Source organism: Rhipicephalus sanguineus, chromosome 2 (assembly GCF_013339695.2).
Source record: "Rhipicephalus sanguineus isolate Rsan-2018 chromosome 2, BIME_Rsan_1.4, whole genome shotgun sequence".
Taxonomy (NCBI): domain Eukaryota; kingdom Metazoa; phylum Arthropoda; class Arachnida; order Ixodida; family Ixodidae; genus Rhipicephalus; species Rhipicephalus sanguineus.
The window spans coordinates 94,069,872-94,141,960 of NC_051177.1; the positions used below are offsets into that span (position 1 = coordinate 94,069,872).

Below are 72,089 nucleotides of genomic sequence, written 5' to 3' on the forward strand. Positions count from 1 at the left end.
ACGGGCCTCAAACATTTTCGCCTCCAACGAAAATGCAGCCGCCGAGGCCGGGACTCGATCCCGCGACCTACAGGTCTTCGTTAAAATACTGCTAGTCTAGTGGTTATGGTGCTCTACTGCTGACCCGCAGGTCGCGGGATCGAATCCTGGCCGCCGCGGCCGCATTTTCGATGGAGGCGAAAATGGTTTAGACCCGTGTGCTTAGATTTAGGTGCACGTTAAAGAACTCCAGGTGGTCGAAACTTCCGAAGCCCTCCACTACGGCGTCTCTCATAATCTTATCGTGGTTTTGGGACGTCAAACCCCAACAATTATTATTATTATTAAAATACTGCTGCCATGCTATACAGGGTGATTTTTTTTCAGACAGTACATATCTTTTATAAAAAAACTCTACGACAGTCACGCTCCAGTAGTACTCTAGTTCGAGGCGGAAATATTCTGCCGCAACAAAAAATGCGTTGACGGGACTAATTAACAAAAACCCGTTAACTAATTTTTATTTATTGACTTGAGGGCAGTTGTTTATATTAGAAATTTGTAGTGCGTGCCGCTTTATGGTATACCCATTTTTCAGAAATCATGAAAGTTTTACGTAACTCGAGATATTTATTGTGAAATTTTAAGGGCTAAATCAAAACTGATCGTGTCCGGCACACAGAAAACGCGGTTTTTCTGTTACGTCAGACCGGAGCTGCCCGCGACAAGGGAGTGACGAAATTTGAATGAAGGCGCGTCGTGGTCGTACCTTTTCGTGAAAACTGGCAAGTCATCTAACTTGCGTCAGCGGATCGCCTTACCTTTGCATGTGGCGTTTGGTGCTCATTTGTTTCTTTCGAGATGCGCGCATCCGAAACGGCAGTAATATCAACCTTTTCTTTCTATGTTTACAGATAAGTACCACACATCGCACCCAAATAATAAGCTGTTTACTTGTGTATTTCTGAATGCTTGCAGATTTTCCTGATCACATTCTGCTTCGGCCCACCTTCATTAAACTATCATCACCTTATTTTCACGTGTAGCTCCGAGCTTACGTAACAGAGAAGCGACGTTTCCTGCACGTCAGGCGCTATCAGTTTCGATTTCGTCCTTGAAATTCAAGGATGAATATCACGAATTACGTGTAACTTTCGCGATTAAAAAAAATGTGTATGCCATAAATTGGCACGCGATACAACTTTCTAATATAAACAACTACCTCCAGGTCAGGAATTAAAAGTTAATTATAGAGTTTTTGTTAATTAATCTCTTCATTGCCATTTTAGTTGCAGCAAACTATTTCCTTCTTGACATAGAGTGTGTGCGCGAAAACATCTTGAGCATGACTATTATACAATTTTGATAAGAAATATGCGTTCTCTAAAAAAACATCCTTCTAATTGTACGGAGGTCATGCAGCGGAAACAGTTGCAGCTGGCTAAGGGAGTAACAGACCCTCAAAGTACAGCAAAGCTAATGAGTATCCCTGGTTTTGTTCATTGCCATGACACTTCATGGAATCTGGTGTGTGAGCGCTGCCCTTGTCAGATTAAAAAGTGATCGATCTGTCTGTCATTATGTGTTTATTTTTGTGCACTTGACTATTTCAGGTTGCTTCAAGACTGCACATTGAAGCTCTACAGCTGCATTTGACCAGGAAGCCTCCTTGGAAACTTCGTGTCTCGAGGTAGTCAAGACGTGTCCAAGAATTCGGAATAGCCACGCTTAAGGTCTGGCCGTGAGTGGTCTCGAATCAGTGCAACCTGCTGTCCTTTTCGCCAGAATGCTACCTGACCCTGACATGGTCTGGGAACACGACACTGCCAAGCTCATGCACGCAAGCTGTGTCACCTATTGGGGTCCTGTATCTCAGATGACTACATGAGAATCCTGTACTACATGAGAACTACACATGTTGCATGTTTTGCGCTGTATGCCACATAAATTATGTAATGGATGTCGCAAAGAAGTGCTTGATGGCTGGCCATTGATTCCTATTCATAAAAACTGACTGCTGGCTATGCTAATGTTTATGCCAGGTCTAGTATATTGCCGCATTTGACAGTAATGAACGATGTTAGGGAAACTAATGCTTTTCATATCTCACTCATTCTGACAGTAATGTGTCTCGCTGTATTTCTGGACGGTGTTTCTGTATTTCAGTTCTGTACAGAACTCTCCATACCACCGCTAAATATATATATTTATATATATCATACCTTATATATATAAGGTACTTTACACACGACGTACGTTTTAGCATTAGCATAGTGCTAAAACGTACGTCGTGTGTCAAATGCCTTCCTACAGTATCAGGACCTTCGTGATCTTTCTGTAGCTCTTATATTTAAGGGTCATTCCATGCCAAGTGTCCCAGACGTGGCGCTCGCACATCACAGCTTTTGCTGATAAAATTTGTGCCTTTTTCCTGTGCCACATGGAGTATTGTGGCAAAACATTCTTGCTCGAAAAAATTTTTGACGGTCCTGGCACACCCTCGAATTTCGCTTCTATTTATTAAACTGTACCTAATAGAAAAATGTGTATAAAATCTACTTTTGTCTGTTGAGCTTCTAAACTGCGCTTGCGCTATCGCAGAGGTTCTGTTTAGTTGTCCCATTCATTATTTCCGAATTTTTGTGTTTCACTACCAGCTACGTAGCTTCAAAAACTACAAAAATCTTCAAAGTTCGTGAATTTTTCTTGAGCTATCTGGAACTCACCCTAACCAATATTAATAATAGCCTGATTTCCAGGAAAGTGTATTTTAGTACAGAAATGTTTAGGGGTAAAATAGACTTCAGATCTTTCCGAAAAAAAATTGTGAAATTAGAGAAAATGTACGATTTACGGGTGAGAAACAGCGCTAAAAAGACGGGACAAGAAAGGACACGAGACCACGGCGCTGACTAACAACCAAATGTGCTTTATTCCTTCAGTCAGCATAAATATACTTCACCACTAACGTGTGTAAGCTTCCCCTCGGTTTCCCTCCTTCCGAAGGAGATAGAATTCATGTCTCGTTGATCGCCTTACTGCCTCTGCGCAGGCTGAGTTTTCTGTATTTTCATTACGTTAGTGGTGAAGTATATTTATGCTGACTGAAGGAATAAAGCACATTTGGTTGTTAGTCAGCGCCGTGGTCTCGTGTCCTTTCTTGTCCTGTCTTTTTAGCGCTGTTTCTCACCCGTAATCATGAACCAACCAGCCCAAATGCGTACCCATGTACGATTTGTTGCATGTTTGACCATATTTTTCATACTGATGCGGTCAAAGTAAAAATCCTCGTCATGCGGCGTTTGATAAAAGACTTCATCGTTAAGTAATGAAAAAAGTCTTATCAAATAATTTTTTTCTTTTAAGGAAGAAAATAATTTTTGAATTTGGCCCTCCGAAAGCGCAGTGCATTTCATTTTGTTGCCACTTCGCCGCAAAGCACGTGGTAGCCCTTGCAGCTGATACTCGTCACAGGCAACGGCCAGATGCGAGATGTATGTCAGTGGCTCGTGAGTGGTCGAAAGTCTTGTCACGTTGATGTCAGGGCGACGAGTAATGAATTCGCGTTACAATGTGAGCTTGCTTGGCGGGCCCAATGGGAAGTATGGACGCCCGAGAGCAGCCTATGGCGTCGTTGGCACATTGTGCTAGAGGCCGTCTGTACAACATGTATACCCTGAGAAAGAAGTGTGTACAGTGTGCATTATTTCTTTCAGTATGTGTATGCTAGTTGTGCAGACGTCCCTCTAGGACATTGTGCCAACGACTCCACATGCTGCTCTCGGGCGTCCATATTTCCCATTGGGCCCGCCTAGCAAATGCTCATTGTAACGCAAATTCATTACTCGTCGCCCTGACAGCGCGACAAGACTTTCGACCACTCACGAGCCGCTGACATACATCTCGCATCTGGCCGCTGCCTGTGACGAGTGTCAGCTGTAAGGGCGACCACGTGCTTTGCGGCGAAGTGGCAGCAAAATGAAATGCACTGCGCGATCGGAGGGCCAAATTCAAAAATTATTTTCTTCCTTAAAACAAAAAAAATGATTTGATGAGACTTTCTTCGTTACTTAACGATGAAGTCTTCTATCAAACGCCACATGACGAGGATTTTTACTTTGACCGCATCAGTATGAAAAATACGGTCAAACATGTGACAAATCGTACATTTTCTCAAATATCACAATTTTTTCGGAAAGATTTGAAGTCTATTTTACCCCTAAACATTTCTGTACTAAAATACACTTTCCTGGAAATCGGGCTATGATTAATATTGGTTAGGGTGAGTTGCAAATAGCTCAAGAAAAATTCACGAACATTGAAGATTTTTGTAGTTTTTGAAGCTACGTAGCTGGTAGTGAAACACAAAAAAAATCAGAAATAATGAATGGGACAACTAAACAGAACCTCTGTGATAGCGCAAGCGCGGTTTCGTAGCTCAACACACAAAAATAGATTTTATACACATTTTTCTATTAGGTACAGTTTAATAAATAGAAGCGAATTTCGAGGGGGTGCTATGATTGTCAAAATTTTTTTCGACCAAAAGTGTTTTGCCACAATACTCCATGTGGCACAGGAAAAAGGCACAAATTTTATCAGCAAAATCTGTGATGTGCGAGCGCCACGTCTGGGACACTTGGCATGGAATGACACACACACACACACACACACACACACACACACACACACACACACACACACACACACACACACACACACACACACACACACACACACACACATATATATATTGAAAGAGCGTAGGCGTCGGCAAGTTGGTAATTCATGTTTGACTTTTTGAGCGCGCAAAAGAACAGGGACGAAAAACGACGCAGACACAGCGCTGACTTCCAACATATGCTTTATTTTCTGCAGTGGTACATATATATATAGACGACAAAAAGCAACGCACGCAGGCGCATTGTACAGGAAGGCTTCATGTAAAACCACAAATAAGTATGCATGATAAGCAATCAAACAACCTGATATCGGATTTTTTTCTTCTTTAAGAGATCAAGCGGTCATTCCTGACTACCACTATCGTCTAGTCACCCCGTGGGCCTTGCTTAGAAAGTCTAGTTCTTTTTGGATAGGTCAATTGAAGGTGCACTAATGCACATGTCTCCCAAACTTGCAATCTTCGCCGCTTCAATTATCTCGCGTGTTGTTTGTGCCTGGCTCCTTCCTGTCGCAGTGCACTGCGAATACATGTGATCGCACCCACACTTCCTGCAGTGGAAAGCCAAATGTCCCACACCTCCAGTTCGCACGTTATTTGCGTGCTCACGCAGCCTGTCATTGGCACACCGTCCCGTCTGCCCTATGTATTTCTTGCCACAGGACAGCAGTAACTCATAAATGATGTTGTTCTCACATTTAACAAAGCTTTCTTTGTGCTTTTTTTGGCACCTGGGTTTTTCAGAACCACTGTAGGAGGCCTTGCACAGATTATAAAGCTTGTTTGGTGCTGAAAGGACGACTCTTACGTTGGCGTTGTTTCCTATCTTTTTCAGCCTATGTGAGACATCGTGAAGGTACGGTATGACGGCGCATTTCCGCTTGACAGGCTCCGTTTCTGGTGAAGCCTGCTCCTCACCCTCGCGAGCATGTTTGACAGTCTTGAGAAGACCCTCCGCCACAGATGTGACGACATACTGAGGAAACCCCGCCTTTTTCAGGCAGTCAGCTTGCGCCTGGAAACTACATGAACACTTGTGAGGACATGAGCGGCGAAGCGCATTCATTAGGGTTAATTTTGCAATACCCCTTTTAACTAGCTTGGAGTGGCCCGAAGAAAACGGCAGAAGCGGCTTATTGGCCCTAGGCTCGTACGACCAGCAGACCTGGTCTCGCTCGAAGAACATTCGTAAGTCAAGAAAACGCAAGGCGTTGTTTTGCGGCATTTCATGCGTGACTGCGAGCGGTTGCAGGAAACGCGTGAACAGATCAAGTACGTTTGAAGAATCATTGCCAAATTCGCCTGGACTTGATTCTAGAAACACAACGTAGTCGTCTACATATCTAAACACCTTCTTTACATTTGTGCCTGTTAGCTCTGTTTCTAGTTTCTAGTTGCCTGTTAGCTCTGTTTCTAGTTTTTTGCTAGTTAAAAGGGGTATTGCAAAATTAACCCTAATGAATGCGCTTCGCCGCTCATGTCCTCACAAGTGTTCATGTAGTTTCCAGGCGCAAGCTGACTGCCTGAAAAAGGTGGGGTTTCCTCAGTATGTCGTCACATCTGTGGCGGAGGGTCTTCTCAAGACTGTCAAACATGCTCGCGAGGGTGAGGAGCAGGCTTCACCAGAAACGGAGCCTGTCAAGCGGAAATGCGCCGTCATACCGTACCTTCACGATGTCTCACATAGGCTGAAAAAGATAGGAAACAACGCCAACGTAAGAGTCGTCCTTTCAGCACCAAACAAGCTTTATAATCTGTGCAAGGCCTCCTACAGTGGTTCTGAAAAACCCAGGTGCCAAAAAAGCACAAAGAAAGCTTTGTTAAATGTGAGAACAACATCATTTATGAGTTACTGCTGTCCTGTGGCAAGAAATACATAGGGCAGACGGGACGGTGTGCCAATGACAGGCTGCGTGAGCACGCAAATAACGTGCGAACTGGAGGTGTGGGACATGTGGCTTTCCACTGCAGGAAGTGTGGGTGCGATCACATGTATTCGCAGTGCACTGCGACAGGAAGGAGCCAGGCACAAACAACACGCGAGATAATTGAAGCGGCGAAGATTGCAAGTTTTGGAGACATGTGCATTAGTGCACCTTCAATTGACCTATCCAAAAAGAACTAGACTTTCTAAGCAAGGCCCACAGGGTGACTAGACGATAGTGGTAGTCAGGAATGACCGCTTGATCTCTTAAAGAAGAAAAAAATCCGGTATCAGGTTGTTTGATTGCTTATCATGCATACTTATTTGTGGTTTTACATGAAGCCTTCCTGTACAATGCACCTGCGTGCGTTGCTTTTTGTTGTCTATATATATATATATGTACCACTGTAGAAAATAAAGCATATGTTGGAAGTCAGCGCTGTGTCCGCGTCGTTTTTCGTCCCTGTTCTTTTGCGCGCTCAAAAATGCCAAACACACACACACACACAGATATATATATATATATATATATATATAAAATGCTTAACAATTGTGGTGACGTGGCTAAGGACTACGCATTATTCGCAGGATGTTGTGCCTATAGTTTAGGTGCTTACTGACAAAACAGTAGGTTGTCATTACAATGTGAACATGTATGAAATGGCATGAAGTGTTTAAAACCGATTCAAAGAATAATTTTACGAATCGCAGAAATTTCAGTTTGTTTATAGGATGAAGGCATGCAGACGTGAAAGAGAAGACACAGACAAACCAAACGCTAGCGTTTGAGCTGTCCGCATCTCTTCTGTTTCCGTGTTGCATGGCTTACTTTCTTCTAGAATCAACATTTTTTGTTGTTTTACGCGAGCGGAAATTGTTCTGAGACTCATCTATATCAACTTCGAGTAGTATTTTATTTCCCCCAGAGGAATCGAATGCAGCACTGTAAAGTTGCTACAAAAACTTGTTGCGGCTGTCATGCATCCACCACAGTGTTCCTGTTTGAGTAAACCCGGTGGAAGTGCCTTGTTGAGTAACAAGAGGTAGCGGCACCAACTTTCGTCGATTGTCAGATAAAAACCCTAATGGTGTTCGCTCTGATTTGAAGTTCTTTTGAAATTCTTGATCAATCTCTATAAAACTTGTTTAGTTTATGTGTATTTGTACCCTGATTTTGAAAATGCAAATATTTTTCTACTATTATATGTCGTGTTAAGTATATCAAACATTTCATGTGCCATGTTAGGCCTGCACGAGTTACAAAGTAAGCACATCACAATAATATGAAATGGGAACTGTATGCAACATAACCAGAATGCATGTCCTAAACCCACTTAACAATAGTCATAGTATGCTGAACATTGACCAGTAAGTGTATGTCTAGCTGGTGATTCGCTCACGAGAGTTCAATATTACGTAACTTTTAACTCAAATGGGTTTAAAACGCGAGTTCGTATGTGGGCTAGTGGGTTCATGAACATTATGCCAGAACAGCGCAGTAAACTCCTTTGCCAGAACAGCGCAGTAAACTCCTTTAAAACTATTGCATACAGTTTTTGTCCCCTAACTATAGCGATATGTCGATTTACTTTGTAACTCCAAGTTTGGAAAGGCTTGCTCATCAGGACACATGAAATTTTTGTGTAAAAACTGCGTTTTCTTCCAGATAATTGCATATTTGAAATCGCCACATAAGTAAACCTAAACTCAGCAAGTTTCATCAGTATCGACCAAGAAGAAAAATAAACGCATTATTTGTTGCAGAGTGTCTCATTGAGTACCACGAAGTGGTCACACTGACTCTTGCCAGGGGAGTCATGTACACCACTGTCCTTAAGGACAACGGAGTCAAAGGAACGCTCCAGTGGGAGTCAGCGTTACCATGGCAAAGGGGTCACCCTGACTACCTAGAGGTACTAGCGGGAAATAAAAGGTAGTCATGTAGACTCCTGCGTTGGGAGTAACGTAGACTCTCTGCTTGTGAAGAAGGGAGTCGTTGGTCTGAAGAACGAAGGGAGTCGTTTGACACCCCAAATTGTGAAGAAGGGAGTCGTTGGTCTGAAGAACGAAGGGAGTCGTTTGACACCCCAAAAGGTCATCATATGTGTAGCGAGGCGATTACCACCCAAAGGTAGTCAGTACAGACACCCTTTTTTTTAAGAGTGAACAATCCACAAGAATGGAAGAAGATGTTCTGGGACAGTGCGCGCTCTCGCTCTGAGTTGTTGTTGTGTTGGCAGCCATCTTCCCCGTCTTGTGTGCGTCTCTCTGGCGGTGCAGTATTTCCTAGTTCAAGTCCTTGTGTAGCACGTGACAATATATGTACTCCTACGATAGAGGCGTCATGTCAGGTTAACGTCTGTGGTTCCAGTGTTGGCTCCGCTTTTATGGCAGTCTAATAAACGTTGCATTTGTATTCCTGTGATTCAGCAAGCTATATTCAAGCGTTACTCAACCCTGGAGGTATACGCTAACGAATGTTGCGTATGATATTCACATCATTACACCGTAAATTGTACTTCGTTTACTGACGTATGTGCTCTAACGTCAGTGCTGACGTTACGTCAGGCCGCAAGGTATCCTTTAAACGCCAATGTTGTTGACGTGTCTTGTAAGCCTACGATGTGTACACAACTACTACACTTACAGAAACACGTCGATCCCGCTAGTGACGCTCGGCTCAAAGCCCAAAAATGCAACATAGAACTACTGGCTGACTTCGCATGAAACAGATTCGCACAAGGCGTGGGATCTGCAGAATTTCTTTCTCTCTATTTCTTTTTCTTTCTTGCTCTTTCTGTCTTTCTTCCTCTTTTTTTCTCCCACTTTCTCTATTACTCGCTTGCCTCCTCTTTCTTTCTATCTTTTTCTCTATCACTTTTTTTATTCTCTCTTTATCTCTGTCTTTTTCTTTCTGCATGTCTTTCTCTCTCTATGTCTCAGTCTTTCTATGCTATGCTTTTCATGACGACTGTCATGGTGTGCTGCTACACGCAAATAGCGTCGCCTACAGGACTCGTGAAATTAGGACGGAATCCCAGGACGCCAAATTCGCCCTACTGGAACGTACGAGCTGTGAAGCCTCTGGTATGCTGGGCATATGCAACCTGTCTTCGCACAAGCTCTACCCCTCAGAAGTACGTCTGCTCAGCCGTGGCCTGAACTTCAACGTGGGTTACCGACCCAACATCGCGCGTCTGCAGAATCTCGTTCCCCGACGCCATCACACGATTGCTGAGAGAGTGTAAGGGGGAGAGGCCACAGCTTTTCACCCAGCCCCTTACACAGGCCCGAACGCGCTAGCGCGTGGCAGCACACATGGTTTTGTCTGCGTTACGCCAATCTAGGACAGCATACGGGAGCCCGGGCCCCTAAAGTGCCCTGCACGTATCACCTTCAAAGCGGTCGAAGAACAAAGGAAGAAGCATTCTCCTTGGCGCGACCGCGCGCTGATATGGCTACACTTCAGTCACAGCGGCGCGGCTGCATCACGTGGGAGGAGAGGCTGCGCCGCGGCTGCAGCGCGGGGGAGGGGAGGAGAGAAGGCGACCAAACACCTGCGTAAAGGAAGAGAGTGGGAGAGAGAGTAGGCGCATAAGCAGTGGATCGCGGACGCCACCGCCGGACACAGCCCCGAGCAAAAGCTGCTTCGCATCTAATAATGGACAGATTGCCTTCTTTGACATCCTCGTAAGACAGTCAGCCAAAGGGCTTATCACCAGTGTGTATCAGAAGCCGACCCACACGGGTAGATACCTAAGGTTTGACTCTGCGCATCCTATAGGGCAAAAACGCTCCGTTATCGCTACTCTCTTCTCTCTCAAAATGCGCATTTGCTCTGAGCCTGGCCTGCGCGAGCAAGAGCTAGCTGTGATAAGGAAGGACCTCTGCAGCAACGGCTACCCTTCACAGCTCCTGAGGACTAAACAATTGTGGTCTCCAGTTGCTTACCCTGAATAGGTTCGTGAAGACCACAGGCCAAAACGTGCTGCTGTCCCCTACGCGCAAGGCGTCAATGAGGCACTTGCAAGAGTGTTTGCCACATACGGCGTTAAAATCGTACATGTGCCGACCAACAAACTAAAGCAGAAGCTCGTACGCGTGAAAGACCGTTTGGAGTGAGGGAGTGAGTGAGTGAGAACTTTATTGTGGTCCAAAAGTTGCAGAAGCTGAACGCGACTGGGGGTAATACTAGCTCAGCCAGGTGGCTCTACCCGGGAAGGTGCCGGAAGCTGGAGCCTCTCGGCGATGTCCCGGGCCCTCTGAACTGCCAGGAGTTCGTTATTGAGTTCCATGCTGCGCATGGGAGCCTCCCAGGAGGGTTTTGTCTGGTACTCCTGACCACGAATTGAAGGGGCATAGCCAGAGCAGTTCGAAATTGCAGTGCTCGTGATTACAGTGCTGACAGTGAGGTGAAAAGTCTGGATCGATTCTGTTTAGCATGGCTGGAGTGATGTACATTTTTGTCTGGAGTTGTCGTAGTGTGACCGCTTGCGCTTTATTCAATTTAAGGTGTGTAGAGGGGGAAGAGCCTGCGCCCTAGTTTGTGAGATGAGGTGATCTCGTGGAATGATAATTATGGATCCTTGAAGTCCATGAATCCCCGTTCCCGTCCCGTCTGAGATGGCTGGTCACCGCCGCGGGTAGCTAGTTCACGCGCTGCTGGTGAGCCCTCTAGTTAGGGTTGCCGGTTGGGGAGGATGAGATGTTACCCATGTGGGCCGGGAACCATATGATGTGCGTTAGTGGATCTTCCCCTTCGTAAGCCCCAGCAGTCGTCTTATTAACAATGCTCGCGGCTACGGCGGAGACGAAGCCGGATGAAAATGACCTGATGGCAGTTCGTGAGTCTGAAAAGATGGTGACGTCCCTTCTTCGTTCTTGTAGAGCTACCGCGATAGCCAGTTCGTCGGCTTCGTGAGTGAAGCCGGTGACCACCGTGGCCGCGTTAACTAGTGATCCCTTGGCATTGACGACTGTGACGATATGCGCGTCCTTCTTCGAGTATTTGGCTGCATCAACAAAGAGGGCGGTTGAGGTGGAATCGATCTTCCCCAGGATGGCCTCGGCTCTTGCTTTTGTTCGCCCTTCATTGTGTACGGGATGGATGTTCCTGGGGACCTGGTCGACGCATATGGTCCCTCTTATCGCAGAGGAGATCTTGTAATTTTCGGGGGGCATGAACAGGGGTTGCAGCCCTGCCTCCAGGAGGTTCCTGGTGCCTGCTTTTGTGAGGGACAATCGGCAAATTTGATCTGTTCGTTGAGCTTCAAAGAGCTCCGTTGCTGTGTTGTGCAGTCCGAGCAGCAATAGCCGATCCGTGTTGGTGCTTTTTGGAAGATTAATAAGCCGTTTAACCCCTGTCCTGATAAGGGCATCAATTTTATTGAGCTCCATCTTCTTCAATTTCAAGAAAGGGGCAGCCTACATAATGTGGCTGATGAGGAACGCATGGAAGGCTTTCATGAAATTGTCCTCTTTAAGCGCTTTCCTCTTGTTGGCAACTCTGGAGATGACCCTGGTGAAGCTGTGAGTACTTTCCTCGATACGTCTGAGTGCCTCAGTGTTGTTATTGCTGTGCTTTCCAATTGCCATGCCAAGAACTTTGATTGAGTCATAGATGGGGATTGTTTTTCCGCTTTTGAACCGCAGGCAAATAGACGGCCCGTCGATCTCCAGCCCCCGTCTCGGGAAACGCTTGTGGAGGAGGAGTTCGCACTTGCTAGGTGACAGCTGTAGCCCCGTGCTAGCCAGAGAGTCTTCCGTGACGTCGAGTGCCCGCTGTAGGTTTCCCTCCAGCTTGCCAAGAGGGCCCTCCGCCGACCATACGGTGATGTCATCCGCGTATATTACGTGGCCGATTCACGGAACGGCGGCGAACCGCTTGGATAGGTTGTGCATTGCAAATTTAAATAAAATCGGGGACAACACCAGCCCTTGCGGTGTGCCAATCTTACCCAGTGTGTATTCTTTGCTTTTGATTTGGCCAATATGAACTGTAGCCTTTCTATCTGCCAGAAAAGACTTAACAAAAGTGTGAAACTTTTCGCCAATGCTCAAGTTGGAAATTTCATTCAGAATATGCTCATGCCTGACCGTTTCAAAGGCCTTTGTCAGGTCCAGCGCCAGTATCCCTTTGATGCCCAGAGATGTGCTGTCAATTATGGCACAATTATTGAGGAGCATAGCGTCTTGTGTGGACAAAGATTTCCGGTAGCCCACCATGTTTTGGCGAAAGAGGCCTTCGTCCTCAATGTGCTCGCTAATTCGGTTATGAATGGCATGTTCAGCTACTTTCCTGAGGTATGACGTGAGCGATATAGGTCGCAAATTCTCTGCTTGAAGGGGCTTTCCCGGTTTGAGTATGAATACGACCTTGGCTGCTCTCCACTCCTCGGGGACTTTGCTATCGGACCACACTTGGTTGATTTTTTCTGTAATGACTTCTACCGCTGCGTTGTCCAGCTTTCTAGGGAGCTTGTTGGTAATTCCGTCTGGGCCGGGCGGCGACCGTCCGTTTACGTCCCACAAGGCATGAACAATCTCCGCAACCTCGAAAGATCTATGCAAGGCTGACTGCAGGGATCCTTGGTATTCGGGTCTTAAGTTCTTCCACGGAATGGACTTGCCCTCAAGCGGGATGTAAATATCCGCTAAATTGTCAGTGAAGGTCTGCGTATCGCCGCCGTCTTTGGTGTTCATGTGCACAAGCCTTTCCATTTCCAACAGGGCGCTGCTTTTGGGTGGTTTGTTGCTGTCAGTAAGCAGATGCTTGAGTAGGCTCCTGTTGCTGCCTTTGCGCATTTTCCCATCTGCCTCGTTCCATACCTCATCCTATTGCTGCGCGGCGAGCTTCTTGGCATGCGTTTCGATCTCCTTGTTGAGTTCGGATATCTTGGTTCTGAGCCTCCTGTTCATCTTTTGTTTCTTCCACCTGTCACTGAGGGCGTTTTTGTGGCCTCCAGGAGGTGGGCTAGTCTAGAGTTCATTGCAGGCACCGCTAGTTCTAGTTCCGTGGAGATCTCTGGTGGCCTTGTGCACCGCCTCCTTGAGATTACTAATGAGGTCTTCGAATGTTTCCCGGGGCCTCTCTTCTTTGGTCTGGATGTCGCGGAACACATCCCAGTCAATGTACGTGTAAATTCTAGGGGGGGGGGGTGTAACGCTTACGTGATTTCCGTAATGAAGTGGTCACTACCCAGGTCCTCCTGTAGGTTGTCCCATGACCCTTCTACGTTGCGCAGGAAGGCCAAATCTGGGGTGATATCTCTCTGTGCCGAATTGCCCTTGCGTGTCGGAAATCTCGGGTCCGTGATGAGTTTCAGGCCAAAAATTTCCGCACACTCAGCAAGCTTGTTACCATTGCCATCATTTTTGGAACAACCCCACGCTTTATTGTGCTCGTTGAAGTCCCCAGCGATGATGAGCGCTTTATCTTTGGCTTGCTTTGTAGCTGCCAGAAACAGGTTGTTAAAATTTCGAAGCCTGTCCCTCGGGGGACTGTAAACGTTCAGAAGAAAGATGTTGGATTTGGTAGCACGACCGGGGATGATTTCGACCAGCTGTGATTCCAGGCCTTGCTTGTATGTGGGGGTGGTCCTCTCCACAAAGCTGACGTCTTTGCGGACAAGAGTGGCTATACTCCTAGCTTGTTATAAAGTCGGGGCACACGGTCGGCCTGTACGGTTACCCTGTACCCCGGAAAAGTTAGACTCCGTAGGGTTCATTGTCCCCGCATACTTGTAAATGTGGCTTTTGTTTGCATGATCTGAGAAGTTGTGCTAGAGTATTCTTCTTAGTGAATGAGTTATGAAGCGGTCTGCAATAAGCGCACGGAAGAAGATGAAGTGTAATATGGGGGGAGGTGAAGGAAGAAGAAGTTTGGAATAAAATGGCGGATGACACCCGTCTGATTGAATCCATGTGTTTTATGTATTAGTTCCTAGAAGGAACGCTACATTTTGGCGCAGCCGACAGCTTGCGAAGACCGCAAATGTGGGTTACCTTTTTCATCGACGAGGCGTCATCGGAGCCTCTTGTTTTCACACGGTACCAAGTCGACGGTGAGCCAGCTATGGACATTCCTCGCGAAGTTAGCTCGACCGGACTGATGGACACGGTACTGCGAGAAGCTTCGATGAGCCGTCAAGCCCTCGTGCAAACAGGATCGGTGAAAGTGAATCTGCAGCTCCAGACCCTGAGCGAACTCATTCTGGAACCCAGTCGCCGTGGCACCTTCAAGCAGGAAACGGCTTCCGGGGAGGTGAGCAGCGTTTTATCTGCTATTGAGCGACAACAATGGTGCATGATGCAACAAGCTGAAATAATGCGATCATTGGTCAAGTCGCTTAGCCAGGAAAAACCACAACGAGAAGTTGTAGAACCTGACATTTTTGAAGGAGACTCGGAAAATGCGGGTCATTGGATGTGGTTTTTTGAGTATGCATGCGAAAGGAATATGTGGAAAAGTGACGACACCAAGATTCTGAACATGCGCCGTTATTTGGGTGCCATCGCAAGAAAGTGGTACGATTTGCACCTTATCGATGGAGCACCAATGTGTTGGGAAAGGTGGAAGAGCAACTTTTTGGCGTGTTTCCAAGGCAATGCTGTAGAAAGATGGGATGCAGCACTAGACTTCACATACACGTCTGGTTCTTTGCTGGAGTACTGTCTTGAAAAGCGCCGCCTACTGCATTCTGCAGAACCAAGGCTCCCGTCGTCTGCAGTTGTGGCTTTGGTAACGCAAGGTTTTTCGGTCAACATCCGCAGTCAAGTACAAATAAGTGATCCACGATCATTTGATGAACTTCTGCGATGCATACAGACATCAGTGACCACATTTTCTTCGCGAGAACAGCAAGGTGGTACACAAGCCCTTGATCTTTCGAACCAATGTAACAATGAAGCGTTCACTCTGCCATCTGAGCCTCATAACGAGTATCGCGGAAGTGTTCACCAGCGGAACAATGAAGAGGGACGATTTTCGGCGTTAAGCGAGGCAGAGCTTCCACGTGAGCTAATTACGTTCGATGACAAGCCCCAAGCAAAAACCTACACCGAGACAATTTACTTGATATCATCCACGTTACTTTACGCCCCCATTAGCGTAGACGGCACTGAAATGAAGGCCCTTGTTGATAGTGGGGCTTCTGTCTCTATCATCAATAAGAGTCGAGTGGATGGCGGTCGGCTGCATACTGGTAGAGCATTGCGAGTGCAAGCCTACGATGGCTCCGTGAGCACGCATAACGAGTGGATTACCCTAACCATTAAATTTCAAGGACAATCAATTACCACTGACGTATTGGCCATTCCTGACGTCAGCTACGATTTCCTTTTGTCCCGTCCAGACATGAAGAAGCTTAAGATAAATATCTATTGGGATGACAGACTAATGGTTGAGGACAACGTCGGACCAGAGGATCTCCATGGGGCGCCTAACAAAACAAGGATGATTTTCGACCAGGAGGACATTAAACGAAAGTACCCAGAACTTACGTGCATGGGCAGCTACCCTCCGGCGATGAAATCTCACGTCGTCCCTTTCGAACTTAGTGACAAAAGAGTTGTGCGCAGAGTTCCTTACAGCATGTCTAGAGATAAAAAGGTCTGGCTGAAAAAGGAGTTGCAAGAAATGTTGGAGGCTGGTATTATCCGCCCTTCTGTTTCTCCATTTGCTTCTCCCATAACTATTGCCCCCAAAGAAGGTGGAACATTCAGACTCTGCACAGATTACCGGGCTCTTAACCACCAAACAGAGTTGATACCTTATCCAATGCCGAGGATCGACGATATCATTGACGAGACTGGTGGTTGCCATTGTTTTTCAAGAATAGACCTTTGCAAGGGGTTTTGGCAAATCCCACTCACGGAAGAAACGAAAAAGTACACCGCATTTATAACCCCTTTTGACTTATTTGAGTACAACCGCCTACCATTTGGTTGGAAAAATTCTCCGGCATGGTTCCAGAAAATTATGACTGATATTCTGAAACCTTATTTGGGAGTATTCTGCAACGTCTACATTGATGACATCATCGTGTATTCAAAGACAAAAGAGGAGCACCGGGGTCATCTTTCAAAAGTTCTTCAAGCTTTGAGTCTATCTCAACTCAAAGTCAATTTCAAGAAAAGTGCTTTCTTTGAAGACAAAGTTGTATTTCTCGGAAGGGTGTTTGACGGATGTACTAAAAGCACGAAACGGGAATCAGTAGAAAGAATTTCTCAGCTGGCAAAACCTTATGATGTGCACTCTCTGCGTGTTTTCCTTGGCCTCGCAGGACACTTCAGGGCATTTATCAAGGACTACGCACTGAAGACACGGTGCCTCACACGTTTAACCCAAAAAGACACACCCTTCCAATGGAATGAGGAGTGCGAAGCTGTCTATTGCGAGCTTGTAAAGCTAATATCGTCGGATCCCATCCTGCGCATACCGGACTTTTCTCTGCCTTTTGTACTGAATACGGATGCATCACACTACGCGACCGGTGCAGTTTTGTACCAGAAACCCTCAAAACAGGCCGATCCAACGAAGCATTACGTGGTGGGATACTACAGCTACACGTTGAAACCAGCTGAACTTAATTATTCTACTACAGAAAAGGAAGCGCTGGCAGTCTTAAAAGCAGTTCAGTATTTCCGAACTTACCTTGAAGGGGCTAAGTTCATGCTATTCACGGACCATCAGGCGTTGACACAACTTTTGAATATGGCACAGCCAAGAGGACGCATTGCGAGATGGGTCAACTATCTCCAACAGTTTGATTTCACCGTTTCGCACCGTCCTGGCCCGCTTCTAACCGACGCTGATGCACTGTCTAGATTGCTTGTTCATGGGTCCAGTGAAAATGCAGAAATGATCGATCATATTAAGCTATGGGAAGGTACAGAAGATCTGCAGTTTATTAATGGAAAGTACTATGTACCACCCACCCTAGTTCAAAAGATTCTTCATCTCTACCATGACACCCCTGGATCAGGTGGACACGATGGCTTCTGGCGCACATACAAGAAATTGCTTATGAGGTTCACATGGCCAGGTATGAAAAAGGTCGGCCTGTAAATGGGGCACACGGTCGGCCTGTAAATGGGGCACACGGTCGGCCTGTACGGTTACCCTGTACCCCGGAAAAGTTAGACTCCGTAGGGTTCATTGTCCCCGCATACTTGTAAATGTGGCTTTTGTTTGCATGATCTGAGAAGTTGTGCTAGAGTATTCTTCTTAGTGAATGAGTTACAGTTCCACTGCCAGATTTTGAAAACTTGCGGCGAACTATCCATGATGTGGCTGTGCTAGTGGGACGAGCCTACTGGCACAATCATTATCGGCTCTGTGCTGGTCAGCGGGTTCATGCGGCAGGATTACTGCTCTCGGACAAGGTATAAGGGCTCCTGCTGCTGAAGCTGGTGCTTGTTTTGCGGATTTCGGGTGTGCAACTGGTCGTTCTAGGTGATCGAGTCTGGAGCTAATCTGTGCGATTGAATCTTGTAGTTTTGTTAACGCGGTGCTGATGGTGTTGAACGTGGTATTCCGTCTCTTGTCGCGTCGACTCGTAGAGGTGCCTTCTACAGCTGATACGTTGGAGGGGGCCTCGCTGATGTCTGACATACCATCACTAAGGCCATCCTCTCCTTCGTCCGACACGGCGGCAACTGCCCTGCGCTTGTGTGCGTTTCTATGTGTGCTTACGATCACGAGTGGTTGTGGATACGGCGGGGGGGGGGGGGTATTTACAGTGCTGTTTTGTGGTTCACTAACTTTGATGGCCATAAGGGCCATCAGTTCTTCTAGTTTATCCTTTAATTCTCTGTTTTCCCGCTCTAGGGCAAGGATGCGTTTTTCGTATTCATTTTGCTCTGACTGTGCCTTACCTCTAACCTGGGTTGAGGGCCTAGGACTGGGTCCTGCTTAGCCAATGTTGCCACCGCTGCTACAGCTACCACCTCGCACCTTGTCCGCCCAGGTCAGCTTGGCCTTGGACCGAGAGCGGCTCCTGGATTGGCTCCTGGCAGGTCCTCCGGTACCGCCTCGTTTACGAGAACGCCCTCTAGAGCGAGAGCGCTTGCTAGAGCGGGAATGCTCCCTGGAGCTGGAACAATCCCTGGAGCTGGAGCTGGATCTGGATGCGGCAACAGCAGGTGCCCCTCGCATCATGGCCGCCCCGGTGTCCTCCTCTGGGTCGGCCCGTGATCTGGAGCGCCTGTCCCTTCGATGTTTTCGCACCATGTACGGAACGTGGTATCTCTTTTTGCACGAACGGTCTGCCGTGATGTGAGCTCTCCCGCAATGTTTGCACTTTGGTGTGCAACTGCGTGTCTCCCGGGTATCACTTGGAATGCTCAACCCGCAGTTGTGACACTTCTCCTTTTCTTCTGTGCTCTTGCGGCATACGTCAGCTCGGTGCCCACCTTGGCCGCAAGTGTAGCAGATATCTACCAGTCTTCTGCATAGCGAGCACTGCATGTACGCCGATCCGCACGCAACATGAGACCGTTTGGAAAGCTCGAGATTTCCAGGGGTTATCTACAACATACCGTGCAAAGATTGTGACGCATCCTACGTAGGTGGAACTGGAAATATTAAAAGAAGAATCCAGCAGCACCAGAATGATGACAAGAAAGGCAATGCAAGCTTGAACGCCTTGGCGGATCATCACGTGAACAGTAACCACATCATCGACTGGGATCTTGCGCGCATAATTGCGACAGAGAAGAGCCTATCGACACGCCTTCTTTTGGAATCTCTGCACATTCAAACGACCAAAAACGCGATTAACCGGACGTGGGATAATCTTCCCGAGATATACATGCGCACTTTGCGTCACCCAACACATAAATAGTCGCGCCCTCTTGCATGCTCTTCATTGGGAACATGAGACCCGTAGCGGCCACGAAACGTCAATACATTTCTTCTAAAAAGAGACAGGGCGTGCAAACACGGACACAAGAAAGAGGTCAGGACACCACAAACGCCGAGTTGGTACGTACTCATTCTAAAACATTGGCCGCGTATCTGCGTGCTTCGCTGCAAATGTCGTGTAAAGACGATAGAAGAGGCGCTGTGTGAGATATGGACGCCATCTGGCAATACGTCGGGAAACATGAGTGCTGTGTTGCGTGCTGGTAGTCCCGGCGCAGCAGCAGGCGAAGACCTTTGCAGAGAAACGTGCGCACTCTCCACACGAATACTCTCTGTACACTCTTTTATTTACACGTCGCCTGGGTAAAACAGGAACGCCAGAGCGGCGCCCACAACCGGCAGCCTGAAGGCCGCCCACAACGCTGCTTTTTCATTTTTTAAATATTTTTTTCGCCTTCTTGGCCTTCTCAAAACTAAAGTTTTTCGACACCAACCCATGGCATTCGTACAGTGCAATACAGAATCGAAACCGAAACACAATAATGAGCTCGTGCGAAGGGCACGGAGGAAGGCAAATTTCAGCGCAGTCGCATTTTCAGCTTTGTTGGAACAGCGCTCACTAGACGCCGACGAAGAAAAAGAAGGCACAGGACAGGCAGCGCCTGTCCTGTGCCTTCTTTTACTTCGTCGTCGTCTAGTGAGCGCTGTTTCAACAAAGATGAACGCATACCAACTCGCTCAAGCTTCCATTCTTATGCATTTTCAGCGCAGCTTAAGAAACTAGGGTCCTTAAAATTACGTATGTATGCATTTTCTATTAAAGGAACACGCCACCTAATACTTACCTAGTGATGTTGCACCTCAGATATGCATGATATTTACTTTTTGATCGACAAGGTTCACAAGTATGAACAGCCGTACCAGTTCAAGACGGCTGGCCCTTGGGCAAGTGGTTCAACTTTGGCCGAGTGGCTGAATCGAGGGACGTGCCGACAAACAGAAAGACAGACCAAATTGTGGTAGCGTCTCTCGGTTTTAGATCGTGACCCTCCGCTTTTGTGGACAAACGCGGCCAGCGTCCCATAGGCGTTTCATCGGCGTCTCTTCCAAGTCAGCGAGCCTGCCGGCTGGCAGGGCCTGAGGTCTGTCCCATCGTCGTCGGCCCTTCCGGGGACTTGCGGGGATGGCGTCGAGGCCTCTGCCACCGACTCCACCGAAGGAGCACTGCTTCACGTTCAACGTGCCCGAAGACACTGTGTCAATCGACGAGATCATCGACAGTATTGAGGATACCGTTGGCGATGAAGGGGTGCTGTTCTTGCAGCACCTCGGAACGTCAAAGTTCCTGGTAGCGACCAGAACAGCAGACCAAGCTACAAGTCTCCTAGTCAACGAAGGTTTCTGCATCAAGAAAGAGAAAGTGCCCGTCGACGCTGTTGGACCCCCGATCGTTCATGTCAACGTCTACAGGCTGCCGCCGTACGTCTCCAACGACTCACTTGTCGCGGCTCTTCCGCCTTACGGCAAGGTGCGTGACCTGCAATACACAACAGTGCAGAAGCGCCAAACGACCTACTCAGGAACGCGAGTCGTCAAAATGGAGATGACAAGGCCAGCCCCCAACTTTGTTACTGTACTCGGGCATCGCGCCATGCTCGAATACCGAGGCATGCGTCGAGTGTGCGCTCGATGCAGTGGCGAGGGTCACATGGCCGCTACGTGTACCAAGCCTTTTTGCCAGAGGTGCAGCGCATTTGGCCACGTCACGGAGACGTGCACCGTTGCGTGCAGAAAGTGCGGCGGGGATCACTCTGCGAAAGAATGCTTCCGAAGAAAATCTTATGCTGCAGTTACGCAGAGCACAGTGGCCTCTCAGGAAGATTTTCCGTCACTAAGCGAAGCTTTGGCCGTGCGCACGCGTACTCCCGATGCGACACCCAGGCTTCAAGTACTAAAGTCTACGAAGAGAGTTGTGCGACGCACACCTCCAGACAGCATGGACAGTGACTCCGCATGCGAGCAACGCTCCCACGACGCGAAGCCCGAAACTTCGAGCTCCGAGTCTGAAGTAATCGCATGCGAAAGCTCGAGCAATGCGGAGAGCGTCGCGACAACCAGCAACACAGTGGAAGCGTCCAGCGACTACCCGTCGTCGCAGTTGGACTCGGATTCCACGTCAGCGTCTACAAATGACAAACCAGCGTCTCCAGTGACTACCGCGGAGGACGGAGCGTCGGCGCTTTGATCAGGGACAGAAGCCGCTCGAGCTTCGCACGCCGCGACAAAGGCAACGACAGGAAAGAGAAGCGGCAGCAGAGTTACACGCGAAGAAGGCCAAGCACAGCGTTCTTCTACAAGAAACAGATCCAGGAGCAGATCAGCGCAACGCAAACTAGACTGCAGCCTTATTTCGGACAGTGAGGAGGACCCATACACTCGAGGTTTCCTTTCGCTGCCTGACGAGGCGTCCAAGGAACTCCCCAGCAGCCAGCGGCGGCCAAAGCCAAGTAGTTCCAGTGGCAACAGTGATGAAAACTGCAATGTGACTTTCAAAAAACCACGCGTCGCCTCGCAAACGGATGGGGCCCCGCCGAAAGTGAGTGATGACGAAATGTATTAGGTCCTTTTTTTTGTTTTCTTTTTTCCCACCCCACTCTCTCCTTTTACATTTTAGTCTCACTTTTCGCCTTTGCTAACAATGGACACATTTGTTTTCATGACATTTAATGTCCGAGGATTTCGCAGTCCTACCAAGCAGCAGGCCGTTATTCAAATGGCTCGCGACATGCATGTTGATGTTTTGTTTGTGCAAGAGACAAATTTTCGTACGCGCTGGGATGTCGTCGCTTTCCGATATATGTGGCAGGTAGAGGCCTTTTTCTCTCTGACGCACGCCACCTCACGCGGAGTCGGTGTCATTTTTATGAACAACAGGCTTCGAAGAGGGGCGCATTGTAGATTTGATACGGATGGCAGGGTGATCGCGCTTGACCTGTCACTGGATGGCAAGAGAACTAGAATTCTAAACATCTACGCGCCTGTAACGAGAACTCTCGCTAATGCGTTTTACAGAGGAGTGCGCTCGTTCATGCTCGAACCACTCCAGTACATCTTGCTGGGAGATTTCAACTGTGTCCTCGACACTTCGCGCGATATCAGAGGCCCGGGACAAGGTGGCTGTAACTATCAGGCACGAGAACTTGGCAAAATTGTTGCAGATTGGCAGTTGATAGACGCATGGGTCACTCTGCATGGTGACGCATTTGCTGCCACCAGAGCGAGTGGACTTCACGGGAGCCGCTTGGATAGGGTATACGTACCGGAAGTGTTTCGCGCAGCGCTCGTGACATGTCATGTCGTGCAAGTGCCTTCATACTGCTTGAATGTCAGTGATCACAAACCGCTGCTGTTCACCATGCAAGTGTGCAATGGTGGGCGATCTCCCCGCTCCTGGCGCATGGATCCCACCATATTGCACGATGAGGAATGTATCAAGTACATGGGAACAGAAGTAGCGGCTTCCATTGCCGAGGTGGACGTGTTAGATCCAGCCACGTGGGACAGGCTCAAAAAGCGATGGAGGTTGATCTCCGAAGAGGCGGGAAAGGAGAGGCATGCGCGCATTACGAGTCGCATGAACGAGACTCTCCGACGCATCCAGATAGTGGAGAGAGGAGGCACGTCTACACAGGCGATGCGTGATTACGTGGACGCCCAAAGAAAGGTGTATTCTAACCTGTTGCATAAGAGAGCGCAAGCGTCTAGAATAGCAGACGAGTTGCAGCTGCCAAATGATGAACTAGGGAATCTCGCATTTGCAGTGAGGGTCGGAACCCGGCGAAATCAACCACAGCGGATTTTGGCGGCAAAAAGAGAGGACGGCAGCATAACGACCGAGCCAGTCGAAGTACGGAATACATTCAGAACTCATTTTGAGCGTCTTTTTGCACAAGAACAGCAGTTAGACGACCATGATTTCGAGCCCAGATTTCTTTCGTTCGGCGATGGACTACCCAAGTTGAAGGCCGAGGATACCGAGGGATTGCACTCCCCAGCAACGAAAGATGAAGTCTCACAAGCCCTTAAGGCTATGAATTCCAGATCGGCACCTGGCCCTGACGGCATCCTCACGGCCTTTTACGTGCGTTTTTTCGAAATTCTTGGGGATCTCCTGACTGATGTGGTGAATATCTTCATCACCGAAGGAAAAAAGCCGCTATCGTTCAGAGATGGTAGAGTGGTTCTGTTGTTGAAGGAGGGCATGGATCGGTCTAACCCCAAGTCGTGGAGACCGATCACTCTCCTCAGCACGGACTATAAACTCGTGGCAACACTGTTAGTACTGCGGCCGAGACCCCTGCTGAACGAGTTAGCGTCACCCCTTCAGTCATGTGCGGTCCCTGGCCGCTCGGCTTTCGCAACGCTAACGCTGATTAGGGACCTCTTTTATTATGCCAAAGCAAAAGGAATTTCAGGAACTTTTGTAGCCCTAGATCAAGCGAAGGCGTTCGACAGGGTCGAGCGGCGTTACTTGCTCGCAGTACTGAGGAATTATGGCTTGCCAGACGAGTTCGTTAAGTGCTTTGAGCTGCTCTACGAAGGCACAAATAGTCACCTCTATTTAAATGGTGACATGCCTGAGAACTTCGCTGTAGAAAGGGGAGTTAGACAGGGATGTCCAGCCGCTCCAGTTTTGTTTGTGTTGTCGCTAGATCCCCTGACCAGAAAAGTCGCGATGTATCCTAGAATTAGAGGATTCGCGGACAGCCTACGCGGACCATATTTCGATATTTGTAAGAAACAGCTTTGGTTTTGCCATATTTTTGGAGCTCTTTGAGGAGTACTCCGCTCTCTCTAGCGCGTACTTGAATACCGACAAAAGCAAGGCGATGCGCTTTGGAGACTTCGCCGATGATCTCCCAGGTGGAGTTCAATTCGTGGACGCGGTCAGAGTTCTCGGAGTTATTTTTGAAGAAGGGAGCATCGCAAATAGAACATGGGAAGACGCAATAGCCAAAACGAGGGACGTGATAAACAGGACTTCGGAATACAAGCTGTCACTCGCAGCGAGGGCAGGTGTGGTGAAGACGCAGGCGTGCGCGTATGCTCACTACATCGCACACGTTGCGCTGTTGCCGCGCAGTTTCGCACAGCGCCTCAGGACACTTACCGGAGCATTTATATGGGAACATAAACCTGCCAAGGTTAAGACTAGTTGCCTCAGTCTGCCCGCAGAGCGCGGTGGTCTGGGTCTACCGGATATTAAGATCTTCTCTAGAGCATTGGCAGCAAAAACAATCTCTAGGTTGTTTGCTGATCCGGACTATCCAGGAAAGAGCCTTCTAATGTACTGGACAAGTACTCTAAAGGCTACGTTTACAACGGAGAGATACAGTGGACCGCAAGCTGAGAAACCACTTGAGTTTTACAAGAGTGTGTGCGACTTTAGGCGCACAGTAGATCAAAAAACGGAGGGGAAAGGGTTTGAAGAACTAGCGCCAATAGAATTAAGTTACTTTCTGACGGAAGAGACACTAGTAGACGAAGATAAAAGAAATACGAACCCAAGCCGATGGAAGACATGGAAGAAAAGCAAAGTCCCTGAAGTGGTTCGCGAATTTGACTGGCTGAGAAGATGGAGCGTGTTGCCGACGCGTCAACGCCTCGCCAGATTCCACGTGACACCAAACGATAGATGCGTGAACTGTGGGCAATCCGAGACTACTAAGCATGCGTTATTCGAATGCGTTGCTACAAAGGGTGTATGGCACCTTGTTTGGCGCACCTTTGGAGTTAGGGCTACATCACTGTCCCGAAAGAATAACGGCAAGTTTGCCCAGTTGATACTATTGGTGACAATGTACGTGATCTGGAGACGTCGGTGCCAGGCAGAAGCTCGTCGGCAACCACAGCGTGCAGCGTTCCCAGCCATGCACCGTATTTATCGAATTGTTTTCGGATACCTAGTTGACGAGCTGGAAGCGAGTGGTGTTGATGCCTTCTTAGGCGCTGGCACACTCGGTTTTTCGAATTACGTGGGGAGAAACTGGAATTTCCAGCAGCGCCATACTGAGTTCGGGAAAAAGAAACAAATTACCCGACTCCCCGTGCTACACTCCCCCCCCCCCTTTCCTTTTTCTCCCCTCCTCATTATTTTTTTTTCCTCATCTCCTTGAGAAGTAAGATGCTTTAGTTAATTTGGTTGTTGTTTTATAGTTCCTCGGTAGCGTACAGTGTATTACCCCAGCCAGTAATTGCGTCTAGCGTTTGTATAAGTTACACTGACGCAATTTATAAGTATTTAGTTTATAAGTGTCTCTCGTGCTTGCGTGTACAGGTTCAATAAACTTTCCTTTGTGACAGACAGACAGACAGAAAGACAGACCAAAATTTCTGCGTTTAAGTTCCCCAAGAAAGACTATCGTCTTTAAAAGAGACAGGGCGTGCAAACACGGACACAAGAAAGAGGCGTTTGTGGTGTCCTGACCTCTTTCTTGTGTCCGTGTTTGCACGCCCTGTCTCTTTTAGGGGCGAAGCTCCTTAAAGCGGCACCCGTTCGTCCCCGTCGTAGTACGTAACCAGTCTTAACGCTAGTACCAGATCTTGACCTCCAAGGTGGTGCCGGTGGGAGATTTCTCCTGTGCGTTGTTGAACAATAAAAAATTCGCAGCGTGCGCGTTAACTAAAAGCCGAATTCTTCTGTCTCTCATTCCCCATTAGCAGCCATTGGCATGTTCCAGTAGGAAACGTTAGTAGAAGTAGAAGTGTAAGTGTTAGCTAAAAGCCGACTTCTTCTGTCTCTCATTCCCATTAGCAGCCATTGTTTACCTCCAAGGTAGTGCCTGGTGAGATTTCTCCTGTGCGTGATTAAACAATAAAAAATTTGTTCAAAACGCCGTTGATTGATGAAATAAACCAACGAAAGACGCCAGATGTTTTCCAAAACCAAACGAAAAGACGCCAGATGTTTCTAAAGCAAAACGAAAAGACGCCAGCTGCTTAACGAAAGACGTCAGGTGTTTTCTAAAGCAATGGTTTTCTAAACAATGAAAATTCACAGCGTACATGTAAAATTAAAGTGAACTGCAAGTCGTCATAACTCTCATCGAACCTTTAGTATAAACGCGCCCGATCTCACGTCGGTGATGATGTACTGGGCAGAATTCACGGAAGATTCACGGTTTACCGATGAACCTCCGCAGCTTCGCCCACTCATCATCATTCACTCCGTGGGTATGCTGTGATTTTTTAGAATGAATACGTACCAACTAGCTCAGCTCTCTGTTATTCTAAACGTCAATATATGTTTGTTTTTCTTCGGACAAGGCGAGTACCTGTTTTATTTCTTCAATGAACGACCCCTCGCCTGACAAGTTTTACAGCGAAAGCTGTTATGAGATCATTTCACCGGCTGTTTTTGGCGCCGTAGTTGTCCGCCGCCGCCGCCGCCGCCGGTGTCCGTAACCACTATCGCTCGAAATAAGAAAAAAAAAAAAACGAAACAAGAAAAAAAGTCCAGGATGGAACGAGGTTCGAACCTGGGCCCTCTGCGTGGGAGCCCAGAATTCAACCTCTGAGCCAAGCCGGTGCTTGAAACTGCTTTGCAAAAACGTCCTACACAGGCTTCATGTCGGGAAGGAACCACATTAGCATATGCAGTATAGCGTGATAGAAGAGTAAAATAAGCACCAAGCGTCGCACACGCGAATTCTGTAACAAGGCATCACACAATGCGAATTGCGCAACGAGTAGGTTGTTGAATGCTTCCAACCCATTACAAAGGGCTCTGACATAATTCTTCATTGTCATCAGGCACAGCATCAACAAAGTGCGCATAATGTCTTACATGCGTTTAGCAGGTACGACGGCTCTCGGCAGAATGACGAAAAATGGCGCAGTGCCTGCTGCCCTACTTCTCAAAAATTACAGTAATTTATAGCGTAGTGGGTTCCTCGCAAGTGCACTTATATTGGTTGCCAATGAAGCCCATAAGCGCATGATCCATTTCCTCGGGGCCTCAGTAAAGTTCTTCGCCTCCCCCCCCCCCCCCCCCCGTCTCTCTCCCACGTCAACGTATGTTATACAGCATGACGGGAGAGGGAAATAGCGATCGGGCGTCACCCAATGCAAATTGCATAACTGGTGGGCCGTTTAAAGCTTCCAACCCATTACAAAGGGTTGAGCCATACTTCTTCATCGTCATCAGTCGTCGCGTCAACAAAGTGCACATAATGCCTTGCAGACATGTAGCTGGTGCCTCGCTTCCCCGCAGAATGACGAATAATGGCTTAGTAGGTGCTTCCCAAGTTCACAAAAATTGTGATTTATGGCGTAGTGGGTACCTTTCTAGTGAACTTATGTTAGTAGCCCCAAGGGAGCTTAGAACGGGCTCTAGAAACGCCGCTCTTCCAGCTTTCGCTGTGGCTGTGCCGCGGTTTCAGCGCAGGCCTGGCGTTTTTTCGTCGAACCTTGGATTGTCTATGCTATGCATTACTCGCTCCCCTCCTTCTCTCCCTCCCTCCTCAGCCCCACTCCCCTTTCCCACCCCCTCGTTATACTATAGTATACAAGGCTGTGCTGTGCTCTCCTAGCGTGCCTGGATAGGCGAGTACAATAAAGAAAAAAAAAAGCCTGGATAGGCGAGTGTTTAGAACGCTCGCCTTAGGATCGTGGGTACGCGGGTTCGAATCCCACCTCTTGAAGAATTTTTTTAGCCGAGAATGTCTCTTTGTTTTTATCTCTTTCCTTATTTCTCCTTTCTATCTCTCTCTCTCTCTCTGTAGTCGCCACGCCGGATAAATCGGCGCCCGTGTTCTGGGAGCGAAGCAGAAGAGGACGAAAAGGAAGAAGAGGAAGAAGAGGAGGAAGAGAGCACGTGCCGATTCATGATGATGATCATTTCTGTTCACGCGTCACGGACCAATTCATGGCTTCAACAGCTACGCTGTTAAAAAGAGTTGGCCTTCATATTCCGGGAGCCCGTTGGGCCCTGCCACCACTTTCCGATTCACACGTCTGTGCTGCGAGCTCTGACGTTTGCTATCCGTGTCCACGCACTACCACCCATACAAATAGGAAATAGTTTTATCTAAGTGTGGAAAGCAGTGCAAGTGGCGCAGTGGAGACAAAGACTAATTCCATAATAGTTTATTATTGTATAGCACAGGAAATCAAGGAAATGCTAGATGCAACTTCCCGGGCTCTCGCCTTTTCGTAATGTATCACCTATTTTCCTATATAACTCGTACGAGCCATCCAGACGAGAAGTAGCACTTTATATATGTACCGTATTTACTCGAATCTAGGCCGGCCCCGATTCTAAGCCGACCCCACTATCGCACATAGTGGGGTCGGCTTAGAATAGATATAGAAAATATAGAATATAGAAATATATATATATATATACATAAATATATATATATATAATATATATATATGTATATATAATATATATAATATATATATATATATATATATATATATATATATATATATATATATATATACATATATATATATGTGCATGCTGTCTCTCAAGTAATGTCTGAGAGCGTGCCGGAAGCGAACTTCTGTGCTTGGTATAAAATATACAACTGTTAGGCACATATTGGGCATGGGCGCCACAGTGGAATTTGAAGAATCTTGGCGTACATAATACCCGAGTTTTTTCCACATTAGCCGTGAGCCTTCGGCATTCGTGGATTTCACACCTAGGCTACCCTACACTTCTTCTCATAGGGTGCTCACTGTATCAATAAGAACATGCAACAATAAACCATTGTCGCATATATGGGGTGCCTTCCTATTGGTGGCTGAGCACCACTTTGTCGGGCCTACAATATTTAGTTAAATTTTGCTTTCATTTTTTCTTCCTTTCTCTCTTTCTATTTTATTTTTATTTTGCTAGAATAGAAGAGGTGACCATGCTTACCGCGAACTCATAATTATGTGACCGTAATGCTTGTGGAGCGAGTAGCTGATATCCAGGAAGCTTACGCATGGCAGTCCTTTTATCGAAATGAGCAACGTGCATCTGTGAAGGCTTCTAAATCAATAGTTCACCCAAACAGTTTGTTTCTGTTGGTGTTCTCCTTGTACACAGTGAATTCAATGAGAAATATAGGAAGTAAGGCCTATTCTTGTTTCTACTAGCTTTATTTTGTGACTTCTCTCCTTAATTTCACCTACGTCACATGCTTCCCATCTCGACACCACAAGTACTTTTTTTTCCAAAAAAAAAAAAAGCAAACCTTCAAGGCATGTGTTTGGACTCGCCAGTTCGTACTTAAAGCAATAACGTTAGCGTCAGCACGACGGACATAACAAATGTGATGAGACGAACGCTAACCGAAAGGTCGTGCTAACACTGTGCGGTAATTGCTTTAACACAAGACTTGGACTATGAAGTGACCAGACGAAAGCCCAACATTTTCCTTTCTTATAGTTTTGCTTAACTGAGTATAATAGCAGTTCACTAGCTATGCTGGGTGAGAATTCGAGTAAGCCAGTAAACACTCCTGAATATGTGGCAGCGTCGCTAGAGCAGCAGGAAAGGCTACACTGAGCGCAAGCCAAAAATGTACAACAAATAGAAAAAACATCATTGTTGTGGTACCCTGACAGAAGATGGCAATGGTAACGCTAAACGACGAAACGAACTCTCCGTGATAAACGGGTGTGCCACAAACTGTGCAAAAGAAAAATATTAAAAGAAAGCACGCCCGATACTTCAGGCAAATAACCATCTGCAACCGTTGTTTATTCGTTCGGAAGTCACTCCGACCACAGTTTTGTGTCGCTTACAAAATAATTAAAGGCAAATAACAAATGAACGTTTTCAGAGAAGAACAAATAGAACAGGAAAAAAAACTAGAGAACAGCATCTCCGTCCAGGGAAGTAGTAGCGACAGTCTGTATGCTTGGACTTGGGGTTTTGGTTGTTCGCTTGTTTTTTTTTTTCCCTTTTTTTCTTTGTCGCGCCAGGTGCTTCGATGTGGTGGACTTCGCTGTCGTAAATTGTTGGTGTTTTTGTTTATTCCTCGTTCTCCTTCTTGGAACCGAGGGCCCATTCTGGCTTCTTCTCCTAAAAAAATAATAAAGCATTAATTAGCTTAATGAATGCACCACAAGAGTCTCACCCAATCGAACCCGCGAAGCACAAGCATGCAAGATCGGGTTAGTCTCGTCGCAAATTAAAATGCTTAAAAACCGCACGTGTTATACCGATAGCTATATCAAACGGCTGCTACTTAACACACGTAAGTCAGTCGATCAAGCTGTGCGCACGCAATTGCGATGGCACTTGGTTTCGTTGGACTGTGAACGAAAAGGCCCTCGCGTTTCTTGGAAGCAGCAAGATTTATCGTTACTGTTGCTCAGAAGCATCAGAGTTTCAGTATTTTCAATATCACGCTTTAGCGATTTCAAAAGCAGTTAAGACATACGTGTCTAATTTCGCAACACAACAGTATGTTATTGTTATTGTTCGATAGCGCAGTTCGCGAAGATTCAAGCCAACGAAAAAGCAGTGTTATAACGTGAGCTGCGTTTGGTACGTGTTAAAAAATACAGCTCCTGTGAACTCACTGAGCAGTCAATTACAAAAGGTAGGCACCGCAACCAAGTAACAGATTTCCGTATCGAGCAGCAGTGAAAGGAAAGTGTGCTGAGCTTAGGATCAACTCGCATCGCAGTTGAGTGCTTCCACTTCGCTTAGCCATGTGCCGCCGCTGTATAAGCAGCAATAAGCGCTCGTGCTCAGCCATGTTGTCAATCACAACCACACTGCTCATTTTTTTTTTAGTCAAGGCGTTTGAACAAAGTCACAAAGACGCATTACGAGCAATCCGATAAACCGATGAAAGCTTCATTCCTATGATTGAATGAGAATTAAAAGTTGCTGTGATCGGCCATATGAGCTTGAATCCTTTTAATTGTATGCGTAGGCACTTTAGTGAAGCGCTGCATTATAATCTCTCTTTACATATGCTGAGAAATGTGCTAATTGTGTACACGAAAACAGTCTTTAGCCATGAAACGAAACCACAGCGGACGAAACGAATCCCGCGTTATACAATATTCATGAGACCTCATTGTCAAATCTCGCTTATTGCGCAGTACTCTAACGCCCAGTTTACAGCAATAGAAGTTTGTATTTACGTTACCAAATCAATTAAGCGTCATACGAGTGCACTCCTCACCAGGAACAAACTACACAGCGCATATTCTGTAGCTGCTATAAAGTGAAGTAAGTCTTTTAAAGCAGGTAACCATCTCACCTATGTTGAAGTTTTCACACGGCGGGTTCAAGGAAATGTTCCCACTCCGTTGCAAGGGATAGAGTCAGGGTCATTGTCTTTTCTGAATGTGCAGTGTGAGGGTCTATTACCCTCTTTGATGTGTTAATGTTGGCAGGGACATTATCACTGAACAACTGTCGTACGATTTCTGGGAAAAGGTGTGCTACGGCTTATGAACTAGACGAAACTTGAAACAAAATGTTGAGAGAAGCTTTTGATCAGGAAATGAAGTAAAAAGCCGTTTGGTTCTTCACTTGAAGTTAAGCGAAGCGCCACGATTTTGCAGAATTCTTTGACAGGTCACAAAAGTTGCAACGGGACTTTATCAAAAACGCCGGTAGCCTTATGATTAGTGCTGCGTGAGTGTCTGCAGGAAAAAGATGTTAGCAAGCGGAAGCGGTCAATCACAGCAACGTCACAAAATGTGTCAACTGTGAAGAGAGAGAAACCTGAGCCCGTCGCTTTGGCGTCAAACGTGAAAAGAGGTGCGCCGTCTTTTCACACAAAACAGGAAAACAAAAACAAGAAAAAACAAGTACGCATCGGTCGAGCATGCTTGTTTTTCTTATCAACCGATAAAAATTGGGGCATAGAATTTCCCAAAAGCGCCAAAAATGGCGGTGCAAAATTCTAGCTTGAAAGCTCTGGAATAGGAATCACTGTCCCTTTCAAAAAAAGCGTAGCAATGCCCTCAAAACTCAAAACTTGCTCAGAAATTATTCAAGTCATTCAGGAGAGGCAAAAAAAAGAAAGACAGGTTCTTGGCTTTTGTGGAAAGGAAGAGGTAATGCCAAGAAAAATTTTACGACGTAAGTTTAGGTAAGAGTGCGGTTTGAACATTTATTGGGGGGAGCGAAAATTAAGTTTCTGCTTTAACTCAACGTGGGTTGGTCGTTTCTGTTTACATGAAGGGATCGTTGTCAGTTCTGAGTAGCGTGAGAACTTCGTCTATTGTACCATAACATTTCTTTGAGATTAGCGATAGGTAGAGAAGTAAGGTGAGCTCGTGTAATTTGTCCGTAAAAACGTATTACTGTCGTTCGAAGGCCTCTCACTATGATATTAAATTTAATGGGAGAAGTCTTCGCCCTGAAGTGAACATAAAGAAGGCTGAGAACGGCGACCATCTTTCTCTGCCTGTTTAACCCGATTGCAAAGTTCGATGGGTACGCACTACGGTTTGAGAACCAATTCTGTTTTTCGTTACGGCACGTACGATAATAAACGCAAAGGGTCTACAGATATTCCAAATAAACTGCATTTAGCGCATTATTACTTCGATTAACGCTGCCAACCCACGCTGAGCTTGGTGATGTGTTAGAGTAGAATTTCGGGCGAAGTAAGACTTTTTTTTTTCGGGGTTTACAGAGAGTACACAATGTGGGACAGTGTTCAAATTTCAGAACCTCTACTTCGCGGCCCATTCTGGCACGTCCTTCTTGACCTGTAGACAGAAAGACAACATCTTGCAGTGTAGTGGCGACATTGGACACAATCTCGGGGAGACATACAGGTTAGATACAACAAAATTAAGAGACACACACACAAAACAAGGTTGAACGCACACTGCCCCCTTCGAAGCTTCTAGTTAGCGGGATAATGAGCATTTACGCATTTATACCTAGTTGCAAGGTATATAAGAACGCATTTCGCGAAAATAATGAAAAAATCTGCCATATGCATGTTTATCGGACTTGTTAGGAGGTATACGCATAATTCTCTTTCAGCATAAACATAAGGAATCAAAGCAGAAAAAAAAAAGCAGGTTCACTCAATATCTGTACTCCGGCTGGAAAGCATTGAGCAACTTGTGCTAGAGTAGGCTAGTGTTTCGGATTTTTTTTCTTTTGCAGAACAAAGTGGTGCAAAAAAGAACAGCCGTAAGGGTATATTTCAAATACTTAAGCTAGTGGTCGACCTAGCTTTGGCGCCAAGATCTTTGTTACAAGGCGCATTCAAGTCCCGAGAGAGAAAGAGCAGGAAGAAAGCAAAGATAGGGGGATTAATTAGTACAAATACCCGGTTTGCTACTCTACACTAGGGAGTCCCTGAAGGAGCTAGAAAGGTAAGCAGTAAATCGACATATAGGCATAAACAAAGCTATGCACACAATCATAGCGATTCACTGCAAGTAATAACACCTAACTTTTGCTTCCATTGAGCGCGATTGTACCACGAACGGTGATAATTAAGTGGCTTGGAAAACGGGTGATATTGATTACTAATAGCGGTAAGAGCTTATTCGTATCAATACCTTGGTGAAATGTGCTTTTCAGACTGATATGAACCAGCTTATCTGCTCAACCGTTACGCAAGTGTTCGCAAGCGTTCACACAATGAGAACAAAAAGGTGTTAAGGCACCGTTAGGTGACAGCAAATCTGGCGGTAGGCCACATCGTGTGCGTACGTAACTGAATTTGTGTTTCTATAAACAACAGGTTTAGTGCAGCGCGAAAGGACGGGGACAGAAGAAAACAGGAGGAGCTCTGTGAACAACATTTTCCGTGAATATACTTTTCTTCAGAATCAGGAAGCTCCCTTAATCTAAACCGGAATAATTTTCTTTGTTCCAGAAGGAGCACAGATTTTGTGTCACGGCGGTACACATTTCTGCAGCTTTTTAGCCTACGTCTTGATATACTGTTTTGGTACACTAGGCACTCTCGAAGTCCCATACTTACCGCCTGCTTCTCCTCATCAAGCTTGAAGGCTTCTTTCTTGACTGCCTTGAGGTTCGACCGGAAGTCAACCTCCGAGGTACTCTTGGCGACCATTTTGAGCTTGTCGAACCTGCAGAAAAACGCGAAGGTGATTACCGTGCTACCGATTCTTCCTCGACATGCAAGAGGTTACAGATGATAATGCTGGATAGCCATCATTTCTTGAGGTTACCTCTCGCGCCTTTCGTTTTTCCCACGTGTTTGCTCGCTACACAATTTTTAGGTTAATCGTTACAGATTGATTACCACATTTCTCAAACTACTCGACACGTATTTTAATAAAAACTGCGTGCTATTTGGAGAGTATATATGGGTATATCACTATATGGGTATAGCGTATATTCGATATGAATGCATATCGCCAGGACGTTTTGCGTGTCTCCTGGCTCTAATGGACATTCTGGGTCAAGAGTATGCACAAAACTACCAAAGTGCGGCCACTAGATACGGCCTTGACATGGCCTATGCATGCGTCAATTAAAGAGACTCGTCTCAACTTACTTGGAAACTTTCTTGAGGGCCGGCTTCACGCTGAAATCAAACAACGTGGCGTTAAAAGAACGTTCACAGAACAATTACTCTAGAAAGAAATATTATATATCTTTTTCTGCCAGAGAAAACGGTACATTACAACTTGCCGCGAAGATCGTTCACCTGGATGGTCAGCTCGTTGATCTGAAATGATCCCAGAGGAAAAGTTATTAGCCTTTTCTAAGTCTATCTGATCATTAAATTCGTGTCTCGCTTCGGTTATCAAATATATATTTATGCCGCAGTGCACGCTGCTCTTGTAAGTGAAAACTGAACCTGTCATCTATGCCACATTTAAAAAAAAAACGTTATGTTAACGAAAAACTGTTGCGTTTGGACGAAGCTTCTTCAATTTCAATACGGTATTATTCCGCATGGCTTCAGGTTGTTCTGACGTGTTCTAATTGTTCTGATTCTTAAACTTAAACGTAATGTTAGAAAAGTGTGATATTCCGAAATAAAATATTCAATGCTGTTACTTGGCTTTGCAATTCAGCCTCTTAAATGTGCACTGGTATTTGCTCTATCGAGTAAGTATATTTCTATTCGATAAAATCAACGGATGTGGTGATAAGTGGCCTTGCCACTATCTAGATTTTGGCAGCAACAGTTTGTGCTTAGGACTATTAATTGAGACGTTCTTTTTTTTGGTTATTTTTCTCAGGAAGAATCGCATGCTTAGAAAATGCGTATCCAAAAATATCCTGAACAATCGAGTCGATCCTGTAACGTCCCTTTAAAGGATACCTGCAGGATCAATAAAAAATTTCTTCAGAAAAATATTCCTGAGATAATAAATAGCCGACACATTCTAGACCTTTCACAAATATTCTGCGAGTCACTTTTAAAATTAACTTACTGTATGGTGTTCAGTTATTTCTTCCAAAATAATAAAGACAGCTCAAGCGAATAACGATAAACTCTCGTTTAAAGGATATAAATGCAAAAATGACAAAATTTTCATGAACACGCGAAACTAGACTGCAAGCATGTCACCGACCATTGTCTAATATGTGTCGGCACAAATTGTTGCAATAATACTCTAATTTCATCTCGTATTATATAGGTCGACTCAGTGAAGCTTCCTACAACGTCGGCTGCCTTAAAAAAAAAGCCTTCCGTAGGCGTTGAAAGCCGTATATTTGTGTCAGTTTGTTAGCTTACAGTCTAGCTTCGCTGAAAAAAAAAACGAAAAAGAAAATGAGAATCAGTGTGAGTGTGTAAAGGGGAACGCATGTTCATATAGGGACATAGGGTCATTTTTTTTTCTTTCGCTCTTGGGTGGCGATGAGGGGGGACAGGCGATGTCGTGTCACTGACCTCGTAGTCTTTCTGCCTGACCAAGTACTCAGTGTCGTACTTTTCGCTTTCCAGCTTGCACAATCGCTCGTAGTATTCTTTGCAGATGGCCTGTAGCGTGGCTGTAGTGCGGTCGTAGCCGTGAAAGTAGCCAAAGCATGAAAAAGACACTCGGTTAGCTTGTCGAGCAAGAGCCGTCTAAGCTTTACCGCGCTTCCTGTCAGCAACATTTAGTTCTATTACCGAGTGGTACCAACCGAAGCCCGGAGTGATACCAACCATATTTGGGTTCTGATTATTATTCGAATTCGAAGGTTATGTTGTCCCTAATATTCGACCGAGTTAACAAACACAATCAGCTGACAAGAAACGCAGCGAAGCGGCTGATTAGATTACAAGCAGATTTGGTAAATAAAGCAACACGTTATCAAATAGCGCCGTAATGCTCAGATCAGAAACGTTTGCGTTGGAATTCTTCGGTTAGCAGTTACTAGAATTTTCATTCCTTGTACTAGCTCATTTCGACCTCTCCGCATTCCTCTAATACACTGTATCTCTAAGATCAGTTTTTCTTTTGTCTTTGTGAATGTTTATCTTCACACAGAACAACAGCAGCACAAAGAAAGCATTAGCTTTTTGCACTGTATTACAAACGTTTCGTTGCTGAGCATTACAGTGACTGCAAAGCCACACGACATTGTAAGAGTCAACAAACGTCAGTGTTATCAGGCAAACTCTAGCGTTGTTGTCATCGTTGATCAGTTGCTTAAATTAAGCCGATGATGACCTGAAACAAAAGCGTAGTTATTGAATGTTTCGTTCAGTGCCACTGCAAAAAAAGGAAGTTATTAGCCACACAACTCAATCAAGCCTGACATCTGTCAGAAGTTAACGCGCAAAAGTTTAACAGCGTTATCGCAAGCCAAATGGTTTCAAACCTCGCAGCCGAATGCGTCAATTACAGCGCAAGCACACATCAGCGCTCTTGAGTACATGCAAGAAAGCAAAAAAAAAAGCTTCACACAGTTACGCATTGTTTACGCGAGAAAACATTTCATCCGTGTCATTTCAAGCGTGAAAAGGTGCCACGCTTATCGTTATGCACACACGCATATCACACTCTTCAACGAAAAAAAAGCAGAAATTACTCGTAAGCTCGCAAGCGCCGTTGTCCATCAGAGAGATTTTCGGCAAAGAGCTCAGGCAGTCAATCTTTTTTCAGGCTTCACACAGTTAAACGCTTAGTAATATAGACCATTGTAGCCAGGCGAAATCATTTGAATGCTGTTTGGCTTTGTCTTCAAAGGGCCGACAGTAACACCCTGTTTCAACTTTTTCTTGTACGATATCGTTTGCCCAGCCCACCATTTCCGTCTACATGAACATTTTCACTCTCATCTAGTACTGGTGTGCTTACGCGAATGTACGTATTGCACTGAGCTATCAGTACTAAGGAATGCTGAGGCGTTCGAATCCCCACGCGGAATCCATAACCAAGTCAGAGCACCGCATTTCTGTTAACTTCTTCTTGGGATTCGAAAACGCTCGTTTTACAGGCATGTACCCCAGTGAGCAGACGTATACAAAGAGCACGCGCCTCGATACAAAGTGTTTATCCACTGACTTAGAGCGCAGCCGGACGCATACAACAGCAGTCACCATAACGTGGCTCGTACGCCAGGTTGCAGGGCTGCACGGTTTTTCCGAGGCAGCCGCGTTCTTTGTATTCTCGCTCACGGGACCTTTGGGCCTTTTTTGCGTAAGGCGCATTCTAACAGGGAGCTGTAAGTTCTCAAGTGGCAAGGGGAACGCTGTGTTGTCCGACGGGGGCCGCGCTGCGTTGGTTGTGTTGTTGTGTGGGCGTCAAGGCTGACGCCGACGAAGCATCGAGCCGACTTGAATGGATGGGCGTACCACGAAGTCCTTCTGCCTGACTTCATACTCCAGGTCGTACTTGGCGTCCTCTAGTGCCGCTATCCGGGCGTGGTACTGCTTGAGGATTCCCTGAAGGGTGGCTGAGATGCGTGAGAGCAAGAGACGCAAGGTTATGATCGATTCCAAGCCTATGCCACTGCGCGTGGTGTCGATGCTGTGCTGTGTCAACTGAGTTTTATGCTGAGATTAAACGCTCCCCTTTCGTGCAAACCTATATACCCCAAGAGCAAGGTCACCAGTACAGGACGATTCAATAAGCAAAAAGAATATATATGGGAAACTTTTTTTCAGAAAAGAAAGCCTCAGTGGCTTGACGCCAGTTAATAATGCTGTGATTGTAACACCTCTTTATGCTTGTACAAACTTAGTTCTTCTGGTGTCACTAGCTCCGGCATAATTATCTGTCATTTTCTTTCCTAAACGAAATTAGACCTCACGTCCAGAACTTGAGGATCGGTATGTTAATTCAGAAGCATAAGAATGATATTTATAACTATCATCGACACCTCGCATAAGGTCTAAGCGAGCTACAGATTGGTTCGCAGTGACTCGCAGGCGCGCATCTTGTACCTGGAAGCCGACGTGGACAAGATTAGCGAGGCGTAGTCACTGCAAGTTTCCCGATATAATCAACAACGGCACAGTGACCCTTTTGTTCAAATGTAAAGGAGTATTTCTGTCCCATGCGAAACGTTAAGAGACGGCATCAAGAGGCTACAGACCTTCGTTGGCGCCGTCCAGGGGCTTGGGCTGGCCAACACGCTCCGAGATGATCTTCCTGCGCTGTTCAGGCTTTGCGCTCCTGCTCCTTCTTCAGTTCCTCGGCGGCTTTTTTCCTTAGAAGATTCTGCGAACGTAGAGGTCAAGAAAGAGTGTGTTTTATGGTTCACGCCACCTTCAGTGGCTACGACCACTTATTGAACGTCGTGCAAATTCAAAACCTAATTACGTGAAAGAACGGTATCGAAACCACCGGGACACTTCAAAAATTTGTATTTAAATTTATTCGCGTTTGACTGGTGCCCGTATTCGGGCGTGTTTGTGTGAGCGCTTGACGTCACTCGCGCTTAGACTGCGTCACTTTTCTGTTTGTATCTGCGTGTTTGCGTGCGTGACGTCACCGGCCAGCTACACCGCTCATTCCCAAACTCGTCGCACTATCTGCAGAAATGCTATTCGCGTTTAAGCTGAATCAGCGGACCGATCGCCGCGAACAAGTGAATGTGACATTCTCCCCATCCCGCCTTTCACGAAGGCCCTTTCACTTCGCTGGATTCCACGAAAACTGATTTCCCAGAAGGCTATTCATTGGGAGAACAAGTTTGTCCACTCACCCTGAGCTTCTTCTTGCGTTCTGGTGTCATGAAGCCGCGCTTTCCGCCAGCCTTCTTTGCCTTCGCCGCCTCCTCAAGACGCTTGCGCACCTCGGCCTTTTTCCTCTCCTTCTCCTCCATCTTCCTCTTCTCCTCCTGCGATCCGGTCGTGGTGGACAGAAACAACAACGTTAATACCAGAAATTATAACGTACGTAAAGGAAGCGGCATGCAAATTCCAGCGACACCTAATTTTTTACTACATATCCAGTCAACATACCTAACCATTTCAACCGCCTACCTTCTCTCCTTCCCTATTCTTATCTCTTGTCCAACATAAGTATTTCGCTAGGCGGCATAGCTAAACTAGATTATGCGAAGAGTAAAGTAGCCTTATACCCATTCTATAAGAATGACGCTAAATAAAACTGTATTTGTAAGCAGTATAACAGGGACAAATTTGCAGGCGGTCATCGATAGACATGCCCAGTACTTATCCTGCACTATTGCTTCGGCAATGCAGTACTCCACGATATTATTGAACGAAGCATGAGTTGCGATTTGTAAAGAAATAGATATTGGGCTCATTGTCGTTAGAGTTGTCAGAGCATGGCACACAGAGTCAAGTCCATTCATCTCCAGTTTATCTTAGTCTTTGCTAGTCTTTTTTTTTCTTCGCTATATAATATAGCGACAATATCAGATACGGCGGCTTAATTCCCAAAAGCTTCCTCAATATTTAATGGCGAAAGCAAAATCGTATATAAGCAGTATTAGTAGCAATTTCAGAATTACAAAAAAAAAACACAGCCGACTTCCGAAGAACATTGTCTAAAAACAAAAACAGCGCTTCTCGCACTGCCGCTCGTAATTCGAGCCACAACAGCTTGCGAAAGCCACTGCAATTGCAAACGCGTTATCAGACAGTGCACAAATTTTCAAGCGGCAAAAGCAGCAAATAAAAGGAGCAGTGAAAACATAAAGAGAATCGCCTAAATTTTGCAAATATCAGAGAAAACTTTGTGTAGCACGTTACCTTTGTTTTCCGCAAGCAGAAAAGGCAAGCGAAGATTGCGCATGCGTCTTGGAACAAAGCCGTTCTGCAGCATGCGAACGAAGTTCACCTTGACTGACGTAGTGATTAGCAAAGGGCAGCCAGCGAATGCACAGCCAGCGAATGTACAGTCTTGCAGCAGCGTTTTGATTTCTTCGTCGCCCCTGTTCTCAGTGAATTCGTCAGGGCACTTGTATGTACCACAGCACGCGAACACATCTACAAAACGGGTCTACCCTACACAAGTACCGGACACTAACCGCAGTTTCATAACTCGACAAAAACTTGACGTTTTATCTCAGCGGCTTGTTATTTCTGACTAAAATTACGAATTATGAGGTACGGTGAACATACGCAATCTACAAAATGTTTCTACATTTTATGACGCCTTAATTTGTATTGTTTGTTTTAAGGATATGTGGTAAGCGCATCGTCTCTAGTTAAAGTTAGAACACTAAATCTCGGCAAATTGAAGTTCGGTTATGTTGGACGTTTTAAGCAGTAATCTTAGGCTAAGGCGTCATTTGACATTGTTATAATTTTTTTGCAGTACTTTGGTAAAGAAACATTTAAAAGATCTCAGCACTGAGTATATCTGTACTTAAGCGACATTTCTGTTTTTCGCACGCAGGATAACCGAGTTCCTTTAATCGATTTATAATAATAAATAATAAATTCTACCGAACGTCTTGCTGAGGGCAACAATTTTGTCGTGAAGACGCAAATTACTTTCTCGTGACGACAGTGCGTTCCTTGTAGCCTTCCTTGGAGCAACGCAATTGAATTGGTTACTGTGCTAGAAGTATATGCCACACTCGAGAAATTTCTGTCGCCGCAATGCAAGATATGAAACACTACGACAAAAGTGCAGTGCAAAAATGCGACCCAATTTTTACCTCTCATTCCTATCGCTGTTAACTGTGAATTCCAGCAAACTTCAGTTATTCGAGTGAAACAATTTTTTACTGAAGGCACCTTCAAAGGCAAATATCTAGCGCTCTGAACTTACGCGCTGTCGCTAATATTCTAGGTAATAGTGTGTTACGCCATCACTCCCACGCAATAAGTTCATTCGTTGGCAACGTACTTCCTTGAGTCGCCTGTGGGCGTCCTCGGCTTCCTTCCTCCTGCGCTCGGCGTCGGTCTAACACATGAAACACAAAGGGATTAGTCACAGACATACACCGTGGGCGCGTATCGGAGCTGGAACTACGACTACTAGCTACGCTCCGCACGCCCACGTGTCAAAGCCGGCCGGCAAACACAACGCCAGGGCCGGGAGAGGTTATTCACATAGGCAACCAGGGATCACTACATGGAATTCCTGGCGTACTGAGCTTATACTACGTGGGGGATGACACGTATGCAAGGGAACAAACAAAGGATCTCATCACGAGAGCATATCGATGAGGCGAAAATGGAATGAAAGGGTAAATCTGATGCTTCGGCGAAAATGGAAACACGGGGGAGAGGAGACAGTGCAGACGAAAGAAATGTTTGATGACAATAAGAGATGAATAACATATTTGCATTACATATTTATACCTCGGGGAGGGGGGCATAGCTACAGAGACGTCCGCCCTTAATCTCCAAATCGATTCCTTTATAAACTAAATGGAATCTCAAAAATCATTCTTAGTTCTAGAAGTGTCCACACTCCTTCTTTATTTCTTTTTCAGCTTGGCCTATATGATCCTTACGGCACGTCAGAGGAACTGGCAGCTCTGAGTAAGCTTATAAAGATCTCCCGTGTTATGTGTATGAGATGCATACAGACTAAATGGTTCCCCGGTCATTCTTGTTTGCAGCGTAAACACGGTTCTACGTGCTTCTTTTCCACTGGCTCTTTCGCCCAAGTAGTGAACAATTTCCAGCCCAGTAAAACAAGAAAATTTAGTTTTGAGGAAGCGCGGTCTTGCAAAATAACAATGTATGCGTATATTTAAAAAAGATTAAAAGACATTACGGGTATACACCTAGGACAAAGCGTTTAGATGCCACTGCGTGTATCACATTAGAGATGGTGGTTTCTCCGCTAAGTCTTCCTGATCATATTATAAATAGTAAATAGTAACAAAGCCGCTCATGTTCTGTCTGCTCAGGCAGATCTAAAGAAGTCCCGCCAAGTACGTCCACCGTTTTTGCCATCTCCAACTGTGATTCTCAGCGCTGCTATCTGAACTGCGATGTGGCTTGCGCCAAGGCTTCTGAACGCTTTATCACTTCAGGTGTACGCAAAGACAAACGCTACCTAGGTGCTATAATACTACATATAACGTCTACACACACAACACGACTACTTCACAAAGGAGTGAGAGGGGATCTTCTGCACCCGTTGAAACGAACTCACGTGACTGCTGACGTCGGCGTTCTCGGTGGCCCTTCGTTATGCATGCCCTTACCTTTTATCTATGGTGTTTAAATAGCTATATGACCTGTAAAAAAGAAAGAAAACTGTGTGAGAATTCAATTCACTTTTCAACTGACGCTGACAATAGTGACACATCCCTTAATATAAATAGAAAGCACTTTGTTTCTCTCACTTAACTTCCAGCCATCTTTGAAAAGGCTTCCTTCTAGATTTTCTTTTTTTAAAACACTTAGATATTTCCGCATAGTCACCTGATAACAATATGGCCAAACCACTTTCTTATACGTGTGTCATGTGGCCTATTCCATTGTCCTCGGGTTAAGTCTGTTGAGGTTGATTTAGACCGAAGTGCTCTCAAGTTACACGCAGCCAGGCACGTCCACTAAGAAAACAGTAGAAAGAAATCGCATTCTCACCTCATCGTCCGCATTCCAGGTGTTGTCTTCGTGGCGGGCACAAGAGAGGCTTGTTCTATGGGAGGCCGACTAACATCTGATCTTACGTCACTTCTCTTACCCTTACAGTCCGGTTGTTGGAAGTACTTAACCGTGTATGAAAACATGATTCGAACTTAGTTCTCTGCGCGTTGTCGGTGCAAACGCGCTTCTTGTTAATCATAACGATTCTCTTTACGTTTTCAACTCGAAAATTTGTTTAGTTTACTGTCGTTGCGCAGAGTGTGACGTAAAATCAAATGGAAGTACAAAGAAACAAATAAAAGCATCGAGTTAGACATCTAATATTATGCACTATATGAGGTAGTTTGTGAAGACACTACGGGCTCGCTAAACGCTTGTGCTAGTTGCTGTGGCAGCTTAATGGGCTCGCAAGCATCCGTAATATGCAAGGAGAAGAAAGAAGCCTTGGAATTTATGCTTTAAGAGGTCTGTGTTCAATCGTCATGAAACAGTCACATTGCGCACTTTTTTTTAGGAAAACTTATTAAATTCTCAGACTTGATTTCTTAATTTAGCGATACTGTTTGATTTTCCTACTTGTGGAACTACCGTATATTCTCTTTGACACAACACATTCCTCTGCTGAAGATGGATTTTCCGTACGGAAATGTGGTGTAGTCAAGCAAGAGATTCTGAATCCTGCAGTGATGAAAAGCTTCATGAGGCATGTTGTAAGTTCCCTGGCTTTCTGCGTTAATTTTCATAGCCCTCTACTTGTTGGTTGACATAAATTTACGACTTCTACCTATAGATAATTGCCCAGTACAGGGTCCATGCACAGTGGCTAAAATGCTCATTTCGTCTTTGTTAACTAAGTACTCGATAAATAAAACATCCGATAAGGTTGCGCACCTCTTCAACGCGCACTCACCTTACGTCTCCCATGTTGTTAGCCTTGTTTGTTTACTGGACTTGAGTAATTCTGCGAAAGAGAGTACATTAAATATTAGAATGCACTCACCGGCTTTTAGCAGGAGAGGAAATTGGAAGATTGGAAGAAAGTGTATTGAGACTACATTTGTACAAACGTGTGGCATATGCCGTAGTGCTTCCTTAGAAATGACATAATTTAGCTGCAATCCAACTGAGCCATGCATCGATATGCGAAACAAAATTCGCTTCACTACAGTTGCACGCTGTGCGCTTACTTTGTTATTTGAAGATTTATTATTTTAGCTGCACTCGAATAGTACCGGGTCGTTATTATTTTTGCTGTTTTTTATTCCTTTTAATATTTTGCTACGGATAAAAGATAGCTGAATCTTCCGCAGTGAAACTTCTCAAACAAATACAGCTATGTATATAGAACTAACACCCCGAGTAGTCGTTTATTATTAGATTTACTGTCTTTGTCATCTTTCAAGGATCCTTCTCTCTTTAATGTAACCCTATCATTTTCAGAAACATTGCACATGCGGTTTCGTTTTGAGTAAGACTACAGCGCCCTTCAACAAGATCAACGCCCTTTACGATATATCACGTTCAGAGCGAGTTTCATCCTAAGCGAAACGTTAAATGCGTAGTCGAATTTTTTTTTACATTTTATTTTTCACATCGTGCCAGCACGGCTTGCACGCTTTCACGATCAATTCCGCAATGTACGTATGAAAATTATGTGATCTCAGTTTCACAGCGACACGAAAAGATGTATCCGCTAATCGTGGCTCAATTCCGAAAGATTCTTACTCGTGAGTGCTCTGCGTCTTTCGCCATCTGCTGTCGCTATTTGAGTCATTATTATTGGCTGATTGCTATTGATAGGCTATGTGCATCAGTCATGATCGGCTCCTGAATGAGAATGGCTGCCTCGAGTTCTTCTTCCAAAACGCACTGTCTGATCATTGAGGCCCTTGCCTGTCCAGCCGCAGCAGAGACGTTTACGTAATCGTTTCATCGAAGCTCTGATTGTCCTTTTTTTTTCTCGCCCTTACGATTCCCAGAAGTTTTACTTCCTTGCGATTTAGAATGCTTTATTCCTCGCGTTCGCTCTTACGGGGTACTCTTTTATTCATCTCCGTCATTGTTACGGGTTTTCGCATCCTTTTCGGCATGCATTCGCTGCCGTGAGCGAGTTTGTGACCGGAGCGCGGGGCTGCGTACCGTCTCAGCTCCAGGGACCGTGGTCTAAAAATACGACGGCAGCGGCGGGACGGCCGACGAACCGCTCCTCGGAGCGCTCAGCACCGTGGCGGCGACTATATATGGTGCCGGACCTCGGGCACTGGCAGGGACGGCTAAGCCTTTTGGCTCTCCCGTACGGGCGCTCCTCAAATGAACATCTCGACGCCCAGTAGGACTGACACGGTCTCGTAGTGTTGCGTCACATCTGTCGCGCGGCGTTGTTGCGGAAATGCGTTCACGTCACGTAGCTTTTGGTCCTGTCTCTTAGGTCGGCAGCCAGCCGGTATATTTTGGCGAGACGACCACACACTCTCCCCCTTTCGTTCGCTTTTTTTTCTTTAAATTTTGGCAGGTGTCCAAGAACTGCTACCTGTACCTGTAATGTGGACATCCAAACGCTTCTTCATCCGTGTGCTTGCTGGGCGTGTTGCGGTGTTACCGTGTGCTCGAAAGTTTAGCCAGTCCTGAACTCAGAGTATGCAACGTTCCAGACGTTCTAATAATGGTAACGGTTACGTTAGGACGAGGTGTCCCCTACGTAATACGTTATGAGAGTGTTGCTAGTGGGTACGCATACAAATTATACTGGGTAACATACTTTCTTAAGCAGACTTAACGAAGGAAGCAGGTTAGCGAATGAAGCTAGCAAGAATGTTACATTGTCGCTCTTGATGCAATTGGAGTTGTTTCTTTTTTTTTTATCTCCGCGTGACCGCATGTTTTGGTGCTGAACATGGCACCTGTAAATGTCAGCGTTTTGTAAACTGGTTTAGAGTGGATGCCATATTTTCCATGCGATTGTTCGCGAGGATCTTCCGTGCGAAAATTTCACCCGCGATGAACAACGCTTGTAATAAGTCGTACATGCTTTGGCACTGTCCGCGCATTCGGCCATAACTGTTTGTATTATCAAGTACTAGGGAGATAAAACTTTACTAAAATGTTCTCACTTCGCCATTACAGTCTTGTGATTTCTAATATAGTAAAATATCATATGTGTTTAGAGAAGCGGCCTCTTTATTGAGATAGGTAAGTGAAAAACTAAACAAGTAACCGGTCACAAGCATGGATTTTAACTGAAACAACGTAACAGTCGTTATAAAATTACAAAGCCATATCGTAGCAGGAACTTATTTTATCGTGGAATGCACTTTTTTGTTGCTTACCGTCGACAGAACAGCAATCACATATGGTTTATGCAGCCGCTCAACGCTTGCTTTAATACGAAGTAATGGAAAGGTTATTCCGTCGTACCGCATGCGACACTGAGACCTGTCAGTCACAGTAACCACCATAATGCTCGCATATGTTCGCGCTCGAGTCATTCGATTGCATAATTTTAAATTGTTAAATTTCATTTTCTTTCATTGAAACGTAGCCAATTCACGTTACAACAATCTGACGACGTGAGTGTGCACACAAAGCGAAGGAGTTGGCAATAAATAGCCGCAAATGCCACGTTACACATGAGTAAACAGTTGACTCACTCATATAAGCAACACAAGTCTAAAAAATCCAGTATGAGTAGGTGACTACGGAAGAATTTGATCCAATAAGTGCTTGGAATATAGCAGAAGGTAGCCCTCATGTGTGCGTTACAGTGTAAGATATGCACATTTAGCTGCCTAACAACATGAAATAAGTCGACCTGCATTAATGCGAAATCAATATGAAACTGAAGAAACAGGGCACTCGTGGTTTACTGTCCTTGTGGATCGTATTTGCATTAAAAATGCGATGACTTATTCGTTTAGAGTGACGACTGCATGGAAGGTTGCTTTACTCGCTCTGCATTACACAGCCGGTGTTACTATGCTCAAGGTCAATGAATTTACCTGGCCAATCTCGACACGTTCCTTCCATTTTATATCATCCCCATGAACTACACTATTACGAGTGTTCACGGAGTAGCACTGAGTCTTTCTACGAGGCAAAGAGATATTAACTTGGTCGAAATTTTCTAAGCACTCCGCTATGGTGTCCCTTGGAATCATACCGTGGTTTTGGCACGTGAAACCCCAACAATTACTATTACTATTAAGAAACACTAACTGAAATCTTAAGGCAACAACCAACGAATATTTTTCGTATGATAGCCAAGCAAACAAAAGAGGATCGTGCGATTATTACAGAATTTTGTTTCCATCAAAACCTACCCTGCAGACACTACCAGTAGTTTTGTCCACAATTTCGGCCACAAAACAAAACGTCAAGGTTCTGAGGCTCAGTGATGGACACACATTGACACCCAAATACCACCTACTGTCTTTGTTATGACTGCCGCTAATTTATTCCATGAACGGTCGAAGTCTAACGCTGAAGTGCACTTATGCGCCTGTTTCTTCGTTGACCGTAAACATAGCCGTGTGATGTAGAACATGACGTTATTGCAAGGCAACAATCCAAGGCGATGCGATGCAACAAGCTGTTGCCATCAAGCGACGAGTCGTATGGAGTAGGCTCACTGCTTCTGGACCACGGAGGCCGGTAATGCTTACGTTAGAGAATCGACTACTGATAACGAAGAACAGAATGGGAAACGACGCCGCTGGTAACAAGGGCAGTCCACCGGCACAACTAAGTAGGTACGGGCTCCGCAGGTGTACAAGGTAGGCGCACAAGGTTTACCTGGTGTTACGGGGAGCTTCGGAGGTGCGGCGCGGTGGATCTCCTCGGATGCGGCGCAACCCTGGGACTAGGCAGACAGGAGATCCAAGCCGCTAGGCCCTTGGGAGATCTGCACGGCTCTCGCCGGAAGTCAAGAAACGCAACACCCCGAGGGAGAGGGCTACGCGAGGGCGAGGGGTGAGGCGAGATCTTCGCCATCCAAGTGCAGGGCGCCTACTGTGACGTAGGCGCGCCGCCGGAAGTGACGTTGAACGCAACTCGCTGAATCGCCGAGAGAGGTGGGCGTTCCCTCTCTGGTAGGCGCTCGCTGCGCGTCTCGCCAGCCGTAGCGCTTTCTGTTTCTTTGGCTCCTTCTCTCTCTCTATTTTTCTTTCTTTATGGTTTTCGCATCCCGTCCCACGCTTGGTATGAAACTAAGCGGAAAGTTTTTGGTATTTGCGTGCCTTTGGGAGCGTTATGCATACAGCACCACCCTTTCCATATGTTCGACGTTGCCTCGTGCGTGGATATGACGTAGGCATAAGATGGCGATAAACTCAACTTGCCACCGTCATAGCGTGTTTGGCGACTGCATTTCTTCTGTTTCAGTATGGTCTTCTCATTCCCTTCTTGCTTGTTTTTAAAAGTGTTTCGCAATGAAACCAGGCATTCTTCGTTTTAGTGCATGAACTTACTTAAATTTGTTTTGTTTTTACAGTGGCATCGAGGGGTACAAAATGTCCCCTGCTGTGTTTGTGTGTACAAGAAAATGAAGAAACAAGTTAACAACAGTGTTCAAGTTGGAATACGTCCAGAATATAACTTAAGCTTGACCAAATGTCTAAATATAGCCTTTATCGATCTACAATCAATGGCGTAGTTACATAAATTTTGCCCCACTGCTGATATTTAGTTGTTTTTGCGCACTGCCTTTATTATTTTTCAAGCACTATAGCCATGGTACACTTGCTTGGCTCCGCATGACCACGTAGCAAGACCTTGTGAAGGTTATAATATACTATTTTTGTGCATATAAGTCACAAAATTTAAAGGATGATACTTATCAGGTAGTGGCGTAAAAGATACGCGAAATTCATCGGCTTTACGACAAGGATGTTCTTGTTTTAGAAGTTTGAAGACTTTGTTTGATTTCCCTAATACAATTTTGTAAGCTGTTCCACAAATACAATTTAACATTATTATCAATACACACTTACATTCCACGTTGGGAGTAAGTATCCCGTAGCCCCTCCACGGTGATCTAGTGGTTATGGCGCTCGACTGCTGACCCGAAGGTCGCGGGATCGAATCCCGGCCGTGGCGGCTGCATTTTCGATGGAGGCGAAAATGTTTGAGGCCCGTGTACTTAGATTGAGGTGCACGTTAAAGAACCCCAGGTGGTCGAAATTTCCGGATCTCTCCACTACGGCGTCTCTCATAATCATATCGCGGTTTTGGGACGTTAAACCCCAGATATTATTATTAGTAAGTATCCCGTAGTCGCATCTCTGCTTATAAATTGTAGTTTCGTCAATTTCGAGAAAGCATTCCAGTCTTAACGGGGTACGATTTTCTTCATACTTTTACGACGTTCATAACATCTCCTTCGTGCTTTGACATTCACAAATAGTGACCTTCTCCAAAACACGCTTTTCCACGAAGCTTTCAACATCGTACATGTTTAAATCCTGACGCATTTTATTTTTCAACCGCTTTTCTGAAATCGCATTTATACACTAAAATCAGAGCGTATGTGCCTCTAGCATGGGTTGACTTCAAAACACGAGGCCTGACTTATGAAGCAGTTCTGAGGTAGTAAATCGTCGCACGCTTCTTATTATTCTTTTTCTTTTTCTTTTGTGGGCGTGTACTTTCGTTTGTACCAACTGGTTCATATCGCCTCACTAGCTAAAGCTTTCCTCATCCGTCATTTACTGATAAGTGTTTTCAGCGACTTCATCTCGACTGATGCAGGTAGGGGAACCCCACGTGCGCATCTGCGCGTCCTTCTTTTCCGCTCAGTGGGTCAGGACGTGCACACGCGGTGCGCATAACCACCAGAACTCAGCCAGGCACAGTCCCGTCCCGTACGCAAACAAATGACAAAACGAAGAAAGAGAGGCAAGAACAAGCAAATGCGCGCATAAGATCACTGCAGTGGCGACCTATCCGTGGGGGAGACGGGTTCAACCGTCGCGTTTACCGCCCCTTCGCCCTCACTCTCACTCCCACCCTATCACGTTCCATGCGAGAAGACACCAGCCGCGCGTGTTGAGACCCCAGTCTCGACTACGGGCCCACCACCGCTTCTCCCACCTCACTGCTCTCCTCTCACACCGCAGTAAACCGGCGGCACGAACGCCAAAATAGAGCAGCTATGTTTGGCCGCGGCCCGGGGTTCCGTCGGGAGCCCGATGCGTTATCTCTAGGATCCTGCCCCTCCCCGACTGCGTGCCTTCGCTTGCACCGTAGGCACAGCGCACCGCGTAAAATGCCGCAGCCTTTCAGGAAAAGAGTAAAAGAAAGAAGGAAAGAGACTGGGGCAGAATAGCAACATCTTTAAAACCGTTAGGGGGTTGCAGGGTTGCAGTGGCACAGAACGAGTGGCGCCACCTGGAGCCGGAAATCGGAAGTGCGCTAAGTGTGTATCCTTGGTTCGTTTCGTTGACGATTCGCTGGACGTTCGCGTTAATAATTAAACGAGGGAATGATGGTGTTGCGTGGATGCCGGAGACCGGGTTATCGCTTAATCTTTCACGCGGCACGGTTCTGCACGTGCTTCTCGTTCAGTTCATAAGGCCTCGCTGTTGTCGTACGTAATTGCTTTTTAATGAGCCTCATGTTGAGGCGCTATGGCGGGACGCGACTTGTTTAAACGCTTGTCGCGGCTTTAGATGCATCCACGGTGCATGCATGTGTTACGTCATGCTTTAATTCAGACTTAAAAATCAAGATATTTTTGTGCTACGCTCGAATTTCACTCCTAATATAGTATTTTTTTTCATCCATCTACACTAAACACACCTGTAGATTTGATGCTTTCGTAACACAGTTCCATCACTCCGAGGAAAAAAACTGCATCTCTAAACGGTTTTCTTCAAGGTCCCAACAACTAATACATAGTTCGCTGTCTGGCTGCTCCGTACTGGCGTAGCCGAAGGGGGCAGGGGATGTGGTTGCGAGGGTTGGGGGATTCAAACCTCCCCGAATTTTTTTCAATTTTGCATGTGTATATACACACGCATACATAGAAAGCCACGCACTCGAAGGCAAAGAGGGTGGTTAAAACCTCCCCCCCCCCCAAAAAAAAATAAAAATAAAATTTCTGGCTACGCACCTAACTCTTGGGTTCTTTCCATATACTCTTACTACAGGTGAGTACTAAATAACTGCAATCTCTGCAATATGGCTATCTTTAGCGTGGAAATACTCTAGATTAAATGCAGTCGTACCTAAATGTCACAGTTGTGTTGAGAGAGGAGAGGTTGAGGAAAGGAAAAGGCGCAACTTCTGCAACCCTAATTGGAAGCAACAGTTATGTTGACTGTTTGCAACCGCGTCAGCAGCATATAGAGTCAATGAGTTCTCTGCCAGTGCGTAGTTAATGTCGTCAGCTCAATAGCCATAACAGAGGGTAATCTGTAAATTGATTCCTTCCTATTGTGGCATCTCGGACGCAAACGCTGCGTTGATCGAACCCGTCAATACAACCGTCTATCATGCTCTTATTTCCGAAGCAATGCCAGCAAACGCGGGGTCACGTTGCTAGCCTTGCTTACCCCGTCACACTCATTTACTTACAGACCACATGGCAGTGAAACTTTCAAATCAATAAATGAATGCGCCATACTTAATATGTGTTGTAGCTATTCGCAGCAATTCGCGAGAAGTGTAAAAATGCACGTTAGAGGGCGAAAACACAAATGATACATATACGTTACTGTACGTAGATACCTAAATACGTTAATTCTATCTACGCTTCAGCGAACTTGTATTCGCATCCTAGAACAAGTTCATCGTGCCCACTGAACATGACTGAACCGTTCACATTGTCCCAATATCAGCAAGCAAACCGCAAGTGCCGAAGAGAAACGGAAAGCATTCTTGCTCAACTTAGCTGAAAACACGTACATGAGGACATGAAACGAATTTACACAGCTGGTAGGAAACGAATGAACACAAGCAATTCGCACGGCCCACCGGTGATCTCGGAGTTCGTGCTTTCCTGGGCATTACCGCCAGCATTGCGTCAGGGGGCGGCGGCGAGTGGGCGCTAGCTTCGAGCAAATGTTTCAAAATCGTGAAGAAGATAGAGGGGGCCTGAAGACGCTGTTTGCTGCCCCTAACAAGGCTTCAACCATGCGCCGACGTTTAAATACTTGCAAAGAGAGGGAAACATTTGGAAAAAAAAAAGCACCGGCGAAAGTACGCGCCATGCCAGCAACGGTCTTATTTTGGTCAAACTGCACGGTGGGACGAGACACGAAGAAATAAGTGAGACAAACAAGCGCAAAATAGGCAAGCTAACAGGTTAATGCTTTCACTTCCTTGTTTCTTCCCTTCTTCCTTCGCGTCCCGTCCCACCGTTCAGATTGACCGAAATGAATACTTACCAATTTGCCCAAATTTCTAAGCGGTCTTTTTATGTCGTATTCCCTATTCATGCGGCCGGGCCTGTATCGGCCAAACAGGTCAATGTCTCAATGAGCGGACAAAGGAACACGCTGCCTCATTAAAGACAACAGAACCTTGTGGCCACCTGGCGGCTTATTAATGGAACTGCGCACGCTAGGAGTATCTTGAGTAAGTCTCCGTTATAGGAAAAGGTGGCGACAAGCAAACGGGAACATAAGGTAGCCATTCACATTGATGTACTAATAATAATTGTTGCAGCTTTACGCCCCAAAACAGCGATATGGATATAAGCAGGAGTGCCCTTGGGTGTATTTGAAAAGGAGCCAAAACTCAAGATAAACGTAGCCAAAGTAGCCATGCCATTTAATTTTAACGCCAGATTTATAGCCATACAAAATATATGATATGAATAAACTTTTTCACATCAAAAATAATTAACATGTTTTTGAGAAGCGATAACGTAGAACAAAGAGAATAATATTTTTCCCTCTTGCTTGCTCTTGAAGCCACAGGTAAGTTACAAATCACTGAATGAATTACATTACGTTGAGCGCACCTGCATGCAGCTTGTCTAGAATAGATAAAGTTCTTTCCCAAGTAAGTTTGACCCAACTCACTAGGAACATCGAAGGTTTTTTCCCTTGAAGCCGGAAAACCGAATATGGCTAGTAGATTTTTAATGATACCAGTACAGCTTCAAGTAGTGAAATCTGGTTGAAGATGGACAGTCCAGCTTCATTTTGTTGCGTGTATATGCCCTTTTGCCAAGTTCACATGAGAACACGTGCTCTGCTTCAGAATTATAAACAGGGGCGCAGCGTAATCATAGATGGTGGGCCGCGTCAGCAGTGTGCTAGCCACGCATTTGCATACATATATACGCGCAACTCCGCGACTTCGACATCGCCTTTTCAGTCGCGTCCCGCGTTGGGAACCTCGACGCGCACCAACCCGCTGGCGAGCGAACGACATGCCAACGCACCAGCCAACACGACGGAAAAGCTTGTTTGCCTTTCAGACGCCACATATGAAGAACTGTCTACAAATGCGTCAAATCGATGCAACATTGTTTCAAGGTACTCGATATTCTATTACAACAAAAATAATGTCATAATACACTCATTTATGTGTCTTATGGTAATTATTCCCAATTAAATTGTAACTAAATATCTCTGTATTTTGAAGTCATTCATGCCTTGTTTTTGCATAAGTAATCAAATCTCAGGCTACAAATATACTGGGACTTCTTTTTCGGTTATTTCAGTTTTGAGCAAAGACAAAGTAAACTTTAGACGTGGCTCGCCGGAAGCGGCACGTCGAACGTGGTGGTGCATTCAGCAAATAATCGTATGCAACAGTACACGGCAAAATCATGTTAAATGAAGACAAATTTATTATGCAGGAGGTTCAATTCATCCAGAGCTCAATGTATCTGGCTCTTTCTTAGCCACTAGTCGATACAATTAACAAAAATAAGTGGTATACACAATTGTGTACATAGCGTGTCAAAGGGTTAAGCAACAGCTCCCAAATAGGCTGTATTCTAAACATCGTCGGTTCGGCCTCAAAACAACACTCGCGAACTCGCGAAATAGCTGGCCGTGCGAAAAAAAAGAAAACTATGCTTGATCCCTCTGTCATAGGAGGCGGCATAACACGAAAGTGAAACGTGTCGTCACAGAAGTAGTTTATTGCTTTAGTGCACTAGTATATCAGAGCTTGTATAATGTCTATTGTTGTTTGGCAGATGTAGCACCACCTGATGTGAACGCACTCACGTTGTCGCCTAGTGGCACATCTCCGCACCGACGACTAACGCCCATGATCATGATTTAACCCTTGCGGTAGCTGAAGTTCTTAACATATACGTGGACGCCGCAAGTGGTGAATCCCGCGCAAATATGGCATCGACAAGCACATAATAAACACTGATCACGGCCGCTACATAAAACTGATACTCGATATGCACTCCTGTGCATAGGTGTGTGGAGAGGGTATGCGCATGCGCAGCAAGGGTGGTCACGCCGCACACCACCACCACCGGATTGAGCTCCGCCTTAAGATACTTCGCATCTAAAAACTGGGAGGGGCGAAGCATGCAGTGTGCGCCGCTGTTTCCCACAGCAAAATCGCTGTTAATGGGAGTGAGAGACGGAAGAAGAAGAAGGGGGAGGAGGAGGGCCTGACCGAGGTAATTCGCCACATTGCTTTGAAAGAGATTTCTTTGATGAGGCATAGTGGTGCCAAGCCTGAAACCGGGCATGTAGGGAAGGGTCTTTCAGCTGCACTAACATCCACGGAAAGTTGCGTCGGAATGCAGCTTACCCTAAGATGCTTCTTCTTCTTCTTCTTCTTCTTCTTCTCATTGCCCATTAGCAGCGATTTTGCCGTAAGTTGTCTTCGTGTTACACACCGCAACATGCGACGAAGTAGGCTTTACAGGACAAAAATTGGCATTTTTAAACCAATTTTGAGACGGAATTTACCAAGTTTCTGTTAATTAATGCCATTAAATTCTGATACGTCGTCGGCTATTTGCTGGCCTAACTGTTGCCTTCTTCACTTTTACCAGACCGGTGACGCATACCCGTTTATGATGGACCGTGACGACGACATGACACGCCGACAAGCCGAGACCCTAAGGTGCTTCGCCCTAAAATTAGGGGTGCTGCACCGGCCTTGAAAGACAGCGACTTTCGTCGGCAAAGGCCGACAATACTGCCCCTGTCGCCCTAACGTGAGTGGTGTCGGGCGCTTTAGCACACGAGACATTCCGTGCGTATGGAAGCCCTTCATCGCCCTCCTTTTGTCACCGACCGGTGACGCGCCTTTGCTTGGCTTGGCACGAAAAATTGTTCTTTCCCCTTGCAAACGCGTCAGCTCATTTCCGACAAAAAGAGAGAGAAAGAGAATAAGAATAAAAGAAAGGCGGGGAGGTTAATCAGGGCTGAGCCCGGTAGGCTACCCTGCACTGGGGAAAGGGGGAGGGGGAAGGAAAGTTAGAGAGGAGAAGAGAAAAGTCACTCTTTCAGCCGACGTAAGAGCCGCGTTTGACATCACAAACGGCGAATCAGTCCAGTATCCTTGAGAAAACGCAACAGCGCTTTCGTTGCCTTTCGGAACTGTGATGGGCAGCCCCATGGTCCTAATATTTTCACGACAGTGAAAGCGCTTCCGTCCATTTGATTTAGTGCAGTGCTGAGGTGAAGCCTCTCGGTTGCGTATGTCTGGCAGTAACACAGAAGGTGCTCAATAGTTTCCTCAATGGCACAGTCGTTGCACTCGGCGTTGTCGGCCATCTCTATCTTAAATGAGTAGGCGTTGGTGAACGCTACACCCAGACGCAGACGGCACAACACTGTATCTTCTTCCCGGGAAAGACCAGGTAGTAGCCGCTGTCGTAGAGATGGGTCGAGAGAATACAGTCGATGGTGTGTGAAATGTGATGTTTGCCACTTTTAGATGCGAAGTATCTTAAGGCGGAGCTCAATCCGGTGGTGGTGGTGGTGTGCGGCGTGACCACCCTTACTGCGCATGCGCATACCCTCTCCACACACCTCCTCTCCACTCACTCTCTCCCCTTCCCCTCTCCACTTTCCCTTTCCCATCCCCCTCTCCACTTTCCCTCTCCCCTCCCCTTCTCCCGTACCTCTCTCCCCTCCCCCTTTCCACTCTTCCTCTGAAACGCGGGCTAGACATGCCGAAATTCTCTCCTGCGCAACGCCGCGGTGAGCTCGAGCGCATGCGCGTCCCCTCCCCTTCTCTCTCCTCTCCTACACTGCCCCCCTCTCGCCCGCCTGTCGACCGCGTTCCCCGCTCGCCCTGTGAGAATTAACGGCCAGGCTAGATGGAAGATACGACGCGCGTAGCGTTCCTCTTCGCGTTCAACGACGCGAAGTCGGTAGCATGCCCAACGATCGCCAACGGAACGCGATCGTGCAAGTGCTCCGGCTTCGCATCGCCTCATGGTCCCCTTTAGCGGGAGATGGTGTAATTTTGCAGTGTCATATCCACGGGGTGAATGATGAAGAGTTTGGGGCGAAGCTCCTGAAGCAATCATGGTTACACCGTGAAATCTTCAGTGGTTTCGCCCAGCAGTAATCTCGCTGCGCAAGTTTCGCAGCCGCTTCCCGCTCTCGCAGTCCCGGGTCCGCTTCTCGCTGCGCACGTTTTGCAGCCGTAGCACGAGCCCTCGACGTCTCCGGGTCCTCTTCTCGCTGCGCACGTTTCGCAGCGGCCTCCTTGGCGCACACCGTCACGGGATCCGCCTGACGCCGCGCGCGCTTGGCGGCGGCTTCGCGGGCGCGCACCGACCCGAGATCCGCCTGGCGCCGCGCTCGCTTCGCGGCGGCCTCTCGAGCTCGCACCTGGGGATCCTGCCGACGAGCACGAACCGCAGCGGCCGTTCGCACCCGGCGCTCCTCGTCGTCCATGGTCCACCAAGCAGCACGATCCGGCAAGCGCGCTCGTACGGCGACGATCCGGGGAATGAGAGATCCCCGCGCAGTCCGCGCAGCAGCCAATCGGAGAGCAGCTGCACCGCCAACGCCATCTAGCGTACCTTCACCCAACAGCCATATTGTACGCATGTCTATGGGACAGCGCCCTCTCGGAAACGAGACGGGAAATGGAGATGACGACACAGAATGCGTACAGCGCCATCTAGTATATCGTCACCCAACTGCACTTTGCATGCATCTCTATGGGACAGCGCCCTCTATTGTATGATAAGGGAACACTACGGGGTACGCCGGATGGATCGACGATCGACAACCGACCAGGTCTCGCTATAAGGAGCTTCGCCCCTAAAACAAAAACTAGCAGTTGTTCCGTGTACGAATACAATCGATGAGCGAAGCTCCTTAGAAATGGGACGCAAACGACTATGCGCCTGATCTCGCTGCTGGCTTTCATGAAGGCGGTGGGGTGGGGAGAGCGTCTGCTGCGCTCGGTGTCGAGAACGACTGAGCGAGTGATTGTGCGGCGCGCGCAGCGCAGGGAGAGGGAGACAGGTTGGAAAGGGGTGCGAGTGGTGATGCGGCGGGGACCTTCGACGGCGGCGACGGATAGCCGCGCGTGGCGTTCGGCGCGCGCAGCGTTTCATTGTCTTTTTGCGCCGGCGCCGGGTGAGGACACTGTCTGCTGTCTGCTACTACCTTCCAAAAAAAGCGTCCGTAGTGCGCTAAAATGATGGTTGTCATTTCACAATCCACGATAAAGGTGGTGAAAGTGGAGATGACCATTATAACCAGTTGTGCACAGAGCTTTTTTCTTTTAACCTCGAATTTTTGATGCGCTAGAACCAAACCGCTCAAGGCCTAAATATTTCCTCTTAGATCACCGGCCACTGCAACCTAAAGCGATGCTTAAGAGAAGGGAGCTTCGACGATGTGGAGGACTGCCGGCCTAAGGAGCTTCGCTCCTAAAAAACGCCAGGCCTCCGCGGAAAGCCCAGCACAGTCACAGCGAAAGCTGGAAAAGCGGCATTCCTAGCGCCCGTTATAAACTTTCTTGGGGCTACTAATACAAGTACACTAGCAACGTACCCACTGCGCCAAAAATCATAATATTTGTGAGGTTGGGAAGCACCCACGACGCCATTATTCGTAATTCTGCGGAGAAGCGAAGTACCATCTGTAAGGCATTATGTGCACTTTGTTGATGCGATAGCAGATGACGATGAATAATTATTGCTGGGCCCTTTGTAATGGGTTGGAAGCTCTAACGGCCCACTAGTTACATAATTCGCATTGTGTGACGCCCGGTCGTTATTTCACTCTCCCATCACGCTATATAACATACGTTACGTGAGCAAGCGAGAGAGGGAAAGAACTTTATTGAGGCCCTGAGGAAATGGATCATGGGGGCCTTATGGGCTTCCTTGGCAACCTATAGAAGAGCACTTGCCAGGAACCCACTACGCCATAAATCATAATTTGTGTGAAGTAGGGAAGCCGCCCCTATGCCCTTTTTCGTCATTTTGCGGAGAACCGTGATACCCGCTAAACACCTGTAAGGCACTATGTGCACTTCGTTGATACTGTGGATGATGACGATGAAGAATTACGGCAGAGCCCTTTGTAATGGGTTGGAAGCATTCAACAACCCACTCGTTGCGCAATTCGCATTGTGTGACGCCTGGTTACAGAATTTGCGTTGTGTTACGCCTGGTTGTTATTTTACTCTTCTACCACGCTACATTACATATGTTAATGTGGTTCCTTCCCGACATGAAGCCTGTATAAGGTCTTTCTGCAAACAGTTTCAAGCTACGGCATGGCTCTCAGGTAGAATACTGGGCTCCCACGCAGAGGGCCCAGGTTCGAACCCCGTTTCATCCTGAATAGTTTTCTTAGTTCGTTTTTTTTTTCTTATTTCGCGCGATAGAAGTTACGTACACCGGCGGCGGCGGACATCTACGGCGCCAAAAATGGCCCTTGTTGTGATCTCAAAGCGGATTTCGCTGTAATATAAACGAGATACTCGTGTCCATCACAGCATCGTGATATAATAAATACATCAAATGAAATTTTATTTCAACATACAAGTGACGTCGTGGACAATGAACTAAAAGACAGCAAGGCTTCACAGGATCCATGGCCCATTTTTTAGGCAGTGACAAAACGGGAAAACAAGAAATACAGAAGAATTGAATTAGAAATACACCGCGTCATATTACAGGAATACAAGAATTACAAAAAACACAAGAAATACGCAAAAAAGCACCAGAATTGCACTAGCAATACACCGCATCATATAGCAGGAATACAAGAATTACAAGAATTACACAAGGAGTACACCGCACTATAAGCACTAGTACATAAACATGGCAGTTGAATACATGTTCTTCACTTTCTTTCTTTTTCTGACAATATGAAGCGATATAATACAAAAAATTTTGTATCATCATGAAAGTATCTCATTAGTGAGATACAAATACGTTTTTCAAATGTAATCTCGATACAGAGGTACAGATACTCCATCTCTAAGATCCTATCGCGATACTGCCCAGCCCTGCCGTGTGGTAAGTACCGAAATATCGTACCGTCGTAGTCGGCACGTAGCTTTTCTAAAAACATTTTAGTCGCGCGAGTTGCTCATTGCGTAAGGCAACTGACGAGATGATCAAGGTGGCTACTAGAGGTCTTGAACACTACATAAGCTACGTGCCGACTGCGACAGAACAGTATTTTCGTACTTACCGTAAGGCAAACCGACACTGCCAAGCGATCCTAATACCAATAGAAACCTTACCCATTCGTCATCACAACGCAACGCATAACACAAGCCGCCTACGCGCTTTGTGCCACTGACCCCAAACACACTCGGACAGACGCACGTCCCAGACGGACGTAAAGGGTATGCCGCCGTACGTGTACGCCGTACACGACAGCCAAGAATGAAACAGTCGATGATGTGCCCCGGGCTTGGTTTGTACTGCCAGTGGTCCCGGGAGGGGGAGGAGGACGCCCTTGGCTTCCGCTTCCCGTCGTCGTCGCGCGTTGTGTCAGATCAATAGGGTCGTCTTGGAGCCGACAACGGCGGAGGCGGCGTCGGACGCCGCGTGTGTGGTGGCCCGGACCACGTGTGCACCCCGCCGCCCAGACAAGCGCCGCTCGGCTTCAGCCAGCCATCGTCGGCCGTGCGGGTCGCACCGCCGCGCTCCGTGCGTGGTGCACCTGCTAAATACTTAAACCCTTTCCGACTCGTGGGTCGTATAACGCCGTTGCCGCTACCTGGCCAGAGCTCCAGCCGGACATTTCGTCGGCCAGAATTACCAACGATTAGTGTCACTCGTTCTTGTTGTTGTTGCTGCTGCTGCCGCTGCCGTTCCTCACTTCTTGTCACCAACTGCAACGGTCACAAGATGACTCGCAGTGGCAAAGAGCTGGCCGTGCAGTTCCGCATTGTGGTGAGTAGAACTGCGCATTACAGTGTAGCCCTATCAAGAGCGTTGCGATTGTTCTCGATGCTCGCCAACCAAGTGTAAACCCAATGTATGAGAACAGACCAATGCGGAGTGAGGAATACGTTGTAAAAGGATGAAAAAAGTGGGCATTGGTTAAGGTTCATATTTAAAGCAGTTGTTAGTTGAGCGCCTCCTCCTGTGGTCTTCTTTGTCTTGTGATTCCGTCTTTTGCGCTGTTTTAAATATGAGAAATGCAAAGGCGCACACGGGAGAGCTTCGTGTGTCTCAGTCCGTCCTTGTCCGTTAAGCGCATCCGACCACTGAACGAATTACCAGCTCGCCCAAGAAGCCGCACTCGTGATGTGTTTACTTCGTGCCTAAAAAAGAAAAAAAGCTTTTGGAAAGACTTACTGAGCAAAAAAGAATTGATAGGAAGGATAGTGACACGTTAGACACATCTAGTCAGGTACATAAACTGTGAATTTTCGAGCAATGATGCTTGGAAGAACATTTTTCTCTTACCAGCTCGCGACACCATCTCCTCCCATTTTTTTTCATTTCTTTCCATTTTCCATTTCACTTCTATCTCATTCGTCCATACAACTGCCGTATCCTTTCTTCAAACATTTTAATTGAATAGGAGAGGAAGAAAATTAGTGCATCTTGCACGAAGTCTCGCAAGCTTGGGTCACAGCAGAGCTGGTGGGCATTTTTCAGGATTCTCTCGTTAACCATCTGTACAGAATGCTTGGGCGGTCATTGAACGCGTGCCGATTCATGATGATGATAATTTTCTATCTACGACACACGGCAAACCTCGACCATAGCAGCTTTGCTGTAAAAGACATTGGAATAGCATTCCGTTGCATTTTCAAACCAGGACCGCAGTCATCTCGCTTCAATGTATGGGACCACGTATCTAAACAATGATGTCAACGACAACAAAAAAAAATCAACGTATACGACACAGCTACAATGATCATGCTCTGGCCCCAAAACCTGGGCATTACTTCGAATCCCTCACCGTGGCTAATCACTGACCTTTCAATCATTCTTCAGAAACTGATGAACGTAAACTGTTCACGTTTAGTACAGCGAGAAACGACGAAGATGGAGCAAGATATAAGGGACACGGCGAGCGCTCGTCCGTGTTCTTCGGTGTCCCTTTTGGTTTCCCCTGTCTTCGTCGTTTCGAGCAGCACTGAACATGCTAACTTACCAACTACTGCCAACCTTTCAGTCTTATTAAAAAACTTGGAGGACGCTTGAGCTTCGCCTTCAAGAGCAGAACGGCATAGCGTAATCGCACCCCATTCGCTTCGCCTTCTCAATTGCTAGCCTGGCTTCGCTTTTCGGCGGACACCTCAACAGGGCCGCAATGAAAGGAACGTCAGTGCACCTAGCATTACTCGTTTCAAAATATCCTAGAATGTCTACTGCTAGTACGGTTGCGAAGTGGCCACTACGCCATGACTCTTCCTTTTTACGTATTGGCGATGTACCCACTAGGAATCCGTAAGGTAACACGCGCATCTGCGCACTTTGTTGATTCCGTTGATCATGACTATGATTAATTATGCCTGAACGCTTTGTAATGAGTGGGCCTTTAAAGCAACTACTCGTTGCTCAAGCTCGACAGAGCTCGCAAGTTGGCAAAGGCCACAGGGGCCCTGGACTGAGGGCTCCACCTTCGCCGAGAGAATTCCTTTGCACTAATAAAGTTTTTCGTTCATTCATTGCGCATTTAACAGATGTTTACGCCCGGTTCGATTCTACGCTTCTGCCAGACAATATTGCGTGCTTAAGACGACTCCTCGCGCTACATGCCAATCGTATTGTGTTTCTTTTCTTTTTTTTTCGGAACGCTTTCAAGCACTGGCGTGGCTTTGTGGTAGAGCACCTGCTTCCCACGCAGAAGGCCTGGGTTCGGTTTTCACTGGAACCTATGTTTTTTTTATTTATTTTATTTGCATCTATCTCAATTTTTCTCTCACGGACAACGCTGGCTTTTCACTCACAACCGACGACGCCGACGCCGACACTGGAATTTCTGTGAAACGAGCTCTTTAACGCTGTCGCGTTAAAACGGTTCGATTACAGGCAAAATACTGGTGCGTTTTCTTTAACTTAATTCTTACTATTCTTTAGATTTTTTTTCTCTTTATTTTTTTGTCGTATCAGATTTGCGAAAGGGCTGTTTACTTTTCTTCATTATGAGTGGCGCTGCCCTATGCAGCCACAACACTGTGACTCGTTAAATAATGTATTAAGTGTTTCTTTCCTTTACATACGACGTTACGATCACACGTGTGTCGACAAAACATTCGACACGTATATTGCGCTTATAAGCATGGAAACTGAACAAGGGTATCAATGCAGGCTGGTTAGTATTTAATGGTAAGGTCAGGGTGTAGCGCCATGTAAGAAATGGTTAAGAAAGTTAGACGACAGAAAATAAACGCACTCGCAACTAAGCAAAAATAAGAAGCTTCCTGTCGTATGATTTTCTTAACCTTTTCTTACTTGGCGCTACACCCGCACCTCGCAAATCATGGGAACCATGTAGCCGGAAATAAAATACAACGTACTTCGTGCACTAAACGTCGATACCCTTGTTACAAAATGTCTTAACAAAAAAAAGAGCGGCTAGAACAAGCGCTCTCCAATCATGACAGCAGACATTACCTCATCGAAGTCGGCCTTTGACAGACAAATTTTGTAAATAAAAACGTTTGTTTATTTAGACACCTTGTACCAAACTTTTTAAGCTATCCGTTGGTATAACGTCGACGAAAATATATTCAAATATCGGGCCATTCTCGAAGTATAAGACTGAATTGTGTAGTTTGCGCAGGTATCTTGATATTCTTTTAGGGTACCTGGCCAATCTACACAATTCGATCTCATATTCTATTCTATTAGTATTCTATTAGTGGAAGCGGCCGGAGAATCCCACACGTCTTCTCTGGAGGAAGCTTTTAGAGGTTTTTTCGCCTCAGAGGCGTTTTCTTTCGTACGAAGTTATTTTCATTTGCCAGCGGCCATAAGTATACGTCGGTTGTAATTATCGACCGGTTCCCGTCTTTGTAAGCACTGAACTGTATGAACTGATATGAATGTGGCTCACAAGTCATAAGCAAAATTCGTCATTGATACTGCATTCACTAACGTTGCGTGATCTCCCGGTTGGCTGATGATTGTTCTCACATACGAGCGAAGCGCACGAAATGCGCCGTTAGCAAGGGCTTTGGACCACTGTTGGCAAAAACTTTGCACACTGTGCAATTGTTTGTAAGAGTAAATCCGCGTTAATCTTTGCGCAGAATACATTATTAGCAACGTTGGTCGGCTAATGGCAATTATCACAGACGTAAACCTTTGCGTATTCTGCACCAGAGGTCAAATCCACTTATCTATTCGTGCTTGTGTATTTTCGTTGGTGTTTTTGAAGACCATATACTAACCTGAACGAAACTTTAAGAATACCTCTTTTTCCGTATAAGCGTGTGCGTGTGCATGTGATCATTGTGTATACCATAATCATCACCCGACAGCTGAAGTAGGCGACAGCTGAACCAGGCTAACATCTCCGAGATAGTCATTAAAAAGTTTTTTTTCTATATATTTATCTTGTGTATTGTCGGCCATTGGCCGGCTGTCTTCGGTAATAGCATACTGTTTAGCAGTTGTTTTAATTCTTGACATAAATTCTTGCGGAAGAAGATTTTGTGACTTTAAGCCCTCTGTTTCGGAAGGCGAGCGAACAAAATGTATTTATTTGAATCTTCCTTGCTTTGCACAGAGAGGCGCGCCGCATCAAGAAAGTGACCAGACCGCGTGACATGCAAGCATTCCCGTCTTGCCGCCCTACTGTGGTGCGCGCGCTTGTGTCTGCTGCGCGAGTCGTCTCGCGTAGGCGATCGACCACCCGCAGCTCCGCAAATGAACGCGAGACTACGTCTATATAGAGCCGCTTTATTTTTGCTTCCGCTAAAAACCACGGCGGTGAAAGGGAAAGGGAGGGTACACACGTCCGAAACCTGGAACAGTCCCCCGCGAGGGCACCGACCAGACGGGGCCCCGTCTCCTCAAAGCGTCGCACGGTTCTCCGCTCGATACACATGACATCACGGACATTTTCGGAGCCTCTTGTCCCCATTCAGAACGGCCGTCGCGAAGCGTTTTGCGACTTCGTGCGCGCTGTTACGTGTCCAGACTTTCCGATATGGCTCTCATGAAGTATTTCGCGCGCAAGCGAGCTCAATGCGATATTTTGAGGAGTCTTTGAAGGTTAAACTTTATTCACCATGTTCTTCATTCTCATAATTAACACCTTCTCTTTCATTCCTTACGTCCACTTTCTTTCTCCAACTGAGTGATGGATCTGGGGCCGAATTCACAAAACTTCTCTTTCGTGAGTGCGTTTTACCATTGGTCAGCCGGCTTCGCTAATGATATGTTCCGCATCGGAATTGGTTGAAAAATTCTCTTACAAAAAATTTTAGGGCAAGACGTTTTTTTGTGAATACGGGCCCTGAACTTTGATTCAGTACGACCTCTCAGCTTTCTTACCACAATAAATGTCTTCCCGCATGAATACAAAGAAAAGGAACTGTCTGGTTAAAGTGGCTACTGCAAGCATGTAGGCGCAGCCTGTGTATAGTAATGATAGTTGCTATATTATTTTTGCTGAAACATGGTTTCGTGACTTCGTAAGCGGCTCCAATATGTTACGTCATAAGTGCAATACAATTATGCGTATCCGCGGGGTCTCTCGCTTTCTGCGCTTAGGAAATATGGAGTCGCTTCTTCGGGTTGCAAACAATCTCAGCAAATGTAAACAAAGTCTCAAGAACGTTTCAAGCCACAAGGGCGAAGCTCTTTCAAATCTTCATGCTGACTGACATTTCAAACGTTGCTTAACGATCACTGTGCTCGAGTTCTCACTATTAATATTTCTACAGAGCTGAATCGTCACGCGAACGTCCATCTGTCCATGTGTTTGTTTACGGCTGCACGCTCATAAAGTTGTTTCCATCCATTTATTGAGTGCGTGCATTTGTGTGCTTCCGCGCGCTGCCTGTGAACGTGTATGTGCGTGCATGGACCATTGTTCCTCCGAATGGTTATCGGGCACTTGGGGCATGGTAAATCACGCCAGTCATGTAACCAAAAAAGTTTTCGTGCTATCATTTTTAGCGTTTCTTGCTACCACAGTGCTCATGCTTTCGGCGTCGTTTACCGCCAGCCGCCTCATTTCTGTAGCGCCCTTCGTTACGAACATTATACGTGTGATCTTTAACGTGCATTATTATTCTCACGTGGGTGTGATTTGTGCCATCGACGCTATTTTAATAGATTTGACGACAAAAAAATATTGATATTGTTATAAGCTACTTCGATTTATGCGATTAACGTGATGTTATTAATTACTTGTGGCCGTGCAAAGTACGTCACCGCTCTCCGAGTTGCATGTTGCCCGCCCGTTCATATGTGCCTTGTGATGTGTTCCGAGAGCATAGGCGCTCCATTTCTATTGCGAAATTGTTTAATACCGTGCGATCCTATAACGACTGTTCATAATTGTTTGAATGAGAGAGGGCCTACGAGGAAACAATATGTGGTGCTAATGTAATGCTGTTGCGTTAATTAAAGGATAGCACACATGTGGGAAGGTAGGCTCCAGCGCCCTACGTAATGAAGCAGTATATCGCAGGTACAATATCAAAGCATTATATTGCAAAAATAATACTAACATATTATGATTACACAGGACAGACATGCGCTCAGATGCGCCCACAGCTTGGCATCAAACAGCGCGTTATATCAGCCGGCTTACAGTGGCTGGAGTTGGCTGCAGTTGAAGCATTGTAGTGGCGGCGGGGAACGGAGTCTCAATCTGCTACGGGCTATTGCAACGGAGAGGCTGAATAAAAACAAGATATTTAGCTTGTCTGCTAACGCCTCATCATTTACTGTTTGTGGGAGCAGTGCACAGCCTCAGCAACGCTCGTAGAGTGTCAGGCGCACTTAAACCGAGAGGCACACAAAGTTCTGCTCAACAGCTCATGCGAACCATTGGCAGCAGCATAATGTTTTACTTACTCTCATTTTTACTTTTTTCCTTCGACGAAAACACTCAAACGAGACAAGGATTTTCTTGTGCCCATTGAAGGAGGATAAAGCGTCCAGCGGTGTTGCCGCCAGCTTTGGTAGTGCTATTCATCTTTCCGATAACCGGATAACCAGCAAATTACCATTAATTACGAAACGGTCACCGTCAGCGTAAAGAAAAGCATGGATGGATGAATGGCACGCACGACCGACAAACAAAATAGTTTCAAATACTTAACCACTACCGAAAGCAAAAGCGCAAAGATCATGGTTTATTTTGACTCGAGTGCAAGAACAAGAGAATGCAATGGTTGCACTCTGCCTTTTTATTTCAGTCAGGGTCAGTCATTGTTCCTATTCGACTGACCCTAACTACCGGTCAACACACACACACACACACACACACACACACATATATATATATATATATATAGACTTCACTAGCTCCAACATTGTCTCATGTCTTCCTGAGCACTACTTTGAGGCCACAAGCTTGCTGCCTTCAGCCATCATGTCACTGCTCGAAACTGGAATCGTGACTGAAGCAAATGTAAGGCTTGTGACGGAGTATACCTGCGGGCAAGGGCACATCACAGTCAAGATTTATTTAATACGTAAGTGTTTTATGCCAAGTTCATTTCAGCCACGGACGGGATTTCTGCCATGCAAATGACGTCTGTAAAATGCACGAGCACAAATTACAAAAGGAAAAGCATTGTTGAGACGGGTTACCTGGGAGTCAAACACCACAATCACTCCTTCCGCGAGGATAGGAGCATGGCGCTCTATGCACTGAGCTACCGACACGCATAACGAAGGTTTTTTTCTCATGCTGCGTCGTCGACACTCTCACAAACGATACGCCTTCAGATAGTGCGATGTTTTTAATACCGTGGGTTTGCACGTGACAAGACTAAACATGAGCCCGTATTCACAAACCTCATCGGGAGAATTCTTTGCCATTGACCGGTCACCTTCGCTAATGATATGTCCAGCTTTATGATTGTAGAAAATATTCTCTTAGGAACGATTCCAGTGCACCTAATTCTAATAATACGCGGATCTTTATGCACTTCGCACTTTTCAAAACGCGACCACCCGAGCCGGGAATCGAACCCGTGCCTTCGGGCTTAGCAGCGCGACACCTTATCCGCTAAGCACACCAGGGCGGGAGTAAAACCCTTAGCTTCATCACACAGTCCTGGACGTTACGGCTATAGAAAACGAACGCACCTGGGATAAACCAACCGAGCCAGAGCAAAAGTAGCTTTGATCGTTTCCGCCGTCTTCCTTCCATTACGGTATCGAAAGTGTCGTTGACTCCGTGCTCCGTATTCCTGTTGGGATCGATGCACTCGAACGGGGCACACCGTCGGTCTCCGTTCGTTCGGCTCGGTGGGTCGTACCGTTGGCTTTCTCTTTAAGCTATTTCGGCAACACCTTGTTTGTTTGACCTGTATAGCGTCTCCGTTCCTTCATTTATCTAGCCGGGGAGGCGGATACCGGCTTGTTTCTCGAAAGTGTGCCACCTGTGTTCAGATACCGTTCGCCGACTGCCGTTACTTAGCCTCTTACCACTTTCTTTTGGCCTCGTTTCCGTGCTTCGAAGCCATTGCGGGGAAAACTGTGCTTCGTTGCTGCCACGTCGATAACCTATTTGTGCTGTCCCTTGATGAGGTGAGCGCACCTGTGTCCCGTTGTTCCGATAAGCGAGACCTGCGATAACCATTCTGGGAAATAACATTTATTCTGCTTGGAAAGAGAGAGAGAGAGAGAGCGCGAGAGAGATATTTAGTTGTCCATCAAGCGAAAGATAGCGTGCGGTCCCGCTAGATACGGAGCGTTATCGGTGTGTTAAGTCATATTTCATACTCTAAACTGTGAATAAAAGAACGCAACCTGCGCGATTCGAATGTGGCCAACGTAAAAGGCACACGTATTAGGCAACCACTGAGCCGCTTGTCGTCGTTGCATGCTTCGTGTCGCAGTGGAGCGCTCGCGCGGGTTCATATTTCACCGCCGCAATTACTCTCTGACAGTCCACGCCCACATCGCTTGTTCAGTATCCGCTCTAACGAAATAAAAAGATACAAATGTTGATATCTCTAATGCTCTCAGTCAGCGAACAATATCGATTTACCTCAGGCCTAATAGTGTGATGAAGACCGATTCTTTTTTTTTTCTTCTTTTCACCTCCTCATTCCAGTCTTTACCGCATCCGCTTGTGCAGAGTAAGGAGTAGGCAACCCGTTCTGTTAACCTGCTCAGTCTGTCTTTAAGGGTGGTGATGTGGGCTTGCTGGTGTGTCATTTTCGCTTTGTAATAGCGCTGCAATGAACGAGCACACACAGATGAGACGCACAGAGAAGGAGACATCCAGCGCTGTGTGTCGTCAGATGTCTCCTTCTGTGTGTCCTCGTTCATTGCTGTGACATTACAAAGCGAAAATAGCATAACATCTTTTTTTCTATCTCCCTATCTCCCGCTCTGTCTCGGTACTTGATGCAGCAACGGCTTGCGCAATGCTTCGTCGGCTAATAGCGCGCCCAATAGATCGCGCTATCAGTGTTATATTTCAAGTTACTTCACCAGTCAAGAACTTATATTATTTTTGTACTCCCGTAGACTTATTAAAACCCGCACATCAGCAATGCAACTCAGCGAATCCCACAGGCATCAGACGTCGATGTAGCGATCCCTCGTCTCGCGATGAATAGAAAATTATACGCGCATACTTTGGCACAAAGTGATGTATACGTCTTAGATTGGGAACCGCGTCGGGTTATTAGCCAGACGTGTAAGAAGCACTGGGCTTGCGACTACTGCAAAAAAAAGGAGGAGGCGGATTGGGCACCGCTCACTTAAGTGGGCTCGAGCAACGACGTCTTGTCTCCACCGCGAGCCGGTGGTGATAGTCAGTACTCACGCCACACGATGATGCGGCGCGCGTAACCCCGTTCGCGTGCTTGCGTGTCATTACAAGGAAGCAGCCGCAGACGGGCCTGCTCTGCTAGGCGTTGGAGCGTATATATTCTTGGCCAATGCACGGCAAAATCTTTCCTGATACCACAACCAGGCATTCGTTGTATTGAGCAGTAGTGGAGCATTTAGAGTAAGAAGTACATTGCCTTGTTTTCATGCCTTGTTTCTTTTGTTTCGTTAGGCATGCTTTGAACGCCTTAACGGATGCAGTCCAGTGAGGTACGATAGGGTACTGTAACATTCAGGAACATCATTTTTCTGTCATTAAAAACATATTACTGTCCTATATGTTACTTGCCTGCATGACAAGGACATCCGAACACATCTCTACGTCACCTTGTCTGCTTTGGTAGAGTTCTCGGCTTAAAGTACCGAAACTAATCCATAGCGTCTTATGCAGAAAGAGAAAAAAATAGAAACCTTCAGAAGGCACCCTGCCCTTAGTCTTATGAATGACTCTATGACAGTAGAGGGCCGAATGCGTGAAACTCATTTGGAAGAAGTGAAAGGGTTCTACATAGACCAACTGGCGTTAAAAAACCCCGGGTGGTCGATATTTCCGGAGCCTTCCAATATGACGCTCGTTATAATCATATTCTGGTTTTGGCACGTGAAACCTCAGACATTAAGCTGCAAGAGCTAAACTAAGGAGGCCTTCTTTGATAGAAAAACTCATATGTAAAAGCTTCATATCCTCAAAAGGAAGGCGTCGACGGGCTGATATAACATTCCCACAGACCTCGGGGTGTCAAATGCGCCCCTCCCCTCCTCTTTTGAGTCATACATTCCAATTTAGGAAAGCTAAGAATTAGCACGGATACGAGTATGTACACGGTTCTGCGTGTATCGAAACCGTAGACCCTCGCTGAGCACTTAAAATGCGTGTTCACTTTGAATCATTGAAGCCTCGAGCGCTCTTGTTAAAACCACAGCCTCGCCGTTCCCTCGTCTTCCTTCATTCCCCTAGCCGCGATCTGCACCAGACCTAGGTATAGCGTATCAGTATTGGGGACACGTTTGGCGGAGGAAGCATTATGAAGGGAAAAATATTGTCATTCACCACTTTCCTAGCACGAAGCTATGAGCAAATTGGTGCGGGTTTTTCAGAAGTGAAATCTTCGAAAATGAAGAATTTCTTCTGGTCTGAGATCAGGACAAATTTGTCTTAAGCTTCTAATATTGCTTTATGGGAAACCAGTATGGCTCCTTCATGTAGTTTCGTATTGCAGAGGAGGTGGATGACATTTATGTAATGAATGCGCAAGGACGAGAGCGTCTACATCCCGCAGAACCTTTTTTTTTCGTAATGATATCGAATGCTCTGTAACGCTGGTATCATATTTGTTGACGTCACGGGCTTCGTATAACATATACTGTTCAGGAAATTATTCTGGTATGGAGCTTATATAAATATATGAACTATACGTCTACACGGCCACAGTGTCTAGTCATGGGATCTTAACGCGCAACCTTTAGAAAGTTTTAGCATACGTGAAATTTATTGTACCGATGTTTTCATCGTTCGCAAGCACTCCGTATTGGTTCTAATAAATGTTATGACATCTTTTGATTATTATTTGCAGACTGCTTTCTTCTTTTTAAAACTTGCCGGTGCACTTATCTTCAATACTAGCAAACATCACGGCTGCTAGTCAGTGTTCTTCGTTCATTCTGACAACGAATGATATCGTTCATATCATTCGTTGTCCTGATCATAAGCGTTGTTTCTTTTCTTTCGTACACAGAGGTATGCATTAACCAATCAAATTAGCAGATTGTTTCCCAGTTGGTTCGTCATAATTGTTATAGCGAAGCTGTATATATATATATATATATATTCAGTGGGAAAGTTCAGTGGGTCCGGTACGTATAGGAAAACAAGACGGTGCACGTACGAGAAAGCAATACTTTATGCCTAACGTTACGGCCGTGGCACGGCCCTCTCTGACGAAGGCCGTGCCACGGCCGAAACGTTAGGCATAAAGTACTGCTTTCTCGTAGTGCACCGTCTTGTTTTCCTATATATATATATATATATATATATATTAGGACGTCTCAGTCGTAACGAGGTTTATTTGGTCGCGACGTCGAGAGTGAACAAGCGCCACGGCCACGATGATCAAGAGCACACACCCGAAGACGATGATGATGAAAGGCAAACGCGTGATGATGATTACAATAATACAGAGATGAGGAAGAGGTGCATAATAGATGCCTACACTAATTCCCCCCACGTGGAAGCGGCCAGCCTGGCCGCTGCAAGTCAAGGCGACGAGGAACGTCGCGTGAAG

The 72,089-nt window shown here is 46.2% G+C and overlaps 1 protein-coding gene across 1 annotated transcript; it reads right to left on the bottom strand.

Moving 5' to 3' along the window:
* Positions 1-30,187: 30,187 nt before the first annotated feature.
* Positions 30,188-48,378, bottom strand: LOC119383408 (troponin I-like). The gene is given in 11 exon segments (XM_037651519.2): positions 30,188-30,532; positions 34,431-34,539; positions 34,971-35,000; positions 35,101-35,144; positions 38,214-38,314; positions 38,957-39,023; positions 39,025-39,081; positions 39,569-39,703; positions 41,689-41,745; positions 44,307-44,352; positions 48,180-48,378. Coding segments are annotated over 10 exon segments (660 nt in total). The 5' UTR covers positions 44,316-44,352; positions 48,180-48,378; the 3' UTR covers positions 30,188-30,481.
* Between the last annotated feature and the right edge of the window lie 23,711 nt (positions 48,379-72,089).